General features: G+C 37.4%; 4 protein-coding genes across 4 annotated transcripts; 3 read left to right on the top strand and 1 right to left on the bottom strand.

Moving 5' to 3' along the window:
• The first annotated feature begins 633 nt into the window (after positions 1-633).
• On the top strand, positions 634-6,134 carry LOC121416465. The gene is made up of 6 exons (XM_041609962.1): positions 634-785; positions 1,651-2,887; positions 3,203-3,478; positions 3,914-4,015; positions 4,647-4,862; positions 5,543-6,134. Exons 2-6 carry the CDS (start codon positions 1,663-1,665, stop codon positions 5,812-5,814), a joined length of 2,091 nt encoding a protein of 696 aa, XP_041465896.1. The 5' UTR covers positions 634-785; positions 1,651-1,662; the 3' UTR covers positions 5,815-6,134.
• A 5,476-nt stretch (positions 6,135-11,610) lies between these two features.
• On the top strand, positions 11,611-19,871 carry LOC121416742 (the record flags this gene model as incomplete). The annotated part of the gene is made up of 5 exons (XM_041610200.1): positions 11,611-12,667; positions 13,015-13,290; positions 13,702-13,803; positions 16,391-16,606; positions 18,973-19,871. Coding segments are annotated over 5 exons (1,923 nt in total), but the record flags the coding sequence as incomplete, so codon positions are not given.
• A 6,114-nt stretch (positions 19,872-25,985) lies between these two features.
• LOC121416888 lies at positions 25,986-32,326 on the top strand. The gene is made up of 5 exons (XM_041610413.1): positions 25,986-27,260; positions 27,677-27,952; positions 29,561-29,662; positions 30,337-30,552; positions 31,038-32,326. The coding sequence occupies exons 1-5, from the start codon at positions 26,003-26,005 to the stop codon at positions 31,307-31,309; spliced, it is 2,124 nt and encodes a 707-aa protein (XP_041466347.1). The 5' UTR covers positions 25,986-26,002; the 3' UTR covers positions 31,310-32,326.
• A 4,277-nt stretch (positions 32,327-36,603) lies between these two features.
• Positions 36,604-56,158, bottom strand: LOC121416741. The gene is made up of 7 exons (XM_041610199.1): positions 55,914-56,158; positions 51,406-51,615; positions 49,465-49,694; positions 47,569-47,697; positions 46,407-46,560; positions 41,730-41,820; positions 36,604-36,913 (listed from the first exon to the last, which is right to left on the bottom strand). The coding sequence occupies exons 1-7, from the start codon at positions 55,999-56,001 to the stop codon at positions 36,604-36,606; spliced, it is 1,212 nt and encodes a 403-aa protein (XP_041466133.1). The 5' UTR covers positions 56,002-56,158.
• Between the last annotated feature and the right edge of the window lie 15,478 nt (positions 56,159-71,636).

Below are 71,636 nucleotides of genomic sequence, written 5' to 3'. Positions count from 1 at the left end.
TTGAGCCCCACAACGAAATGCACTCATTTATTATGCAGAGTGTTGATTGTAGACAACAAAACTACGAAGTTCGGCAAGCCCATAGAAGCAAACCTTATTAAATGTAGTATATATTACCTGACTCATAATTAAATATCTAAAACATGGCATAACTTGAACACTTGAAACATATTCACTTTTTGGTGTGGTTCACTAAAATTTACGCCGACATGCACCCGGCAATGATAATGGAATTTATCGGGTAAAAATGCAACTATAACGTATAAACTACCCCCAAACCCCAAAAAGAACAACAGCAATAAAATAATTCATAATAAACGATGAAAATTACTATTGTTGTGATGGTGATCATCATTGTAATGACAAAGAATAGATTTACAAAATGTTAATAACCATTCAAGTGGATACAACTGCTTTTGTCGCTGAAATTTTGTTGATACTACTATATCTATGCATTAACCGTATTACAGGCATGATACATGTAAACACGTAGTAATGAACTTCATCAACGCAAACGGCATCGTGAGATTAACCGAGTATGCCCAGAAACCGAAAGGCGCTGGACAACGTCAAACCGCATTTTGTTGCCAAGTGATAAAAACACACCACCATTCCTATTGTCAGTGTATAGACGAATGCGTTTGGAGAAGAGAGATTTCGCCAATTTGCGAAGGCTCATCATCAATGAAGGCTATATACCGTACATAAGGGAATGGGTCTAAACAGCGAGGAATGCAATATATTTTGCTGCTAGTATGAACCCGTTCCATATAGGATATATAATTGTATGTATATTATACACATTTTCTTGCATTTTTAATGAAAATTTATTTTGTCTAGACTTCTGTCACGTTGTTGCTTTTATTTCAATTTTGAGTTACTCAATGAATTTACGGTAATTGATAAACAAGATCATTGGTTATCGAGGTTTCCAGTAGGTCGAAGCTATGGAAGCTTAAAATTGCCAACCAGATGTTCAACCAGATGTTCACATGCATGTTATCTTTGTAAAGTCACATGGATTGGAAAGGAAGACCTTCGGGTTATAGTTATTTAGTTAATCTTTTTCCTTTCCCGGTATCCATGTGACTCTCCTTATCCTATTGTTTGTATATGTTGTATTATGTTTTATTATGCCGAATAGATAATAATAATGATATAATAATCTCGTCATGTCTAAATCTCTCAGGAAAAAGAATAAGATGACGAGATCTCGGATCTCGTCATGTCTACATCCCGTGGGAGAGATAATCAGATGTCAAAATATTGCATCTCATCATGTCTATATCTTATAGAAGAGATGATCAGATGACAAGATCTTGAATCTCGTCATGTCTACATCTTACACATTACAGAAGAGATAAGATGGAAAGATGTCGGATCCAAGATTATGCCATCTTCTAGAAGATGTATATAGACATGACGAGATTCGAGATATTGCCATCTCTTCTTATCTTTTTATCCAATCCAACTTTTTGTCGGGATGAACTTGCTCTTTAAGATATCTCAAGGCAAGATGGGTCATTTCGGAGAGGGTCGAGGGGTGGGGATAAGAAAACAACTTTCAGGGAATTAATCACCCGACATTCTTTTTATCCCCTGAATGAATAATGATGACTTGCATCCTTTTATTTTCTTACGACTTTATAGGTTTCGTGACGTATGTTAAAGATGGGTTCTTCTGCAAGTACGAGAAGGATCCCACCAGTGCAAAAGCTAGCAGAACCTCCATCTGTCGAAAACTCAAACGCCAGCCGAGAAGTAGGAGGCCACGATGAAGCGGACAGTGGTCCAGTAGCACCGGAAGGAATAATTGAGCCATCCAACCCGGCAGCTCCCGCTGACACCCTGGCTGACATTACAGACGTTCTGCTTGTGGACTTTGCAGCTGCGAAGGCAAAACGAATCCAGGAGTTTAGTGAGGAGATCAAGCAATGTCTTATCCCTGTAAAGGAAGGTATCAAGCACATCCAGGAATGTGACAATTTCCCATGTGACTCTTGCAATGAGCACATGACGGGTATCAAACAAGTTTCTCGGAACAAGAACATTGACCGCAACGCTGCCGCAGACGGTTTGGCCATTGACACGGACTACTGCAAAATGTTTAGCTATAGATGGTCAAAGGGGGAATTGTTACAACAGATTGAGGATGCTGATGCTGATGCTGAAGAATTGACGTCTCAAAACCAAACGATGTTCACGTTTTATATTGCACTGTTAACCTCCAGTTTTAACTTCACCGATAAGTCCGAGTATTTCTGTCTGCAAATGGAAAAGGACGGGTGCCTGGCGTTGATATCAGACTGGTTTTTACATCTGATCGAGGGTTCAAACTCCAGAAATAAATGGGTTGATGATCTAGTCTTCAATGCAATGAACGTACTTGACAATTCATGCATGAGAGTGAGGGCATTGGCTCCAAGGCACCACCGAATCGTACCCGCTCTTCAGAAGTTCGGCGAGTCAAGAGGAAGTCTGACCCAGACAATCGCGTTCATGGCGTTGGCTAAGCTAGTGAAGAAAGAAGAAGCCGACAAGCTAACCACCAATACCAGATGCATTGCATTTCTATTGTCTCTCTTGAGGAAATGCCTCTCAAATCGAGATCATACGACCTCAACTAAAAGACAAACATCTAAGAAGAACATTGTCACCGTAATAACTCTTGATGCAGAAGAGCTCGTGAAATCCGTAGAAGATCTAGCCATTAATGATAACAACAAAAAGCTCATTGTTGCAAAAGGTGGGATATACCTTCTAGGGAAATTGCTCAAACCAAGATGTACCATCGAAGAGAAGACCTCTGCCGCGAATACTATCTGGAGACTGGCATTCCTCAAGGAAAATAAAGAAAAACTTCGCAAAGACCAGGATATCATATACAGTGAGTACCTTTCAAATATTATGAACTGTCACACTAACATTGAAACCTATTATAATAAAATAATCGGCAAAGATGTCTTGTATATACGCAGCATGAACAAGTAAATTTAAACATCATAAGTAGCTGGCCTAGCGATCCATTGGAAAGCATGAGTAATAATTAACCGATTTGGTGTATTCCGTTTATTTAGAACAATTCAAAGGCAAGAGTGTCAACTCAAAGATAGTTCAGTTACAAAATTGGAAACCTAAGCACAAAGTGCTAGTTTCTTTATTGTTTGTGGCTTAAACATTACGAATTTAATCACTTTACTAGATCTGACTGAGTATTCCCAGAGTGAGCACGAAAAACTCCGTACAGCCTGCATGGGAGCTCTCTTCGAGATCTACGAATCCAGACTTCCTGAAAACCTGAAGAGCAAGAAAACCGACGATGGGTCACCGCAGAGGGCGCCATCCGACACTGCAAAGTCAACTGGACATATCATGCTCAGCTACAAATGGGAACACCCGTCCAAACCTGTGATGCGTGAGTTCAAGAAGGAGCTTCGTAAAAGGGGATACGCTGTGTGGATGGATGAGGACCATATGAGTAAGTCCAGGGAACCTTTATACAGAGATTAGCAACTATACGCCAAATTTTCACAATTAGAATTACATTCAGGTCAACCGTAAAACCATTTTATACCACAATTGCTAAGCTTTGTGTTATGGGCCCAAGATAAATCTTAAAATCCATAATGATGTCCTTACATTAACTGTGGTAAAATAAGAACAACTTTTTTTTAGATGTACGTGTCAGGAATTATGTCACCCAGGCCTTTATTGCCATCCACTCATTTCTAAATTCGCATTCTCCATATTCCCTTTCTTCTTTCTCTTCTTTATCATCATCTCCTTTTTCTTCATTTCCTTTCTATTCTTCTACATGTGATATTTCTAATTGTGGTTGTCTTTTCAAAAATCAATTTCTCTTCAATACATCCAAATGTCACAAACATTTATGGTACATTTTTTGTTGTTTCAGTGGGTGATAAAATTGGAGCGATGGCAGATGCTGTAGAGAATGCTGACATGATAATTGCCTGTATTACAAGTGGTTACCAAGATAGTCAAGACTGCAGAACAGGTGAAAATTTTCTCCTTTCAAACTCACCCTCTTCCTCATCATCATCGCAATTAACATCAGTCATCACTGCAATTATCATCATCATCATCATTACACCATCATTATCACCGTCATCATCATCATCATTAACACCATCATTATCATTATCACCATCATCATCATCATCATGACCAACGTCATCATTATCATCATCATCTCAGTAGACACACATCATTACTACAGTCATCATCATCACACATCATCATCATCACCATCTTTATCATCACCATAATCATAATCATCATCATCATCACCATGACCATGATAATCGTCATCATTGACACCATCATTATCATTATCACCGTCATCATCATCATCATGACCAACGTCATCATTATCATCATCATCTCAGTCGACACAAACATTACTACAGTCATCATCATCACGCATCATCATCATCATCAACATCTTTATCATCACTATAATCATCACCATAATCCTCATTATCTTCCTCTTCACTATTGCAATCGACAGCATCAACAATGCATGGCCGGTAATTAAAAAGAAACAAACATAGATCACCCTAGCATCATTAACGTATACGTATTGAAAGTTACTACTTATTTCAAAGACTCTCATTTGATAATTTCAGAAGCGTCTTATGCATATGAATGCAAGAAGAAGATTATTCCAGTGAAAGTTAAGGCCGACTTCAAACCTTCTGGCTGGCTAGGGGGTATTACGGCCGGGAAGATATACTACATCGTACAAAAAGCAGAGTTCGTCTCCGAAGTGCTTCCTAGCATCATAGAAAAAGAATTCGCTGTGCAGAAAGAAACAATCCCGAAGGTGAATGCTACAACGACAGGTATGTGATTCTGAATCTATGCACCCTATTCCCTACCCCTTCCTAAAAAAAGCCCATGGGGTACGAGCTGTAAGCGAAGGGAAAATGCAGAATGTTCAATTTGAATTTGACGATCTGGGCCCCGTAACACAACGCTTAGCGATGAATAGAAAATATGTAAGAACGCTTCTGATTAGTTCCTGGTCAGTAAATTAAAGTAAAGTGCCCGTGTAACATTGATCTTGATTGGTCAGTACATTTTGCTATTTATCGCTAATCTTTGTGTTACGGAGCTCAGGTCATGTTTTGAAATGGTCGGGTTTTAACAAGTTCATTGGTAAGAAATGCAATAGCCCCCCCCCCCTCACCCACCTGTTCCACGGCGTACGCTTATGGACATTGAACTAGGATAAACTAAACACATTTATTATGTATGTTATGGGAGAGTGCTAAAACACACACACACACATACGTAATATATTGAAATAAAATCTATTGCATTTTTTTTCATTCAATAGTTGAATGTCTATCAATTATTTCTTTCACCTCTGTATCATTGTATTTACGTAATACTAGCGATTTCCCATTGCAAAAGTTTTGAAAAATGCCGAGTTTCATCTTTACCTGTTCTCCAATGCTTTCATATGTGCAAAGTCGGATACAGATATTCTAATTTTGATTGAATTCCTGTTTCTTGATAGGGTCACAATTGCCGGAACAGGAACCGAAGTCACCCCCAACAGAATCTCAAGTACCCGGATGGGATTCAAAGAGGGTCCAGGATTGGCTGGCGGCGAACAACGTCACATCACGTAACAAAGCGCTTAAATCCATCAACGGAACTCAGTTGCTGCAGCTCAAAAAACAGCTTACCACAGTACCACATGCGTTCTACCAGTCCATGAAAGATGATCTGAAGGTTCCATACCTTGACGTTCTTTCCCTCGCAGCTGCACTAGAAAACCTTGAATAGTCAGGTGGTGTTTGCGTAACTGTCGATCACGTGATATCACCAACGGTACCATCAGCGTGCCCAGTACCGGCAACTCAGGAAACAATAATGTTCATTGCCTTGAAGTTCTTTCTCTCGCAGCTGCCCTTGAAAGTCTTGATTAGTCACGCAGTATTTGCGTCACTGCCATCACGCTATATTTTCAACGGACCTGTTACAACAACTCAAGAAGCAACTTGCCCCAATGCCAAAAACTTAATCAGTCAAGACCATCAAATGTTTATCACCTTGTTGTCCTTTCTCTGGCAGCTTGACTTGAAACCCAGAAGCGGATCTAGAGGGGGGTTGGGGGGGGGGGGGTTGCAACCCCCAAAAAAATCCGGGGACCATTTTTTTTTAATCTTATCTTTTTTTCAAAATTGTAATTTTATTTATACTATTTCTATGTATCTATTTCATTTATTATTATTATTATTATTGTTTTAGATGCAAGAAAACGCCATTTTCACACACAGATTTTCAAAAACTTTCCCTAAAAACCCTCCCCCCTCGCTCGCTCCGCTCGCTTGGACTCGGTTGCTACACTCCCTCGCATACCACCCCACCCCCCTTTATAAAAAGCTGGATCCGCCCCTGAAACCTTTGACTAGTTGATCGAATATTTTGTAAATATTACATTATGTTTATAGTTGTTATGATAGATTCCATATTATGGTATTTCAATTACGTATAGTGGTTTTCGCTCTTGCAGTGACAATCCAACTATGAGGTGAAGCTGCAGCTGATTTTGGCAATGCTGGCATCAAAAGTTAATCACTGGAATATAACCTGATTGGTACAAATTTTCAAAACAGCGACACAAACCCCTCTGTCTCTGTAACACACAAACATACGGCTGCCTTCACGTACATCCTGCTCCCTCTCTCTCTGATCAAGGAGATATCACCTCTAACTTGCTCTGATACGGGTAGATGTAGTGTTTAGGAAGCATCTTGAAATAAACAGTACCTTACTTCAGTCCGTACTGTAAACAAAGTCATCAACTGTCCGAAGATTTTCTCTTGTCAGGGAATTTCCACAATGTTCTATAATGGGACTATTTCTACTCTTTCTCTACGCTGGTCTCCTATTACATATTTAAGGCGGATGTTACATCACTGTATGTTATTATTTTTTTAGCATTGCGACATTGTCTTTGGGATGGTATATATATATATATATATATATATATATATATATATATATATATATATATATATATATAACTTTACTAGTGTTCATCAGGGCCCCGTGGTACAACGAGTACGATTAATCCAATCAATCGCAACTATGGAAAGCCAGCGACATCAACATCTATTATGCATGCTTGTTCAAAATATTTTCTAACTATGATGTATATTCATGCATCCATTGTTTTCTTGAAAACCAGTTGTGCTTTTTCTTTACAAAAGACTTTGTGCAAATTTCCTGTAGAAAAAACAAATATGACACTGATGGATTTTCAAAGAGTTACGATGGATTGGATCAATCGTGACTCTATTTGTAAGGCGGGGCCCAGATGTGAAGGACTGGGCAAACAATCATAAACGAGGTTGAATTTTTTCTCTATGTGACGTCACCATTTAGGAGAAAGTGATCTCACTGCCTTTGTAGTTAATGGGACTGCTATCATACCTTCAAATTCTTCAATGTACCTTGGATCCACAATAGATACCCTTTCCCATGAAGCAGATCATCCACGTTAAAAAGTAGTAGTAAAACCGCTGCATATGAACTTAATAAAATGTGAAAGTATTTAGACTGGAATCAAGCCTAGCACCTAGCAAATACAGTCATCATATCTCACAGCGACCACCCTAACAGTTAGTGAACAGAATGGAAAAAAAAACAACAAAAATATTAATTGCAGCTAACGAGACGCTGACTCTTTCAATAACGCTCCAGCTTGTCTCGCCTTATGCACAAGAAATCAATTTTCATTTCTCGAAAATGGCTCTAAATCCAAATGGGTATCCTGGTGTATGTTTCATAAAGCAGTCCTTAACTTACAGGTGACATTACGATCGACTGGTAACCCATTTATCTTTAAAATAAAACAAATGAAAATCTTTGTACCGTCTTATGGAAAGTTACGATTGATCGGATCATAAACTCAAGTATATAGAAATCATTCAATGTGATAATTCTTTCTTCAGAAAACTTGCACAATGTCTTTGAAAACAAAGAGGACCATACTAAATTGCCAACAAAACCGTGAGTGTATGAACATACATTATATCAAGAAAATATGTTGACCCAACATGTCTTTTAGGATGATTTAATACGTGTCGTGTGGGACATTTGTCAACAGTTTCTAGTCTCTTAGCAGATTGCTTGAGCAATGAACAATTATTTTTTGTCAATAATACAGTTTTAGTGGGTTGTAATTTGAAAAACTGATTGCCAACAAAAAATATTTGATTATGGCTGAATTAAGGGCGAAAATATTGTGTGTCGTACGAGACTCAGAAATGTCTCAAATGACACGCAACATTTTCACCTTTAATTCACCCATGGACATACATTTATATATATATATAAATATATATATAAATATATATATATATATATATATATATATATATATATATATATATATATATATATATATATATATATATATACACATATATACATAAATATATATATATATATATATATATATATATATATATATATATAATATATATACTTTTATACTGCTTTTCTATAAAAATGTCATTCCGTTAATTTGTACCTGTCTCATATTACTTTGTACAATGTATAAAAGAGCTGAAATAAAGTGGTGCAAAAAACTAGTTGTTTTGATTGAAATGGGCATTAATTTCTGAAGAACGCTCAAACCATAATCCTCTTCAATAAAATAAACAAAACCCTCGGGCAATAGCAAAATGGCATCCCTATCAAACCTTTACAGACACCATAAGCTTCATTTGTTCATCAGATGTGTTTCTTTATCTTCCCCCTCTTTCTTCTACAGCTCATAATTTGAAGAGAACGATATAAAGAGTACCAATGGCAAATCATATCAAAAACAACAACATGAAATACTAGTTCTACTACACCAGTAATACGACGTTCGACTAGTACAAAAACAACAATTACTACTACCACTACTACGAATACTACTTTTAACACCACCACCACCACCACTACTACTACTATTACTACTACTGCTGCTACTACTACTACTTCCACTACTATTACTAGTAGAACCATTACCACAACAACCACAACTACTACTACTACTGCTACTACTACTACTACTACTACTACTCCTACTATTACTACTACTACTACTACTACTACTTCTACTACTACCACTTCTACTACTGCTACTCTTGCTGTTGCTGCTCCTACTACTACCACAACTACTACTAATACTTCTACTACCACCACCACTACTACTATAACTTCTACTACTACTACTACTACCACTTCTACTTCTACTACTACTACTACTAATACTACTACTACCACTACTACTACTACTACTTCTTCTACTACCATCACTTCAACTACTACTACTTCTACTATTACCTCTGCTCATAGATGCATGCTATGTTACAATGGAAAACACTCCATCCCTCGGATAGGACGTTAAATGGACACCCCATGCAGAGGAGGGTCATCACCTTTGCCCATTAGCAAGTATAGGGGGAAACCCCGGTGTAGTGGTCCACCTGCATTCCTCCCAAAATCAGTTATATCGGGAGGAGAGACCTGCGGGTCACAGTGATTCAGTTCGCTTTTTGCCTCCCAGGCACAGGTGACACCAAACAAATAATGATAATAACACCAACTACTACTACTACTACTACTACTACTACTACTACTACTACTCCTACTACTACTACTACTATTACTGATACTAGTACTACTACAAGTAACAAAAGTAATGACGCTACTACTGCTATTAGTAATAATGGGAGTAGAAAGGGGTTGATATTTAAGGACCGTATCTACCGTCTACTAAAACGTTCTAGAATAAAGTATTTAAATAAAATAAAAGTATAGACAAGAAAAAATGCATGGGGTATTTATCTCTGCAGTCATAACGCGCATTTAACCCGGTTTCAAGTCAATGAATTGAAATTTGTATAAATTCATTGCCTGAATCGGTCATTTTCTCACAAAACATTGAATGTTTAAAATTTCGGTTGGCTAAAATACAGTTGTGCTGAAAAGTCATTGAGCCCCACAACGAAATGCACTCATTTATTATGCAGAGTGTTGATTGTAGACAACAAAACTACGATGTTCGGCAAGCCCATAGAAGCAAACCTTATTAAATGTAGTATATATTACCTGAATCATAATTAAATATCTAAAACATGGCATAACTCGAACACTTGAAACATATTCACTTTTTGGTGTGGTTCACTAAAATTTACGCCGACATGCACTCGGCAACGATAATGGAATTTATCGGGTAAAAAGGCAACTATAACGTATAAACTACCCCCAAACCCCAAAAAGAACAACAACAATAAAATAATTCATAATAAACGATGAAAATTACTATTGTTGTGATGGTGATCATCATGGTAATGACAAAGAATAGATTTACAAAATGTTGATAACCATTCAAGTGGATACAACTGCTTTTGTCGCTGAAATTTTGTTGATACTACTATACCTATGCATTAACCTTAACCGGCATGATACATGTAAACACGTAGTAATGAACTTCATCAACGCAAACGGCATCGTGAGATTTACCTAGTATGTCCCGAAACCGAAAGGCGCTGGCCAACGTCATACCGCATTTCGTTGCCAAGTGATAAATATAAACCAGCGAGCGTTCCTATTGTCAGTGTACAGACGAATGCGTTTGGTGGATTTCGCCAATTTGCAAAGGCTCATCATCAATGCAAACCAATATACTGTACATAAGAGAATGGTGCTAAATAGCGAGGAATACAATATATTTTGCTGCTAGTATGAACCCGTTCCATAAAGGATATATAATCGTATGTATTCAATTCACCGTTTCTTCTATTTTTTATGATAATGTATTTTTGTCTAGACTTCTGTCACATTGTTGCTTTTATTTCAATTTTGACGTACTCATTGGATTTACGGTAATTGATGAACATCATTGTTATCAAGATTTGCAGTAGGCCGAAGCTATGAAAACTTAAACGTGCCAACCAAGTTTCATATAATCATTTTTGTCATGTCTACATCTCTTAGAAAAAAAGAATAAGATGACGAGATCTCGGATCTCGTGATGTCTACATCCCGTGTGACAGATGATCAGATGACAAGATCTTGCATCTCATCATGTCTACATCTTACAGAAGAGATGATAAGATGGCAAGATCTCGGATCCAAGATCTTGTCATCTGATCATCTCTGTAGACATGAAGAGATTCGAGGTATTGCTATCTCTTCTTATCTTTTTATCAAATACAACTTTTTTTTCGGGATGGACTTGCCCTGTAAGATATTTCAAGGCAAGAGGGAGGCATTTCGAAATTAAAGGTCGAGGGGTGGGGTTAAGAAAACAACTTTCAGCAAAAACCTCACCCGAAATTCTTTTTATTCCCTGAATGAATAATGATGACTTGCATCCTTTTTATTCTTACGATTTTATAGGTTTCGTGACGTATGCTAAAGATGGGTTCTTCTGCTAGTACTCGACGGATACCACCAGTGCAAAAGATCGCAGAACCTCCATCTGTCGAAAACTCAGACGCTAGCCGAGAAGTAGGAGGCCACGATGAATCGGACAGTGGTCCAGTGGCACCGGAAGGAATAATTGAGCCATCCAACCCGGCAGATCCTGCTGACACCCTGGCTGACATTACAGACGTTCTGCTTGTGGACTTTGCAGCTGCGAAGGCAAAACGAATCCAGGAGTTTAGTGAGGAGATCAAACAATGTCTTATCCCTGTAAAGGAAGGTATCCAGCACATCCAGGAATGTGACAATTTCCCATGTGACTCATGCAATGAGCACATGAAGGGTATCAACAAAGTTTCTCGGAACAAGAGCATTGACCGCAACGCTGCCGCAGACGGGTTGGCCATTGACACGGACTACTGCAAAATGTTTAGCTATAGATGGTCAAAGGGGGAATTGTTACAGCAGATCGAGGATGCTGATCCCACTGAAGAATTGACGCTCCAAAAGAAAACGATTTTCACGTTTTATATTGAACTTTTAGGTTCCAGTTGGAACTTCACCGATAAGTCCGAGTACTTCTGTCTGCAAATGGAAGAGGACGGGTGCCTGTCGTTGATATCGGACTGGTTTTTACATCTGGTCGAGGGTTCAAACTCGACGAATAAATGGGTTGATGATCTAGTCTTCGATGCAATGAACGTAATTGACAATTCATGCAGGAGAGTGAGGGCGTTGGCTCCAAGGCACCACCGAGTTGTACCTGCTCTGCAGAAGTTCGGCGAGTCGACAGAAAGCTTGACCCAGACGATCGCATACATGACGTTGGCTAAGCTAGTGAAGAAAGAAGAAGCCGACAAGCTATCTACCAATACCAAATGCATTGTATCGCTACTGTCTCTCCTGAAGAAATGCCTCTCAAATTCAGACCACAAGGCCTCAACTAGAAGACAAACATCTAAGAAGAACATTGTCACCGTAATAAGTCTAAATGCAGAAGAGCTCGTACAATCCGTAGAAGATCTAGCCATCAATGATAACAACAAAAAGCTCATCGTTACAAAAGGTGGGATCCCACTCCTCGGGCAATTGCTCAAACCAAATTGTTCCACCGAAGAGAAGATCTCTGCCGCGAATACCATCTGGAGACTGGCATTCCTCAAGGAAAATAAAGAGAAACTTCGCAAAGACCAGGGTATCATATATAGTGAGTACCTTTCAAATATTATTAACTGTCACAATAACATTGAAACCTATTATGATAAAATAATCGGCAAAGACGCCTTGCATGTATATAGAATGAACAATTAAAATCAAACAACATAAGTAGCGATACATCGGAAATTAAACCTTGCATCTAAATTGAATAAACCATGAAACAACGTGAGTAATAACGAGCCTTTTTGGTAAATCCCGTTTAATGAATTCGAACATGTCAACGGGAAGAGGGTCAACTAAAAGATACTTCAGATACAAAATTGGAAACGTATGCAAAAAGCCCCAGTTTTCCTGTTGTTTATTACTAAAACATTACGAATTTAATCACTGCACTAGATCTGACCGAGTATTCCCAGAGCGAGCACGAAAAACTCCGCACTGCCTGCATGGGAGCTCTCTTCGAGATCTACGAATCCCGACTTCCCGAAAACCTGAAGAGCAAGAAAACCGACGATGGGTTACCGCAGAGGGCGCCATCCGACACTGCAAAGTCAACTGGACACATCATGCTGAGCTACAAATGGGAACACCCGTCAAAACCTGTAATGCGTGAGTTCAAGAAGGAGCTTCGAAAAAGAGGGTACACCGTATGGATGGATGAGGACCATATGAGTAAGTCCTGGGGCCCTCAACATAAAGTTTAGCAACTATACGCCTGATTTTCACAATTAACATTACATTAAGGTCAATGAAATCAACCGTAAACACATTTTATACTATGATTGCTATGTTGCGGGCCCCAGATCAATCTTAAAATCCATTATGATGTTCTTTTCTTAAATTACTGTGGTAAAATAAGAACAATTTCTGGATGTACGTGTAAGGAATCATCCCACCCCAGGCCTTCATTGCCATCCACTCATAAATTCGCAATTCCCATTTCCCCTTTCTTCTTTCACTTCTTTATCATCTTCTTTCTCCCCTTCCCTTTCTCTTCCCAATTTCATTTTTCCTCGAAAGTCCATTTGTTTTCAATACTTCCAAATTTCACAAACATTTATGTTCCATTTTTTGTTGTTTCAGTGGGTGATAAAATTGGAGCGATGGCAGAAGCTGTAGAGAATGCTGACATGATAATTGCTTGTATTACAAGTGGTTACCAAGATAGTCAAGACTGCAGAACAGGTGAAAACTTTCTCCTATCCCACTCCTCCTCCTCCTTATCATCATCATCATCATCACAGTTAACATCAATCATCGCGGCAATCATCATCTTCATCATCATCATCATCACCACCATCATTATCATTATCACCATTGTCATCATCATCATTATCATTATCATCATCACCACCACCACCAATATCACCATGATCATGACCATCATCATTGTCAGCAACACCATCGTGTTATCATCTTCATCATCACCATAATCATCACCATCGTTATTTCCACCACCATCATCATCATCACCATCATCATTATCTCAGTCGACATCATAATTATCATCACTTCAGTCATTATCACCATTTTCATCATTTTCATCTTCATCATCACCATCATCATCACCATCATCATCATCACCATCATCACCATCACCACCATCATCATCATCATGTTCATCTTCATCATTAATGCAATTAACAGTGGCGGATCCAGAGGGGGGCGCCCCGGGCGCGCGCCCCCCCCCCCCCCTATTTTCGCCGGATTTTTTTTTTTGTTTGGTTATATTTACTGGATTGGTACAATGTAGTCAATTTCAAAGGCTAGATCTAGTCAAAAGTATATTTTAACTTACGCTCATGGCCTTTGTGTTCGCACAAATGCACCTCTTTCATACTGTATTGCAATATGTAAATTCCGGAATTCCAGGGCGCGCAAGTCGATTGGTTGGAAAGTTGCACCACTTGTAATCGGGAGTTGCAGTGCAGTGACCAGTGTGAAGATGTTGGATTGGATATCATTTTTCCCCGAAATTTTGTGTTTTTTGTAACATGCGTTTGTCCGTCTTTATGGCAAATACTTGTAAATTGTAAGTAACAGATCGCCAGAGAAAGTGTCAACGATGCGAATGATAATGTCTATCCCCGAGATTATTCTTCACTCAAAGATGAAGCCCTATATCGGGCGCCACGTGCGCAGCATTATCATTCTGCCTTGGTCATGTACGTTTTCACTGAAATGTATAGGTCAGACATATTTGTATTTAATGTAAACTAACTTTTACACTTTCTGGTAGATTCAGAGGCATATTATCCAGGGCGCCCCAACTAAGTTTCGCCGAAGCAATTATTCCAACGAATTATCAAGGAGCAAAATTGTATATTCTCAATCACCAGTCGACCCCACTCCGCGTTTGCTGTGTATAGGCAGCTATATGTCAGCGTAAGGAGCGAAGATTTTATGTGACGGGGGGGGGGGGGGGGGGGTGGGGGTTGGGGGAGAATAAAAATACTTTCGTGCTGGGGAAAAACGTCCCGAGGACACATTGTGTATTGTTAAAAAGTAGAAATTGTGACATTAACCCCCCCCCTTACCCCATTTTTAATGTTTGATAATCTATAGGTTTGCTGATTACAATATATCTTTTAAAAAAAATGCCAGCAAAATCGAAAACGTAAACAATAAAAATGATGAGAATCCCCTTAAGAAGCATTATATTACTTTGAGGTTGTGCAGAATGACTGGATTATTGAAGATGATTTGAAAATAATACGAGGGAAAAGGTTGATTACCAGAAGATGATGTCGTTTTTTCTGTAGTTTGTAACAATTTACTGTGCATTTTGGGGAAAAAGAACCAAATTTTATGCATGTTGCCATACGACTAAACAATTCTCGTTTGAAACACACAATGTAAATACACAAATGACAATAAACAGAATGGATTATTCGGAACTTATCGATTACAAGTCTCAGTTTCGTATCATTTAAATTTGACGTTTCAATCACACGATGCAAGCAAGTGAAGAGCCTCAATTTTGCCAAATGTATGTTTTGAATGACCGCTTTTACGGTGTGTGACTGGAAACCAGCTCCTAAATGAGTCAGTATGTGTCTTTTATTCATGAAGTTACAGTGATTTAAGTGTGCATTTTTCTTCTAAAGGTGCTCTCAAAATACGACTTTTGGACATGATTTTTTGAAAAAGTTCTTGCCGTTCTTGCCACACCCTCCCCCCGCTCGGTCGCTTCGCTCCCTCGCCGCTGGCGCCCCCCTATTTCAAAATCCTGGATCCGCCCCTGATTAAGATTATCAACTGTGCATGGCAGGTTATTGAAAAGAACAACTCTTTTGTCCAGAAACAAACAGACGACATATTCTAGGAATTTAAACAGGGAAGTAGGATAACTCTATACTATACTAGCATTGTATAGTCGATGCAGTGGCGTACATATTAGGGGGGATGCTTCCCCCCTCAATTTTTTCACGGCCTAGACCCCCCAAAAATGAAAAAAGGAAAGGAAATTAAAGAGAGTAGGGTGAAATATTAGATTATTTTCTTGATATCATATCCAAATCTATCCCCACATTGTATCTTTAAAATAAATATGCTGAAATGCTTAAGATTTTTGCCCGATATGCCACATCTGGCCTATCAATTCTTTTGGGATTGATTACGCCATTGAGTCTGTGGAAGAATTCCAAAATGAAAAAAGGGATGTCTGCTACTGAACTGTACAGTCACTGTTCACCCCCTTCCAAATGCATCAATAACGTATTCGAATTGAAAGTTCCTACTTATTTCAACGACTCTCATTTAATAATTTCAGAAGCGTCTTATGCATATGAATGCAAGAAGAAGATTATTCCAGTGAAAGTTAAGGCCGACTTCAAAGCTTCTGGCTGGCTAGGGGGTATTACGGCCGGGAAGATATACTACATCGTGCAAAAAGCAGAGCTCGTCTCCGAAGTACTTCCTAGCATCATCGAAAAAGAATTCGCTGTGCAGAAAGAAACAATCCAGAAAGTGAATGCTACAACGACAGGTATGTGATTCCGTATCTTTTCACCCCATTCCCCACCCCTTCCTGGGGTACGAGCTGTACGCGAGGGGAAAATGCAGAATGTTCAATTTGAAATTGACGATCTGGGCCCCGTAACACAACGCTTAGCGATGAATAGAAAATATGAAAGAACGCTTCTGATTAGTTCCTGGTCAGTAATTTAAAGTAAAGTGCGCGTGTAACATTGATCGTGATTGGTCAGTCCATTTTGCTATTGATCGCTAATCTTTGTGTTACGGAGCTCAGGTCAAGTTTTGAAATGGTCGGGTTTTAACAAGTTCATTGGTAAGAAATGCAATAGCACCCCCCTCACCCACCTGTTCCACGGCGTACGCTCATGGACATTGAACCAGGATAAACTAAACACATGTATTATGTATGTTATGGGAGAGTGCTAAAATACACACACACACATATTCAAATTCAAATTTATTTCCACAATTAAAAATATACGTATATACAAATCATTGACATTAAAAGATATATTACACGTGGAGGGGTCAAAGAAAGCATAAAATAAGAATAAATAAATCATAGAATAAATCATATTAATACATGTAGAGTAAACAAACAGTATAATCATAACATAATTACAAATACGTCTAAGAGAGCGGAGGGGGGGGGGGGTGAAAACAAATCATTACAATAAATGGAAAGCTGTGTTTAAAAGTGTTTTGTTTTGAAGACATGCACGTTTGAATTGATTTAAAGATTTTGATAATTTAACAGAATTCGGTAATGAGTTCCAAAAGAGTGGTTATTATTCATTTTAGAATAATCTTGAAGAGACTTAGGTAACATATGGTTGTGGCATTGGTACATGAATAAACAGGTCTGTAATGATATGATATTCTGAATCGGTAAGATATTGCTTCGTTCGAAAAGAGGTGCACTTTCAGAGAGGTAATTGGAATGAGTTATTAGACGGATTGCTCGTTTTTGTAAAGTAAAAATTTTCTGTATATTTTTTTTAGTTGTAAATCCCCATGCAATCACTCCATAGTTAATGGTAGATGTGATAAAAGCATGATATAACATTTTTAGAACTGAACTTGGCAAAAAATTAAGTTTAGCTATTACCCCAATCTTTTTAGCAATCTTATTACAGACCTGTTTAATATGAAAGTTCCAAGATAAATTGTCATCCAAATAAATACCTAAAAATTTTACATTGTGAAGTTGAGTAATTTCAAAGCTATTATCATGATTATAGTATAATTTTAAGTTGTCTATCTTATGGCTGCATGTGCTAAACAACATATAATTGGTTTTTGAAGTATTCACAATTAGATTATTGACTGACATCCACTCATTGATCTTTTTAAGCTGTAAATTCATATCTCTGAACAGAATATCAATATTTCTACCAGACATAGAGACACACGTGTCATCAGCAAATAGCACAAAATTTAGCATATTTGAACATTGGGGTAAATCATTTATAAATAACAGAAAAAGGAGTGGGCCGAGGACTGAACCCTGGGGCACTCCATATCTCACTGTCCTGGAGCTTGACTTACATTTGTTAAATATAGTAATTTGTTCTCGATCGGTTAAATAATCTGTGATCCATTTGAGTGGCAACCCCCTTATTCCATGGTAATCTAGTTTTTTTAACAGAGTGGTCAAAAACATCAAAGGCTTTAGAGAGATCAATAAATATTGCTAGAGTATGTTCTTTGTTATTAATAGAGTTGTGTATCTTATGTGTAAGCTCCAAGACAGCTGAAGATGTGGAGTGCCCCTTCCTGAATCCATACTGGTTGTTAAATACTATATCATTTTCATCAATAAAACTAATAATCCTGTTATACACACATCTCTCAAGTCTTTTAGCAAATATTTTTAGTACAGATATTGGACGATAATTGTTCATATTTTCTCGACTTCCACTTTTGTGGATAGGAGTGACCTTAGCAATCTTCAAATATTTGGGATCAGTACCTGTTGATATGCTTAAATTAAAAATATTACATAATGGAATGCATATCAATGAGATTGTTTTTTTCAATACTCTAACAACTATTGAATCCATACCAGGACTAGAGTCGTTTGGCATATCTTTCACAATTCCATAAATTTCTTTGCATGTTATTGGTTTAAAAAACATAGATTACATACGTAACATATAGAAATAAAATATATTGCATTTTTTCATACAATAGTTAAATGTCTATCAATTATTTCTTTCAACTTTGTATCATTGTATTTACGTAATACTAGCGATTTCCCATTGCAAAGGTTTTGAAAAATGCCGAGTTTCATCTTTACCTGTTCTCCAATTCTTTAATAGGTGCAAAGTCGGATAAAGCTATTCTAATTTTGATTGAATTCCTGTTTCTTGATAGGGTCACAATTGCCGGAACAGGAACCGAAGTCACCCCCAACAGAATCTCAAGTACCGGGATGGGATTCAAAGAGGGTCCAGGATTGGCTGGCGGCGAACAACGTCACATCACGTAACAAAGCGCTTAAATCCATCAACGGAACTCAGTTGCTGCAGCTCAAGAAACAGCTTACCACAGTACCACACGCGTTCTACCAGTCCATGAAAGATGATCTGAAGGTTCCATACCTTGACGTTCTTTCCCTCGCAGCTGCGCTTGAAAACCTTGAATAGTCACGTGGTGTTTGCGTAACTGTCGATCACGTGATATCACGAACAGCACCATCAGCGTGCCCAGTACCGGCAGCTCAAGAAACACTAATGTTCCTTTCCTTGAATTTCTTTCTCTCGTAGCTGTCCTTGAAAGACTTGATGAGTCACTCAATGTTTGCGTCACTGCCATCACGTTTTATTCTATTTTACTACAACTCAAGAAGCGACTTGCCTCAATGCCAAAACCTTGATCAGTCAAGAAAATCTAATGTTCATCACCTTGATGTCCTTTCTTTTGCAGCTGCGCTTGAAACCCTTGACTAGTAATGTTGTAAATATTATGTTATGTTTTTATTTTTTTATATTAGATTCCATGGTATTTTTAATTATGTGTAGTGGTTTGTGCGCTTGCACTGCGAATGTGTGTCGAAGCTACAGCTGATTTTGGCAATGCTGGCATCACAAGCTAATCACTGGAATATAACCTGATTGGTGCAAATTTTCAAAACAGCGACACCTAGACCTCTCTGTCTCGATAACACACAAAATTACAACTGTCTTCAAGTACATCCTACTCTCTCTCTCTGTCATGGGTATAAATAGCATTTAAGAAGCATCTTGAAGTAAACAGTACCTTACTAAAGTCCCTGTTGTCATGGTTGTGAACCATGGACTGTGTGAACAAAGTCAACAACAGTTACTGTCCAATCATTTCCACTTGTCATGGGAGTTCCACAATGTTCTATATGACTGCTATCATACCTTAAAAGTCTTCCTTGTACCTTGGATCCACAATCCAGATACCATTTCCCGTGAAGCAGATAATCCAGACTAAAAGTGAAGGTAAAACTGCTGCATATAAATCTTTTAAAATGTGGAATTATCTAGAAGAAATTACACAAAACAAAATGCTAAAAAATTTCCTTATAATCTGATAAAAAAGGTTATTACATTTTGTAAGCTTAGCAATAATTAATGAAAACAATTATATGAGCATTGTCATGAATATTCATCAGGTGGTCTGATGAGGTAATGTCCCCACTTTAATTTATTATGTTATGACATGAAATCATAATTATTTTATACTTTTATACATGTGTGTAGGGTACGTCCCACTTATAATCAAATAAGATGTAACAATGAATAGTCAATTGATAAAATCATTTGTCAATCCATTTCTTTTATTCTTAGTGGACACAATCTGAATAGACATGTTTTAATGATACAACAGCACAAGTGGGGGAAATGTCATCGTCAATTTGCTCTTTTAACAATCATTTCATTTCACTTATATATCCATTTAATTTCATTTTATTTATTGATGAATACATGCATAGAAGTGTTTCTCCAAAATAATTCAAATCCTTAAAGTAACACAAATCTTTTATTAGTTGTCCGACTTTGATCATTATTTTCAGTGTTTCGTTTGTCTGATTTTTTTATCTGTTCAAATAATATTGTGGCATATCTTCAGCCCCGAATATCCTTTAATAGCAATTTTTGTTATCATAGTTTTTTCAATGTGCTGCTCCATGAATAATAACGTGTTGATTCTGAGGAGGTCTTCCCACGAGGCTGATTTTCTAATATAGTTTTGTCGTGATCATTATATATTAAGTGAATTTTAATAGTCAATTGCTCTAGTGTATATTTCAGATTACTTGAAAGAAAAAGGTAAGTTGGAAGTCTCAATTGACGTAGACAAACATTTTGAAAAATAAGAGACCGTTTGCCTCTGGGACCCTCCCTGTTTTGAGACACCCAACATCTTTTCAAACATAATGCATTAATTACGAACTCTGTATAACCTCTTTCCAATACAGTGCGTTTAAAAAAAAGTTTACACTTTGAAAAAGCCCTGGAAATTAAATAATATAAAATATGTGGGTATCTTTTTCACATATATTATTGGGTTTGGGTCTCATCTATCCAATGAAAGTAAAAGTTATGACAGAATGTTACACATGAGTGAGCACTGTCCATTTTTGTAAAGCTCGCAGAAATGCTTGTTTTCACGCTGTGTCAAGGGGAAATGGTGAAATCAAACTTACCCTGCAAAAAATTTCTCATACATTTCCCTTGCATTTTTAGTCAATTGAAAAATAATGGATCCATTCAAGGATTTTGTAAAAAAATTGCCACCCAAATTGAAATTTCAACACTTAGTAAGCACAACCTTTACCCTTTTTGTGCCAGCTGGATCTGAGGACATGACTGAATCTGAACAAAGGTTTATAACAGATACATCCAGCATTTTTTCATAGCAAGTTTTTATTATTTAAAGTGGGTTTACATTTCATTTTTGTTATTTTATACTTGTTTTTCCACACTTTTCCCAAGCTTGACAATGATTAACAAAATGAAAATCAAGCCTAAGCCATTTCATATAAATCACAGCTCAGTGTAAAACAAATATCTTCACGATGGCCTCGGTCTGTAAGGGAAAAAAGTAGGGCGCAATGCACTCTTCGAAGTATTTTGGGTAAGGAACAAGATAAAAAGATATTTTCAATTCAATTTTACTAGCAAAATTCCATGTGTTATTCATGATCAAGGCATACATTTATTCGCATAACTATTTCAAAGTTCTGGGCAAATCATTTTACTAACTGTTCAAAAGTAAGTGGTTCTCGCTCAAGCGGAAATATTTTAGACAGTTATATCGTCATTTGCTTAAATGGATCTGTACCAATGTTAAAATGTGGAAAAATTTTCAGGATATTACAAACGTATAATTTTACACGATTTTTCTAAGTGTAAACTTTTTTGATACGCACTATATATATATATATATATATATATTTATATATATATTTACATACATCATGCATAATAATATATATACAAATATATATATAATATATATCTATATATATATGAAATGTATATTCTTTATACGCATGCATAATATCAAATACCCAGTGATTTATTTCACTTTTTCGAGGAAGATCCAAGCTTTACAAGCATTGATTTTAGTGGACTCCTCATTTCCATTTCCATATGCTCTATTTCATACTGCCTTTTTTGTATCTGATTCATATTACTTTGTGTTATGTATGAAAGGAACTGAAATGAAGTAGTGCCAGAAAACAAGTTGTTTTGATTGAAATGGCCATTAATTTCCGAAGGACCGCTCAAACCATGCAAACTATATGCCTCTTCAATAAAAAACACCATCGGGCAATAGCAAAAAACGACAACCCTTTCAAATCTTTACATAACCAGAAGCTCTTTTTGTTGTTCATGAGATGACTACATCAAATGTGCTGCTTTATCTTTCCCTAATTTTTTTTCTACAGCTTATACTTTGAAGAGAAAAATATAAAATATAACAATGAAAAAATAACAACAATAACAAAACATAAAAGTTACTAGTTCTACTACCAGCAATACAATAACAGCAATAATATTCTTGAATACTACGTTCTGCTAGTACAACAACAATAACAACGACGACGACGACTACTACTACTACTACTTCTTCTACTACTACTACTTCTACTACTTCTACTACTACTACTACTACTCCTCCTTCTACTACTACTACTACTGCTACTGTTACTAGTACTACTAGTACTACAACTACTTCTACTAGTAGAACTACTACTATTACTATTACCATGATTACTACTACTACTACACTACTCCTACTACAACTACAACAACAAAAACAACAACTACTACTATACTATTACTACTACTACTACTTTTACTAGTAGAACTTCAACTACTACAAATGATACTAATAATAACGCTGCTACTATGACAATACTTATGGTAGTAGAAAGAGGATGACGTTGAATTAATACCGTATCTACCAAAACCTCTGCTTCACCGTCTACATCTTCTACTTGCCTTTATCGAGAACCAGATCCTAAAATAAAGTATTCCAATATTTCTGCTTCATGTCGGCCATATTACTTATATTACCACCAAGGACAATGACATTATGACAAAAGTAACTGAATTCATCAAAAAGAGCAAAAAACTAATATAGAAAATGAATAAACGAATAAATCAATCTGTCGAATTGTTATATCTTGGCAGTTCCTCTCTTTCTTATTCTTACATTTTTATTTTGTTTTCTTGGATGCAAAACCAGTTTAAAAGTGCTTTAAACAATAAAGCTTTTAGTTTATGTTGCAACACCTTTTATATTCATTATGTACTTGTGTTTTTATATATATTTATGTATCATCTGTGTATTCTTTTATTTTGTACATTATGAACATGCATTAGGTTAGTCAAAATGGCTGCGTCATACTCAGCCATTCTAAAGCCATTCCTTCTCCATACTGACCAACAGTATGTTATTAGCAATTCCCTTATAGATTTTGTCGGTCTGGGTTCCGGAACACAAAGGTTAATGATTGATTGTTTGATTCTTACGATTGATTGTGCATTGTAGTCAATGCAATCAATCGTAGAAAAATGTTCTACGATCACTGCTAAGCTTTGTGTGACGGACCCCCCCCCGAGTCAGTTTCGCAGGTGTGAAGATTCACTTTTATACGTAAAACGTAATAATAACACTACCTATAATAGCAATATTAATAATAATTGAAATAATGATAATAATAATAACGTCGTATCTACCCAGGGACGCCACTTCAGTTCTGAAAACTATTCTCCCAGCGGGCCCTGCTAAACATTGCCCGCTAAGTTATTCTGTAATCTTTTCCTAAATACCATTGCTACAGCGAAATCGATTCCTGTCCGACCAACTGCTGGAAAGAACAAATTGTGTTCACATAGAGGACTATGTAAACATATTTTTCAGACTGTTAAAATGTCCAAATTTAACAGAGTGAAGACATATTCACACCATGGACTGCTCGACAGAGTGACTGTTCACAGCATGTTCACACTGTCGACTATGTGAATAATGATATGATTCACAGTGATGGAACAAAATGGTCAGTGTACAGGTGGTTTAACATTGTGTTCCACACTGTAAACACACTGTGGCACGCTGTGTTCTTTCCATGATTACGTCACTACCAATAGATTTATTGAAATCATGTGATCGCAGTTGAAAAGCTGTATTGACAGATTTTTTAAAATCGTACAAAAACAATGAAATTAACAATTAAGCAATAAAAGTAAAAGAATCAGGAAATGTACAGAAATTACAATATCAATTCAAAGTATTACCATATTCCCAAGCTAATAGTGGTAATGTAAGATAATATTTGATAATCTTTTAGAAGATTTGAAAGACCGTCTGAAAAGGTTGAGCAGAACTTCGATAAGAAGTTATAATGATGCCATATGTATTAAAAAACCAATGAATAAATGAAATTTCGTTTGAACCTGTCTATTAGAAAACTGAGTGTTGCAAGACTTTGAAACATCAGTTAACTTGCTAGTTTGAGAGCAACATATTTGACTTACGAAAATGAATCACAAAAAATCAAATGTGAATAAAGTTACTAATCAAGAAAAAACTTAATGCTACTATATTAAAAATATAACATAAAACAGTTTTGAAATACATGCAAGCAATGAATAAAAATAAACAACAAGGTAAATATATATTACAATTATTTGAGAAAATAGATGCGAAATTGAGCTTTATATAGTTAAGTGTTCCAATGCCATGACATCGGTCGTGTTGGGGTTCAATTTGTTGGTAAGACTGTAATAAAAAAAATACTTCGCGATTCCCCCCTCGTCCCCTACAGAAAGTTTATCGCACCAATGCGACTTAACAAATGCTATAATTATTTACACCAAATTATGAATATGTACAAAACAGACTACCTGATTCCCCCTCTGTTCCCCCCAGATTAATAGATAGGTTCTCGCACGGATAGTGCTTAACAAATGCCAGCATTATTACCATTATACATATAACCTAACTATTGAATAGCAGGACCCGTGTGGTAGTGACGTTCAAGGTCAAAGCCATTGGTGACACGTTTCATTCATACGAACTGATCAGGCGCTAGCTAATATAATGGCGTCTCCCGTTGCCGAGCAACCGTCACAAACTCGGACTTCCATCGTCAGAGTGAACAGACGATGGTGCTTCTTGAATAGATTCAATTCTCCACATCATAGAAACACGATCATACTGTAATATTTGTTAAACAACCATATTTTCGTGTGACATCAGATAAATAATTCTATATTATAACCTCGTCAACCTTATAATACGATATTGCAGAGTTGAATGCGTCGAAGCAAAGATAAATTATTGTGTGAAAAGGTAAATACATATATACAAATTATATGAATTCTTTTTTTCATAGTAGTTGTATTAGCGATTACATGTATGTGTTATTAACACAGACATGCTGTGCCATGCCTGCTAGATGGATGGATGCATTTCATGTGTGATGACTCTCTCTCTCTCTCTTTCTATATTTTTATATCGAAAAACGTCGTCCTGGAAGCGTGGTGGTGTAGAGGTTCCGAATATCGCCTTGCTATCAGAGGGTCTCGTGTTCGAGCCCCACCTCGTTCTAGCGTCCTTAGTCAAGGCGTCGATCAACGCTTTGCCCCTATCCACCCAGCCGCCTAACAGGCTGCGAAAAAATCTCTGTCATAGATTGATATAGCAATACAAAGAAGCCATTATTTATTATAATTATTGTCGTTACTATTATCATTACGCCTATTGTTGATTTTGTTGTTTTTAATAATCATTTGTTCAAATTATTATTATCATTTTCCTACTATTGAACCAATTTAGAAACCCTCATGATCCTCACTGGCCACTATTAACCAAGAAACTTTTTTGTATTCTCTTACAGTATGTGATTTACATGTAAGACATGGGGTCTGCGGCAAGTGCAAGGAAGATTCCGCCAGCCGAGAAATTTGAAACAGTAGAACCAGTCCCAGATTCTGCAGGAGCAGCTACAGAAAGCAACAACAAAACAGATGGGTCTCCTGGAAAACCACAATCGACTGATTCAACCAACCCTGCAGAAAGTGAAATTGTTCAAACTGACGGAGGTACCCTTGAGGGAAATTCCGATGGCTCTTTGAGACCTACGGATAACATTTCAGATGCTCTGCTTGTTGATTTTGCAGATGTAAAGTTGAGGCGCCAGGACCACAAGATACGCGACAAGATCAAACAGCGCCTCGTTCCTGTTAAAGAGAGTATCCAATACATTCGACAGTGCAATGAATTTTCCTGTACCTCATGCAACAAACATATGAGGGATATCAATTTATTTTCTCGTGACTCCAAAATAGGCCTCACAGCAGCAGCGGACGCAATGGGGATTGATACAGACCACTGCAAAATGTTTAACTATACATGGACAAAAGGAACAAAGTTACAGGAGATTGAAGATGCGCAACCAAGTGAAGAACTTCCATCCGAAATAAAAGAGATTTTTACCTTTTACATGGAACTCCTAGGCTCGACCTGGAATTTCACCGACAAGTCTGACTTCTTTTGCTTGCAACTTGAGGAAGATGGATGTCTCTCCGTCATTGTCGACTGGCTTTTACACCTAGGTGAGAAGGGGTGTTCGATGAACAAATGGGTTGAAGATATGGTCTTCGATGCAATGAACATTTTGGAAAACGCATGTAGGAGACTACCACCGTTGGCACCTAGGCATCACCGCGCGGTTCCTGCCATTCAGAAGCTTTGCGAATCAACGGACAGTCTGACGCAGACAGTTGCGTTTATGACTTTAGCAAGACTAGTGAAGAAAGAAGAAGCAGACAAGCTGTCCACGAATTACGAATGCATCGTATCGCTGCTGTCTCTCTTGGAGAAGTGCCTGTCGGATCCAAAACACCACACGAAGGTCACACGGCGGACATCAAAGAAGCGTTCTACTGTGATATGTCTGGCTGCAATCGAGCTGCTCCAGGCTGTAGAGGAACTGGCTATCAACGACAACAACAAGCAACTCATTGTAGCCAAAGGGGGAATTCCAATTCTTGGGAAATTACTCGAACCAAAGTGTTCGAAGGAGGAGAAAACATCTGCAGCCAACACAATCTGGAGACTGGCATTTCTGAAGGAAAATAAAGAGAAACTCCGCAAAGAACAGTCTATTATTTACAGTAAGTAAGACCCTTCATCTGTATTTAATTAAATACATTAGGAATTATCAAAGGGGAAATGCGTCTCATGGGCTCACTTTGGTATAACAATTATAATAGTGATACTACTACTAATTATAATGTCAATAATAATACGCAACATTTTTACAGCGCCTAATACAATGCTTATAAGCGTTGAAGACTACATCCATGGTTCGGACTCTCGTTTTTAAACCAGTAGTTATGGGCTTAAATCTTCGGCATGGCGTTATTGTCAATTGAGGTCAATGGGAAGCATGGCCGTAATAATTCCTTAAATGTACAAATCGCTTGAAAATAAGTGAGGGCTATGGTTGCATGCAATAATAATAGGCCCAAACTTCTGAATTTAGAAGGAGCCATATCCTTGATATATAAATTCCATATCCTATTACCAGATGTGACTGAGAACTCCCAAAGTGAGCACGAAAATCTCCGTACAGCCTGCATGGGAGCTCTCTTCGAAATTTACGAATCAAGACTTCCCGAAGGCCTAAAGAACAGGAAAACGGCCGACGAGTCACCGCAGAGGGCGCCAGTGGACACTGCAAAATCGACTGGACACATCATGCTCAGCTACAAATGGGAACACCCGTCCAAACCTGTGATGAGAGAGTTCAAGAAGGAGCTTCGAAAAAGAGGGTACACCGTATGGATGGATGAGGACCATATGAGTAAGTCTACATTAAGAAAATATGAAACTGAATGCTTGTTTTTAACCAATCAAAGAATCCACCTCTGCCCCTTTTTTCATTAAAACAAGTTATTTTCACGTATAAATTCCGTTTCCTCTTTGTGTCTTCTCTAACTTCTTCATCGTTTTTTCCTCTTCAAATTCTTCTTTTTTATCAAAGTTATAATTCTGTCTTCTTTTTGTGTAAAGTTGTTATTCTTGTTTTCTTTTCTTAGCTAATTTTTCTTAATCTCATCTTTAGACTCTTGTTGAGTTATTTGTCACCCCTCCTTCTACTTAGTATCAGAGTAATGAATATATATATATTTTTTCTCTCGCTCTCCGATTAAAAATCTGCTTCTCCTTGTGCTCGTCCCCTTCTATTTTCTCGTTCTATTCTCTCCAAAGGGTAATATACATTTCACATTTCTAACATCCTTTACTGTAGAGAAACTGCCTGAAATGCTTACTTGGTGACTATTTGCATACAACATGAATATTTTCACAGTTGTCATTTCTTGGAAACGAATTTTTTATTCTCCATTTTCTGAAATTTAATATTAGCTCGTGTAAGAGCATGAAAGTCAAAGAATACGATCAACGAACGTTTGGAAAAGATTGGACAAGCAATTAGAAAGTTAAAGTGATTGGTTAACATTGGTTTGACTTTTAAAAAATCTGAGCTAGAAGGTCACACTTGTCACCTGTGTCTGTGAAATGTTACAAAAATGAAGCCCAGAAAAAATTGCTTTCGAAAATAATTATTTAGTGCTTCAAAAATTGAAATATAAAGTGACCGGAAACACCATCTTAATTTCATCCCATACACTTATGTGTACTATTTAGGTGTCTACAAGACGCCTATTTACAAAAACGGGGTTTGCCTTGTAGTGTTAGCTTTTCATTCTCAGTAATGGTTGTTTTCAGGGTTTATGAGTTCTAATATATACACTTGTATACATGTTTCATCTTGGTTTGAGAATTTTTTAAATCGGCTGCTCACAAAGTTAAACAATACCTTTAATGCTTTGGGTATCATCCTATCAGGAATTCTAATATTAATAAAGATCAATAATGTACCTCTCTTCCACTTGGACACTGACAAACATTTAATTTTGCTCATTGTAATGATATAAAAATAATAATCATTTTCATGACGTAATGTTTTGAAACCTCGAGTACATGATAATGAACACTAGATAATAGAGAAATTAAGTAAAAGATGTACTAAGATAATGGGGAAATTGTCTATAAGCTGGTTGCATTGCTAACAGGGGCCGCGGAACCGGGGGGGGGGGGGGGGGCTGGGGGGCTTCAGCCCCCACTTTTTTCCAAAACCGTGTACAAAAACGCAAAAATGACCATTCGATTGTGATTTTTAGCATGCAGCCCCCCCCCCCACTTTGAAAACCGTTCCGCAGCCCCTGATGGGGGGGGGGGGGTCTGTATTCCATCAGTGATCTCAATATTCAAATGCCGATAACTTTCTTGTTTTTTTTATCTTCCTAAAACTTTCATTGATCTTGATTTTTTTTCACTTTTATAAGAATGCATCTACCCTCGAGGGATTCATTCTCTTTTAATGACTTCCTTCTTTTTCTTGTTCCAGTGGGTGATAAAATCGGTGCCATGTCCGAAGCGGTAGAGAATGCGGACATGGTGATAGCCTGCATTACACGTGGCTACCAAGACAGCCAAGACTGCAGAACAGGTAACTGAGATACTTCCTCTACTTGGATCAAGTACAAGTTAAAATTTTGTTGTTGCATGCGTAGCGCACTTTCCTCATGACATGGGACTTTTCGATTTGCACGTCATCCACATTTAGTTGATGGGACTTGTACAAAGTACTGCCGTACTGGTGACACGACATCTGCTCCTGCGACAATTTCGTCTAAGATGTAGGGTTAGGGTTGCAAAGGTTTTTATTTTTGGTTTAGGGTACAGTATGAAACCCAGGGTTGCAAGTTGGTCATTCGATTAATGTGTGGAATTTAGAGCTAGGAAAAGGGATGAATTCAAGTTCGGTATTGATTCTTTGGTGTTGGTGTTACATGTAGGTCAAGTTTTTTAGTTAAATAAAGATGGTCCAGAGGCCCATTGCAGAAAGAGTTGCAATCAATCGAAACTCTAAATATCATGCGCAACTTGATTTTCAACCAATCAACAGCGCGCATTTGAGACTTGCGATTGATTTTTTGACTTGCGTTTAAACGCAACGCTTTCTGCAACGGGCCCCTGGATCAGAATTACAAACTCTTAATAAGTCTTCGAGCAAGGGGAAGAAATCCAAATTCCAACACCAACACCGGACCTAAAATCACGCATCGTCGCCGGTGCAAATGTCATGGAACCTAAATATTATACCTGTTTATCCATTTTCAGAAGCGTCCTATGCATATGAATGCAAGAAGAAGATCATTCCGGTGAAGGTGACGGACGACTTCAAAGCTTCTGGCTGGCTAGGGGGCATTACTGCCGGAAAGATATACTACATCGTACAAAAACCCGAGCTCGTCTCGAGGGTACTACCTAGCATTATAGAAAAGGAGTTTACAGCGCAGAGAGATATTGTTCAGAATACAAAAGATGTTACGCCAGGTATTTATCATGCTTGATTCTTAAACCGATTCACTATCAGAAATAGACTGACACCCACACAAACACACACACACAAGGCTGGAAGGGGGGGGGGGGTGATGGATGCATACGTTAAATGAATTGGGGGAGACAGAGGGCGTGCAGGGTCATAACAATGGCAGATATCAAACATGATTAGGGAGATTATGAAATGCAGTACAATCCATAAATATATATTTCAGGAGAATGGTTCATTGATATTTTTCTACGACAGGTAAATGGATAGAATAACTTTCCTTGATTTTCACTGGCTAAGAAACATTGTTACTGTGGCATCTGTCGGATATACATCAGCTAACAATTCTTTTCATAAAAAGACGCCCCTAATTTTCACGGCACAACAATTTAATATTTAGCCAATTAGAACTTGAGAATTATTGCAATTCACATTTTACTTCCTACAATGTTTTGCATTAATTTGTACCGCGTTTCCTCTTTGATGACAGGTCTTCCACCGCCAGAACAGGAACTGAAGCCACCTCAATCTGTTTCTCAAGTACCCGGATGGGACGCCAAGAGGGTCCAGGATTGGCTAGCAGCGAACAACGTCACGACACGAAACAAGGCACTGAAAGCGTTCAATGGAGTCCAGTTGCTACAGCTTAAAAAACAACTGTCTACAGCGCCCCAAACTTTCTACCAGTGTATGAAAGATGATCTCAAGGTTCCATACCCCGATGTCCTTTCACTTGCAGCTGCACTGGAGAATCTTGATTAGTCACGTGGTATTTGCCGTGAATGGTCACCTGGGGACCGTTTCATGAAAGTTGTCAGCACTGACAAATTGTCTTTCTCCGACAGTCACCATAGTAACAGTCAGAGGCCAGTGCTTCTGAGCCAATCAAAACCAAGGATTGTACTAAAGCTGTCAGCACTGCCAATTTAGTCAGTGCTGACAACTTTCATGAAACACCACCCTGATAAGAGCATGGCAGATCGCATCTTATTTCGATAATAACCTACCGAGCCCGAGCAAACATGGATATAATGTTATAATAGGGTTTATTTAGTCAGACTACGGCTCACAGATATTCATATACACACGAAATGTAAGGATATACGAAACCATGACGTCAGTTGCCATGATGTCATGGCGGCCTGGTTCTAAACAAATGAACCCGCCGAATGAAAGCGTGTATTTCTCATAGGAGAAAATGGCTGCTATCGGGATTTGATCACTTGCATCCTATTTTTCAGACGGGCCAATGTGTATAGACACCGTCAACTGCGACTCTGTTTAGAACCAGCCCGCCATGGCACCATGGCACCTGACGTCACTTTTCGATTTTCAATGGAGTAATTCCCGACGCACCAATCCGTGTGGCGCGATCACTGCAGTCAAGACCATTGACGTGGGTAAGAGTCTCGCCTTGAACATATTTTTTTCAAATTCATGTTTTCTTAAATCAAGTAAATTAAGGCAAGACTCTGAAAAGGTATGAGTGCACGATTTGGAGTCTGATTCAAAGCCTCAAAAATAAACTTTCGGCCTCCAAAGGTTACGGGAAAAAAGGGCTCTGGTGGACCCAAAAGGGCAGAGGGGAGAGCATGGGACCTGGTGATTATGGGCTACACGCAGATAACATTATGAATGAATGGCAATATACCTTTCCATTTCATTATGACGTCAGAATCTCATGGCACCATCCTTTTGGCGATAGGGTATACGCGGTTTGCGTAAAGATGTTTCTTTTTTTTTTGGGGGGGGGCAGCTTTGTCACGACCAAGAAAAAGGAGAAAGGGAAAAGAAAAAAAAAGAAAGTGTGAAATATACTTCTTTTCTGATATTATGTCAAAATCTTTCACAAAATTGATTTTTTTAAGATCGAAATATCGATTTTGTTTGCTTGCTTGCTCGCAATTTTTCATATTTAGCCCCTCCCCCACGAAATTTAAGGCTCATTACGCCACTGCAACTTTGCAAGGCCATGGTTTTAGTCTCGAAAATGGTGTTCCGATGACGTAACTGCGTAAGGTCTACTTGATTAATTCTACGACATTATTGTGGATATCCATGCTTGAAGTCAATTAATATCACTTGATTTATGCGCAATGGTCAATATGTGATTAAAGAGGACAAGCCAATACTTGAATTTCACCAGTGGCCCGTCGCAGAAAGAGTTGCAATCAAACGCAACTTGATTTTCAACCAATTAACAGAGCGCATTTTGGACTTGCGATTGATTTTTTGACTTGCGTTTAAACGCAACTCCTTCTGCAACAGACCCCAGGAACCCGTCTGACAAAGAGTTACGATTGATCCAATCAATTTCAACTGTATGGAAATTTATCCACACCACACCTTTTTTTTTCTACGGGAAATTTGTGCCATGTCCTTAGTAAACAGAAATAATCTCACTGAATCTCCAAGAGAACGGGGTATGTTTAAATATACTTCATAACTAGAAACTATTTTGAACAAATTTGTATTTCAGATATTGACGTTGCTGGAAATCAACAGTTGTTGATCTGATCTATCGCAGCTCTTTGTAAGGTGGGATCCAGGTATTCACCCTTTTGGTAAATAGAATGGAAATCAGAGTAAACTCTTTTACAAGCTGATTAAAAAAATCACATGTTATTGTACAATTCAAAACAATTAAAGAACATAATGGGGGATATGACTTCGGTTCATACAACTTATAGTTTGGTATTTTCCAAATGTTATTTAATACTTCGAATTGGAATTCCCTTTAGCATGTAGGAGTAAAAATGAACAAGCCAATGGAAATTCTTTATGTGAAAGGTCATCTATCGTGTAATCTAAACGTCATGAAATGTTTGCTTATTTTGTTCAACTTAAAAAAATAAACAGGCAATGTTTGAAATAAATTCATTTTTTGATAAGTCTGTTCATGATGTTTTAATTGAATCGAACTTTTACGCACACTTCAACACCCTCCCTCACACACACAGTCATGAACATTTTCAACATTTGTTTAACTTTTCATTTAGAATGGATGACAGCTCTGACGGACCTTAGGTGAAGGTACGCATCTATTATTCTCTCATTTTCATTTCTTACACTGTTTCTTATTTACAAGAGAGTTACCACAAGTTGTTTGCATTTATCTAATTTTAATGTATATACATATATCTAGATACATGTATAAAAAAAGTATCTATCTGAAAAAAAAATCAAATATACATCTCTATAAATTGTATTGATGAGCATAAACATTGTTCAAAATATCATACATCAATACTAAATACAAGAAAGAAAACAACAAATATTTTGCTATGGTCAAGCGAAGAATTCAACGTACATGTGAGGGCCATGATAGGAATAACCTATTATTGTAGGAAAGAGAATTGAAAATGTCAATAATTGGTCATCATAACAAACGTCATAGAAGCCATCCTCCAAAATTGATTAAAAAAAAGAAGAATGAAAATATCTCGTTAATAAAATGAATTCACTTTCATCATAACATCTTTCAAACATTATGGAAGATTTATTTCATTTCGATGCAACCCGAAATAACAATATGGGCAACCATTACACATAATATAACATGATAACTATAAAAACATAGAAAAATATATAATTTGTATACATTGATTTTTGAAACCCTGTATGGATTGCAGTCATTCACACACTTGGCGATGGAGGATTTTTTTCTTTATTTTGCTTATTTCCTTGTTCTTTTTTCCTTGCATGACTTGAAATATCCCAGGACATAAGTTCCCGAATCGTGGGGACACATGCATGTGTGCCCCACTACAATACCTTGTGTGTGGTAAGATTCGTCGTTTCAAAACTGAATCACTGAAAAATATCGCCAAAGAAAAACGTTCCAAATAATTATGAAACAACCTGAAAAATCATGAACAAGATCCACATTTCACTACCATTCATTTCTCAACTTTGTTTCTATTTGTTTTTATTCAGGATTTTATTTAAATAAACTCAGGATGAATGCAACAAAAATGACGAATCTTCGTTTTACATCAACAAGACGATACAAAAATATTTACTTAAAAAATGAAGTATGTAAGGACGGAGGGAAATAACTTAAAAATATATATTTCTGTAAATAAAAAAATAATCTTAGCACTGACCCTCTATATAACCAAATAATACATACAATCAATATTGAATGATTTGCAGAAATAAGAATATAATTATATACAGAGACGGGTTAGTGGGTAGGGCGGACCGAATCCGTCAGAGAGACAGATTTTCGACACTATATCAATTATAATTTCCTTTGTCGGGTGAAGATGGGTTTAGAAGAATGACAAGCCGCAATGCCTCAGCTGGATCAAGGCTATTGCTTTGATACAGTACACGTATGGGAGAAGAAATACGAATGTGTAAAGTTATACATGTACAACAGCTTTTGGCAACTCTTTTTTTATTTAAATATAAATATTATTGTAAAGAAATGGATGAAGAGAACAATGGCAGGTGAAGCTTAAATCAAGGTTCACCAGAGCTATCTACCCTTTGGAAAAATTGGTGATGCCGAACAAATGTCTCTGCCGGGAATCGAACCCGTATGTATAACTTTACACATTTGTATTTCTTCTCCCATACGTGTACTGTATCAAAGCAATAGCCTTGATCCAGCTGAGGCATGGCGGCTTGTCATTCTTCTAAACCCACCTTCACCCGACAAAGGAAATTATAATTGATATAGTGTCGAAAATCTGTCTCTCTGACGGTCAATTAGATTGGGTTCGCCCTACCCACTAACCCATCTCTGTGTTCTAGTGGTTAAGGCACAGGCGTTCAAAGCTGGGGGCCCGGGTTCGATTCCCGGCAGAGAAATTTTTTGTTGGCATCCTCAATTTTTACAAAGGGTAGATAGCTCTGGTGAACCTTGATTTAAGCTACGAATACCATTGTTCTCTTCATCCATTTCTTTACAATGTATATATATATATATACGTGGAAGTTATAAATGTACACGTACTACAGCTTTGGCAATTTTTTTGTATACATACATACATATATATAAATTATATACAGTGCGTCCCAGAAAAAACGAAACCGAGATTTGACGATGATTTATCATAACCTTATCACAAAAACAATAGACAAATGACCTACCATTTTAAAGCTTAGAATCCTCTCTTTCATCTGATATTACTCAGATTATTTCTCATACACGCATGAGTGAGCAAAAACAATTTGAAAAGGGGATACCAAAAAGTTTCTTGGCGCGCCGTATCTGGGTTTTAAAAAGAAAACCACATTTTTCAAAGGTTCAATATCTGTTCTTTAATTTGATACCTCAATTACAGAAAGTGGTCAAGAAATAACAAAGTTCTAGTTATTTGAAATAAGGCTTGATTTTCAATAATTTCATAAAATGAAGAGGTTTTACAGGCTAGCGTTCAATCTTACTCGACACTCCGTTTGGATGACGATCAGCCATGCATTAAGTCTTTTGTTAACCGTGCGATAGCTCGTGTGGGAAAACGATGAAAAACACTTTATTTAATGAAATTATGGAAATACAAGCATTGTTTCGAGGGATCATAACTTTTTTACTCTTGACCATTTTCTGTGATTAAGGTATCAAAGAAAAGAGCAGGTATTGAACTTCTTGGTCATGTGATTTTCTTTTTTTAATTCAGATACCCCCGCCGAATCAGTTTTTGGTATCATTTCTTCGAATTGTTTTTGCTCACTCATGCGTGAATGACGAATAATCAAAGTAATACCAGATAAAAGAGGAGATTCTAAGCTTTACATTCGTTGGTAATTTGTCTATTTTATTTGAGATTAATTTATGATAAATCATCGCTAAATCTCGGTATCGTTTTTTCTGTGACGCACTGTATATATATATATATATATATATATATATATATATATATATATATATATATATATATTATATATGTACACACATATATGTATTTATTTATTTATTATATATATGTATACATACATACACACACACACATGTAATATACATGTAAATATATTAAAATCTGATCGGATTGTGCAGTTTGCGTCGGTCGTTAAGGGATAGTACAGAAGATGCATAGGCCCAGTTTTCAATCAAGGAAATCGTGTTCTATCTTAAGGTACCTCTTTGTTAAGTGCGGCAAGTTTGATCTTGTAAACGCCTCTCTTAACTCCGGACGCTGTTTTGCAACTTCTGTTTTGTTCCGCCATCGGGTAAGAATATTTTTGGTCCCTATATACCCTTCTCTTCTTCCTGTAGAGCTTATGTTATCTGATACTGCCTTTCCAAAATCCTTTGTTGAGAAGCCCAGGGCATTTACCAGCACAGAAAACCGGTCGGACGAAATCTTGTATTTTGCAACCTCAGCTATCATCTTGTCAGAAACCTTGTGTGGGACTCTGAAAATATGAAAGAATTATAGATTTTAAATGAAATTCGAAAAGAGTGACAGTCAACTCACTCAAACCCATGGCCCTTTTTGTTGAAACCCATTTTTTTACTTGTCATATTTCTTGGGAACAAAACAGCCTTAATTTCTTAGTGAAAGCCTGTTTATTTTCTTTTATTTTTGTAGAAAAAACCTTTTTTGCTTGTCAAATTTACTTCAGCGCCCCAGTAAAAACAATAATTCCAAGGGCTAATAAATTTCTTAATGTGCCATCATCATGTGTAAAAGTGATATCTTTAGAAAGCATGATAATTCTTCTTTACAATCATGTGTCATTTGTAATGCTAGTGTTATCATGAAATACACAGACATGATAATACGCAGCAATGTTAGACATGAAATGTTGCAAAATGCGTCGTTTGCAATAGCGAATTTCCAATTGTTTCGAGGATGGACCGAGTGCATTCACTGTCACATGCATGGTGGAAATTCTATAGAAATGGAGACTCTTGTTGGAAATCAATGCATTTTGCAACATTTTACTTCTGACTTTTCTCTATGTTCAGGGTGATTGCATATTCCATGATTACAAAATCACAGCAAATGGCATGTCATTGTAAAGAAGAATAATTCAGCTTTCCAATGATACTAGTTTCATCTTTTATACTTCATTAACCAGAAAGATATCATCCCCCAAAACTGAGTTGCAAAACTTTTTTTGAGGGGTTTATTTATTGTACATATTATTATAAGCATGTATGTCGCCATACTTTCCGCCCTTTCACACGGTAGAAAAAATCGTAATTTGAATGATTACAGTAAAAAATAATGCTAATTGTGATTTTGTTAGCATGTGCGTAACAAAACTAAAATCGTGACTCTAAATTCTACTCCGGAGGTGAATTCCTGTTAAATTTCGCTCAAACTACGGTACGAATTTTTAGTGTGAAAGGCTTGATCTCCAAAACATTTTTGTTGGGGGGCGGAGCTTACGTGTCCTTTCAAGCATGTCAAGCAATCTTCCGTAGATCGTATCGATGCAGTAGATTTGAATGACAAGTCACCAAGGACACATACCGACTTCGCTCGGGAATTCGAATTCAAATCAGTTTTCGAGTGAGCGTGTGAAAGGTCAGATGATTCTAGCGACGAATTGCAATCATCAGTACAATGATGATTCAATGTTCACGTGTGAAAAGGCCCTATGACTGGTAAAGCTTGATATCGGATCGAAAATCTAAATATATCTACATAGAAAACGAAAATGCTTGTTTTTTTCAATGATCCGAAGAATAGGCAGAAATTAAGCATCTTTTCAAACAACTTTCCCTCGACCATACGTCATTTCATATTTTACGCAAAATATCTCACATAGAATAAGAAAAAAATGATATTCAAGTTACGAAATTTATTTGACAAATAACTAGCAGTAAAAGCCAGATAAGAAATCACAATTTGCTCATACAAATACAAATTTGTTAGCACCATCTTCCTATTTTCTTTTGTTTTCTCTCAGTCATGCGTGCATTATCAACGTTGGAATGGGCTTCAAATGATAATGGAGCAATATATTTTCAATGATGTACATGTACACACATGGGTGTCGATCGGTATTCTTGGTTGGGGGGATGATCGACACAAATGTTCTTGTGGATGGGAATCTTTCAACATTACCCCCACTAAAAGTTAGGACATTTGGGAGTGGTTGATATGCATGTTGTTCTTGGAAATTCCTTCATTGTTGTAGTGTACTGTATATAATTTGTTTGAAAATTCAATTTGTGTTACAAGTGAGCCTATTCTAAACTCATACGAAAGAAAAAAATAAAAATTGTCCTGACCATGTACATAGTGATCTGTTTATTCAGCATGATGTATACACAGGGGCGTCGATCCATTTTTCAGATGGGGGGGGGGGGGAGGGGCAAAATCATGAATCAACTTTCCAAAGACGCTCGATCACACAAAACGAACAAACAAACTTACCCACACACACCTCCCACACACATAGGCTTATATTTATAAATATATACATATATATATTACTCATGAGAAAGAGACACATATCTCACCCTCACCAACAATGCGAGCGCAAAGCGCGAGCTGAACTTATTCAGTATGACATAAAAACAGGAAAAATGTACCTGTTTAGGTTTGTTTATAGTAACTCATGAGGAGGATAGATACATGTATCTCACTAGAGAGCGAGCTGAAATTTCTTTATATTCTGACCTGAAAGCTTGATATTCTAAGCATTTTTGGTACTAATGATTAAGATTGGTATCTAGAAGAACAATTATATAGATGCGAGCGCATAGCGCGAGCTGAAAATTTTGATATTTCGATCTGGAAAAAAAAGACAGTTTAATGGACGCTTTTAATAAAGAACAAGATATATATCCAACAAAAGATTACTGCAAATCGAACCGATAGTTCTTTTGAGGTTTAGAACTGAAAACGGGACATTCTATTCACCTATTTAATCATGAAAAGTATGGGTTTTTTGTACAGAAATGATGCGAGCGCGAAGCGTGGGCTGAAAATTTTTATATTCCAATCTGAAAAGCAGACATTTTGAGCACGATTTTAAATCAAAATCGAGTTGGTATCTCAATCTCTCTTGCTGATTTCAGTGTATCATTACAATCTTATTTAATTTTTAGCTGCACATGCGGAATTATTGGGAGGGGGGGGGGGCAAAACGATATGTTTGCCCCCTATTTTCATCGGTGGGACCATCGCCCCCCTGCCCCCCCCCAGGATCGACGCCTCTGTGTAAACAACTTCTCTCGTAAATCTAACCCGACTGGCAATATCTTTTTTCTTCTTAATGCATGATGATAAAATGCAGATTCGGACCAATTAAGACTAGCACAAATTACAAACTGTGTGGCTTCTCGTGCGCCATCGGGCTTACCGTCATTCCTTAGATGATTTATCTTGTCACCCTTTTACTCCCGTTTATTTTTCCACCCTTTTGAATTAATTGATTTATTAAAATTAATTTATTCACCACTGGTGGGATGGAACACCCTATCAACAAAAGTTGTTTTTCGTTGGGGTCCTTTTATGTTATGTGTTAAAAAATATCATATGCATTTCATTCTTTTTCATCTTGAACCTCCACCCATCTGTTTAATAGTCCTGAAAAAGATTGTTTTTATTTAATAACAATATACACAAATTGCGAGGGAAACAAACTGATTGATGGCATACTATAATCATCACTATAATCATCATGATCAAACTTTTCATTTTTTTCATCATCATTATTATATTTTTTCTACCCTAAATAATTGGGGGATGATAATACAGGCCATCCCCCCACTTGAAATATTGGGGGGGGGGGGAGATATATCCCTTCATCCCCCCGTGATCGACACCCATGTGTACACATCTAATTTATGATTATGATGGCAAAACATTACACTAAATTAAGGCTTCTTTTTTTCTGGGACACATAGAATGTTTCCCCAAGTGCAGATGGAAATGATTGGGATATGTGGAGCGTTGTGGCCCAGTGGATTAGTCTTCGGACTTTGAAACAGAGGGTCGTGGGTTCGAATCCGAGCCATGGCGTAATTTCCTTCAGCAAGAAACTGATCCACAATGTGCTGCACTCAACCCAGGTGAGGTAAATGGGTACCGGTAGGAAGTAATTCCTTAAAAAGCTGTGCGCGCTATGAACGCCTAGCTTAGCCAGGTAATGAAGGAGCGCCTTGAGCACCTAACAAGGTGGATATGTGCGCAATATAAATAGCCTATATTATCATATTATATCATATTGCTTGTTTAGTAAAATTCAAACTCCAATTTTGATTACCCTTCTTCTCCTCCTATTCCTCTTTTCCTTATATACTTCTACTTCTACTTTTTTTGTCGGCCTATCCCAGTGGCGTGGCTACGGGGGGGGGGGGGGGGGGAGGGGAAAGACAGAAATAAAAAAAAGAGAAAAATAAGAGGAGGAAAACTAGTGAATAAACTAGGGGGAAGACATGCAGTTACGAAAAAAAAATTTCGCTCGGGCTTCGCGCTTGCATCAATTGTTTAGATTTCGATCCCATTTATGATTAAAAAGAGCGCTTAGATGTCAATTTTTTATGTCGGAATGGCACTAAGTTTTATCTCGCGCTTCGTGCTCCCATTATTGAAATACCTTATTCGTACCTTTATTAAAAAATTCTGTTCGTGCTTGGCGTTCGCAGTAATTATCTAGTTACAAGGTACGCATTTTACTCAGGATCACAAACATTGCCCAAAGTGTTATATTTTCAGGACAAAGTACATGAAAGATGCCAAAAAATTCGCTCGCGCTTCGCGCTTGCACTATTCATAAGGGGCTTATGACATTGTTTCATATTCATGTTGTTTTATTATAATAAAGGTAATAAGTAACCCGTCCTTGTGACACATACAAACACAGAAAAAAATGTTGTCTCCCCAGGAAAAAATGCCCCCCCCCCCCAGAAAAATTCCTAGCTATGCCACTGCCTATCCCTCCTCATTTTTTGTTTTGCATTTGTGTAATTCCTCTTCGCATCTCTTGATAATGCTTCAGAATCCAAATCAAGGTGTTTTTTTTCGTAGAGGATTATAATCGGAAACGCCTCACAATTTGATCGTTATCACTGAACCTTGACAACATCCCGTTACCATGATGTTACCGCTACATACAGTGCCTACATTAAAATCTTCCTATACACAGTATTTATCATGAATTATTTTGTTTTTGTAACGAAACTATTTTAGCGAAATATTACATTAGTAGTCATACCATAACAAATAAAACTATTCAATTCTAAACTCAAAGTGCAACATGTCATCACCTGATTGGTTCTTTAGGGGGTAGTGGCTCTTCCGGTTCTGGTTCGACTACTGGTTCTGGTTCCATTTCCGGTACTGGTTCTGGTTCGGGAACTGTTTTAAAAACAAACAAAACAATTCGGGTATATATATCATCATAACGTTTTTTTCACAAGTGCACACCTGGTTACCAAGAATGAGTATAGCATTTCCGTTTAATTGAATTATACAGAATAAAAACGTAAAGGCAATTAAAATTGGCTTGCTCACGGGCATAGATGCCGCGGCCGGGGATCGAACCCCGTACTTTCCATGCGTGTTGGGCGCTTTAGAACACTGTCGCGGCAACGGCACCTATCATCATTTTTTTTTTAACAAGTGCACACTAAGTTGGCAATAATGCCTATAGCATTTTCATTTATTTGAAAGCAGGATAAAAGTGCATTGCACATTAAATGCCTTGCTCATAGGCATAGTTGCCGCGGCCGGGAATGGAACCCCGGACTTTTTTATTATAGCCAGGCGCCTCAGACCATTCGGCCACGGCACCTCCTCGTGGTATCTCTTCTCGATAACCAAATGTAAAACGAACCTATTGATGGGATACACAATTTGGCATAATAGAGTACTCAATCTTTACAGGCAAATGATTCATTATTGCAATACAATCGCATTCAAAATTGTATGATGGGGCGTCCGTTCACATTTCACATATATTCATCAGGATAAAAATACATTCACAGAATTATCTTTTTTTTTACAAAACCAACTCAATTCGTAGCTATCAAGTTGAGTGTATCGTTATTTAAATTCGATGGCGATCGACAAGTGTGCGAAGCGCTGGATAACGGTTCTGAAAAAAAACTGCGATTTTACTTTGCGCACGAAAGTTTTGTGGAGGTTAACGCCCCCCCCCCCCCCAGAAATTAAGCTTCAATTCTGTCATTGACTTCACTAATATATTCAATGGTGACGCCAGATCTTAAAGGTATTTAATATTGTTTGAGATAAATGACCGTGCCAAATATTGGCACGCGAGAAGTTTGGACACACTGCCAAACGAATTATTTTTTTTTTCTCATTCATTTTTGTACCAGAGAAGCTAAGTGGTAAATATGGGTCCTTATTACATGATAACTCACTTAGTCAATGGTGCAAAAGCGAATGAAAAAACAAACAAACAGAAAAAACAGTAGTACGGGTCGTGTTGTCCAGTGGTTAGAGCATTGGACTCATAATGGCAAGGTTGTGAATTCGAATCCCTACTCTGAAATTGTCTCTTCTTTGACAAAAAGGCCCGAGAGTTTTGACAAAAAGGCCCGAGAGTAACATCTCTCGTCTATAATGTCATCCATTATAACTGATTAACTTAGACGTAAAATGTTTCCAAGGTAATTGGTTATACACCAGCTTGACGTTTACCAGCACCACGCTATCCTGCCGAGTTCTTACGGGAGTTACCGTAAACAGAAACAGAAAAAAAGAGTAGTTCTTATTATGATATGGTGGTTATGAATCTCGTCTGCTATTACAAAAAAGTTATCACCATAAATGTAAGGTCTTTTCGACAAAAATACACGACCAAAATTTCGATTTTGAATGATGTATTTTTTTCCATCATAAAAAAAAAACCAAAATGTTGGGGGACATTCAATATCGTGTCCTCTACTTTGGGTATGGCGACGCATTCCCCTTGGATATCCGCCCATGGACGTGGGTTTGAGTCCAAGCCATTGCGTATTTTTTTTTCTTAAGAAATAATAATAATAATATGAACATTTGTAATGCGCCGGTATCCATCATAAAAAGATGTCCATGGCGCAATAAAGAAAATAAAAGAAAAGGAAAAAGAAAAAGAAAGGAAGGAAGAAAGAAAACCTACTAAAAGAGGAGTAGAATAACAATTACCCAAAAGCTTGCGTGAATAACCAGGTTTTACATGTTTTAAGAGAATTTTTGAAAGTGGTGAGACAGGAAATATTGCGGATTTCTATTGGCAGTTTATTCCATAGGAAAGGCCCAGCATGTTGAAATGATCGATCCCCCCATGAATTATGAGACTGTGGTACAGCGAGTAAGAATAAACTTTTAGCATAAAACTTAGCCACATTCAGCTCAGGTGAAGTGGATGAGTACAGTGGCGTACCGTGGGTCACGGCATGGGAAGGGGGGGGGGGCACCATAAAAAAATTGAGTCACCTAGTGAGCGCGCGAAGCGCTCTCTGTTGCCAGGTATACTGACCTAAAAGAGATATTTTAAGGACAGTGCCATTAAACGGATATGTATCCTACTGATCGCGCGAGCTGAAAATTTTTAATATTTAGTCCTAGAAAGGGACATTATAAGCAAATTTTTGTTATCATGTTACATACCTGTCTCGCTAAACAAACAATACGAGCGCGATCGTGCACAAGCTGAAATTTTTGTATATATTGACCCCTAATAGGGACATTTTAAGGACTTTATTTTAGGAATCAATTAAGAGTATACATATCTCACCATATTCATCTAATGCGAGCGCCAAGCGCTTGCTGATTTTGTTAGAATTATATCTAAACACAGGGAGTACTTGTAGTCACATTGTAATCATGATTAACATGCGCATCTCACTCATCAAATATTGCGAGCGCGAAGCGCGAGCTGAAATTTAGGAAATTCGGACCTGAAGAGGGGCATTCTGAGGCTTGTTTGTGGGAAATCACTAAGACCATACGTATTACACTAACCAAATGATGCGAGCTCGAAGCGCGAGCTGCAATTTTTTTGATATTCAGATCAGAAAAAGGGATATTTTGAGGACTATTTTTTAAGGAATCCATTAAGAGTATACATATCTCACCATAGTCATCTAATGCAAGTGCTAAGCGCTTGCTGATTTGGTTAGAATTACATGTAAACACATGAAGCACTTTTGGTAGTCATTGTAATCATGATTATCATACGCATCTCACTAATGAAATATTGCGAGCGCGAAGTGCGAGCTGAAAATTTTTGATTTTCAGATCAGAAAAAGGGACAGATCTTAGGAATCCATGAAAGAACAGACATATCTCATCAATCCTTTCATGCGAACGTAATCACGGACAGGAAATGTATTATTAGGACCTTAGAATGGGGCGATCACTTTAAGTAGTCATGAAAAAGAAGCATATATCACTGCATAAAACAATAATAGGTCGAAGTGCAAGGAAACCTATTTGGTGTATATTGACTTGATTTGACAACGTCATGTCTCTCAAATATACTTGAAAAATATAGTATTTCAAGTTTAATTCGGCATTCAACGAACTTCCATAAGCGAGAGATTTTTAATGGTAACCTCGGAGGAGTGATCAGAGAAAGATAACTGGGAGTTAACATTTTTCCGATGTCTCTACCGATCTTTCTAATAGCCCACCTTTCCTTCACACATTGTTTTTATGTCCTGCCGTGAATCGACCGGTGTCCCTAGCATCAGAGTTCAAGGCCCTGAACGCAGACATCGGCCGATTATCGACCGATGTCTGTCCGGACTTTGGTCACTATTCGACCGATGTAATACCGGCATGCATCGATGCAAGGCCAATGTAATTGACACCGGTCAGACATCGTCCGACCATCGGTTGATGATCACAGATGCATCGGGAGCACCTTTGTAAACCACGTGATTTTGCATGTACAAATTTCAGTGCGGTTGTACACTACACATCACAATTTAAGATGCCAAAGAAGAAAAGTACATGTACAGGCCGACAATCACCCAGGCAGCGTACGATGTCCGACTGATACTCTACTAATTATTATACGATGTGTGGTTCATCGTCTGGCTATCGCACGAGCACCGTGTGTTTAATCAGAGATTAGTATTAGTCTAATACTAATCTCTGATTAAACACAAGGTGCTCGTGCGATATAGATCTCTGGTCGACGTCTGGCCTTGAATCACTGTCTCAACGGCTCCCTAATTATTCAGGTGTATGGACGGCCTCCGCTTGATGGCCCTTGTATCTGAGGTTATTTGGCCGGTGAGGACTCCCCATCCACCCCCCAAACAAAACAAAAAATGCTCGCCCCATCGTCTATCTCCGATTACCCCCGATGTCGTCCGACCGGCCGGGGGGAATGTGACTAATACCATGGTCATATTTGCTCTACGGCGGTCCTACGGCGAGTCAAAAATAGCTGTTTCAACATTTTTTGTACCAACTACATATAGGTGGTTTGAATTGAAATTAATAAAGCGGCTGTTGTCGACTCGCCGTACGGCCGCCGTAGATCAAATGTGACCAAGGTATAAGCAATTGCGCTTGGCAAATTGACCGGAATCATAGCTAGCAACGCGTTTGGTAATTAAATCCACGGGATGCATGGCTAACCATGCGTCAATTGTTACTATTAAATGGATTCCAAACCGTTATTTTATTCCAAAAACCATTCTATAAAACAAAACGATTCACAGGTTTGTTCATGCATCGGTCGAAATGTTTGCATACGGTAACTATGTAAACATGTCTCGTCTGTTTAACAGTTCCATGGTATACCCACGAAACCTACCGACGCCGCGGCGCGCCGTCACTCCTGTGCATTATTTGTAAAATATAATGGGGGATGTGGGAGGATCACAGCATGAAATTCGCGACACGTTTCGAGTTTTGTAAAAAAAAAAAAAGTGGAAGAGACGGCGCAAAATGTCGTTACAGTACAGCATTTACATAATTACCTGTCAAGGTACCCTGAATTTCAATCTCAGCTCTGCACTCGCCTTGGATAATGCGTACGGTAGCATCCACATCATTTGTTTTTAACATGTAGTAATCAAGCTCAAAATCAAGGCACTCGTATGAGATTATCTCAAGGGTTTCAGTCTCGAGTGTCTGCAATTAAAAAAAAAAAATAATAATTGCAATGGGCTTCTAAAGCGCAAATGGTAAATTTATTCTTCATCAAGATCAGGGGCTGGTTTCATTCAATTCAATTACAATAAAATTCAATAAATACAATGTACAATAATAAGGCAAGAAAAGGGAAAGCACATGTAAAACAAGAGAAATAAACGGGTACAAACGACAATGAAAAAGATACAATATTGGAATTGGGTGTTCATAAAAACCTATCAAGGTTTGTCGAGATAACCACCGTTATATAAATGAAATGAGCCACATTGAACGTACAATTTAGTAAAAAATATTGATTCAAAATTAAATTTCATAATTGAATTTTTTTGATATTACAAGTACATATATTGCTATAAACATACGTATGTTAAAACACATCTAAATGGACAAACCCAATACATAAACACACAAGGGCAGTAAAAAAAGGCAGTAACGATAATAAATACACGATTTATATAACAAAGTTTCTATTAGCCAATCAGTTTAAAGAATTTTAGTAGTTATTAACTATCATTGCAAATTTGTTATAAGTTTTAGGAAACGGGTCCTTGATTGTAAACTGGCCTGTGCTTTGCAAGTGTCAAACATAGCTGATATCAGCAACACAGCGCATCTGTGTTGCATTGGGCATATTATTATCAGTCGGTTAAAAACCAAACACATCTTTGGCACTAGGTCTAGACTGTCTATTAGCACGGTCCAGATTTGGTTGGTTACATTTACATGGAATTCTGGTGCATAGAAATCTAATTTAAAGAGGAATAACAAACAAATATATCAGAGTGTCTTTAGAGAACACAACACAGAGATAAACATTACCAGGTTTCCTTTCGAAAGCATTGTGCATAGATTAACCAGGTTTTGAGAAAGTATAGATTACATTATTTGCCCGAGATTTGACAGTAAATTATTATAATTTAGTAATATACCACAGCAAAGACCCTGCGTTTGAAATGCTGGGTCAAACCCAGCTTAGATAATTCCTACCGATGAAAGCTCCTGGGTAAATTTGTTCTTGAATTCCACTTTCGCATCTTGGCCAATATGTTTTAGAATGAATGTAGTTTCATCTTTGACGCATACACAGTCTTTAGCCGTCCATTCGTCACAAAGTCGCTGAAAAGAGAACAGCGAATGTATCATTTATCATTGCCATTATTATTTTATTTGGCATTTCAAAACATAGAGAATGCATAATTACAAACAAATCAAAGACATGATCAATCAAAATTTTACCCGGATAAAGAAAAGCAGACATGGGGCGCGTAACACAAAGCTTAGTAATAATCGTAGAAATCAAGCGTACGATTAATCTCTAACCTTTGTGTTAGCTATTAATCGTTAATTGAAATGGCCTATCAATATCATCGTAGTATGCGCATTTTGCACAGTAGACTGACTAGGAACCAATCAGAATTGTTCTTTCAATAATCGATAATCTTTGTGTTACGGAGTCCTACCCTGGATGAGAGTTGGGGATGTTGCAATGGTTTGCACTGCAAAAACTCTGGTGTTGATTTAACACTGGCCCGGAATCTATATACATCCACACCAGATAAGTGTTAAGCAACACCAGTTTCTTTTGGTCTACACCAGATATGTGTTTATACAACACTAATTAGTATCAAAACAGCATCGGTTTGATTCCAAATTGGTGTCGTTTCAATACTTCTCTGGTTTGGACATATTATAGATTCCGGACTGGTGTTAAATCAACACGAGAGTTTTTGCAGTGTGGAAAAGGCTATCTCAATAATCATAACCCACAGGTCTTTCTTCTAATATACATGTATTTAATATATAATCATGTAAACCTTTTTTTATCCTATATACATGAATTAAATCTCTCATAGTGATATAGCATCACAGTCATGACCAAACATAGCCTAGCTATGCTGTTGAAACAAAAGGCTCATAAAAAGGCCATTCCGTGCGTTTAGTGATGGAATAGTGCATTATTCCGTCTTTGGAAATCATCTCTCGAGCGCGCCGATCTGGTACGATTTGATACGATCACTAAGATCATTACAAGATTGAGGACACCATTACACTCGTGGCGCAAATCGTAAACGTATGGTTGATCTATGAGTACTATTATCAAGATTTGTTGTTCTAAATTAGTGAAAGTAAATGATATGACAAAAATGTACCAGGGCTCCGTAACACAAAGGTTTGCGATGGATTGCAAATATGAGAGAACCGCACTGATTGGTCCCTGGTCAGTATTTTAAGCCTAATGCCTGTGTAACATTGATAATGATTGGTCAGTTCATTTAGCGATTGATCGCTAATCTTTTTGTTACGGAGCCCAGGAATTTATTTCAGAAGTATAGATTAAATTATTTGTACCGGAAATATTACTATTCTCCCCTTTAGGGTCGGCCCCAGGAAAATATTTTTTGCCATTTTAACATAGGACAAAAAGTTCCCGCTATACGTCCTCAAAAACTGGTATGTTTGTATATTACATTGACAACAAAATCTTGAAATCAATTATTGAGTTAGTCATAACAATTATGGTACATTGGAAAATGAAATAACGTGATTTTGGATAGCTCTGATATTTATTTTTATCAATTCTTAACTGATTTTATGTTTCAAACTGCTCATAATAAATCAACTTTGGACTCTTGCAACGGAAAACTTTCAATTTTCCTAGGACACATGCAATTTTCTTGCCTCCTTAAAACAATTTCAAAATGGAAAGTGGATGTTCGTTATCTCATATCCATGATTAGTCTATAGAACTAGTAATTCGGACCGGCCATAAGGAAGTCTATTTGCTTTGACGTTGTTTTGTTGTCGGCTGAAATACATAACTGGTTAGCGAAAGTTTTGAACAGCGAATCATGTATCAATATCCACACTGATTATAATATTCACCTGTCCAAGTTCACCAAAGGGGAAATAGAACTGTAAATGAATAACGGGCCTCCTGTTTTTCGGCATCTCGCGTGGCAGAAAGGCTAGCATGGCAACTCTTTTTCCTACACACATATCGTCCTTCATCGAGGCCGTGTACAATCCGGGTTTGTCGACGTCGAAGCGCAGCTTGTCTTTGGTAATGGTGCATTCGGAAGGAGACAGTTCCCGACGAGAAACGCCTCCTCCCCCTGTTAGGTGGGAGATACACAATCAAGAAGAGCGCAGTGGTTTCATGTTAATCGTTGGAGCACGCAGGACATAAGGTGCTAAAATCAAATAAGGGCTAAATTGGCACTTTTATGGAGCTCGTATAAAGTGTTGTGACGTACCACAGGGTTAAACACCGCAAGTAATTGGAAATCAGCGCCAAAAGTGCAGTCAGCATACCACCTGCCTGAAGTGCTGATTTAGCACTTATTTTTTAAAATATTTTTGGGTTTCGTATTATTTTTTAGATTGAGGGAGGAAGTGAGGGGAAAACCAATTGTCGGTATTATTTACACTTTAATGATGCTTCTGTACTTCTTGTCTTCAACAATACACTCAGCAAAAAAAATTCTTGGACGCTTATAAAAGTTAAAATATTCCATATAGATATTTGATTAAAGGCGACTTATTGTATGTCAACATGACCAGACAATATTCCTCTTCCAGTATGAGATGATATTTTCATGTGAATAGTCATACATAGGTGGTTAAATGCTTTAAACAATAGCAATGTCAGTAAAAGAAAATTGCAATAAATGGATCAGTCATGCATGGCTGGTTACAGGCATTAAACAATAGCAATGTCAGTAAAAGAAAATTGCAAGCACACGATCAGTCATTCTTTCAGTTGTGAAAGTTTGTGTGGCATAAATATCCATTAAACGATAAAACATTGTAAAAGCAAACTTAAAGTCAAATACCACTCTATTAAAGAGTGAAGAGAAAGTTATCCACCTTGGATGCATCACTATTCCACTGGAATATGAAGTCAAACTTAGTCGATGAAAAATATGTCAAATTTCAGTATCTTGGCAGAAGCAAAAGAAAATTATCTTTATCCTCCTATCTTCTGCAGGGGTGGTGGCCCTAGTTCGACCACTCCTAGGGCGGTCTCTAACTTCATTGGTAGCCAAATACCGCTGGTTCAAATTTGAAATTGTTGTTGGTGAAATTTGGAAATATCGAGCCACTTGTTTAAATGACTGCCCAGCCTGGAACAATCTTATTGCTCTTGCACGCTCTTGGTTGGAAGGCTTCATCTTGAAAGTGAGTGTCCAAATGATGTTGATCTTTCTCATGATGCATTCCTAAGCATTCATTTCAAATGATAAACGCCTGTTGAAATTGTTGAATGTATGCCTACAGGATGGCTATCATTAGCATTTGAATGGCCATTTCTTGCAATTTTCTTTTACTGACATTGCTATTATTTAAAGCATTTAACCACTCATGCATGACTGTTCACATGAAAATGTCACGTCATACTGGAAGAGGAATATTGTCTGGTCATGTTGACATACAATAATTTGCATTTAATCAAATATCTATATGGAACTTTTATAAGTGTCCAAGAGCTTTTTTTGCTGAGTGTATTATCAACAATGAGCAACAATATAAGGTTAATCGGCCCTAACTACTGCAAAAACTGTGGTGTTGATTTAACACCAGCCCGGAATCTATATATGATTACACCAAAGAAGTGTTAAGCAACACCAGTTTCGTTTTGGTCTAACACCAGATAGGTGTTTATACACCATCAATTAGTAAACAGCATCGGTATTATTCCAAACTGGTGTTGTTTCAATCCTTCTCTTGTGTGGACAGATTCCGGGCTCGTGTTAAAGCAACACCGGAGTTTTCGCAGTGACTTTTTTAATTTTTAAATACGTTCAACTGAAAGGTAGATCGTACCTTGGGCCTGATCAGAACCTTTCTCTGACTTGTGATAAACAACCACCTTTCCTTTCCCTTCAAGAGCAGCCTGCGAAAGCTCTGCACAGTGGCTCAAAGTCATCTCAACCGGGACTCCTTCGAAGCTTCCACCGACGTTGACAGTTGGACATATTGCTACTTCATCTGTTTCGGAAACTCCTGCCATGAGGTCGGCTGATGAGACGCCAACTTTAAAGAAGGGGAAAATGAAGTTGTACATCTGCTGAAATGACCTGACATCATAATGGCCCGAATTTACAATGGTTGTTTCATTTGAAACCATGGTTTGCAAAAATCACCTTTGTGAATTCGGGCTAATAGGTTTCATGCGTATGTTATTCAGTGTAACTATCTTACTATTCATTACGCTCTAGGGCCCGGTCTTACAAAGAGTTACGATTGATCCAATAAATCGTACCTCTTTGAAAATCCTTCCGTGTCATATTTTTTCCACATGAAATTTGCCTAACGCCTTTTGTAAACAAATAGAAGCACAGTGAATTTTCTCCCAAAAAAATGAATGAATGGATATACATCATAGAAATATTTTGAATAAACATGCATAATAGATGTTGACGTTGCTGGCCATCCATAGTTGCGATTGATTGGATCAATCGCAACTCTTTGTAAAACGGGCTCCTGATCCTTTACAAATTTCTGAAATGAACTCCAAGAAAGGTCATGAGGCAATGTATTAGTTTCACACTGCAAAACTCTGGTGTTGATTAAGAACCAGCCCGGAATCTATATCTGTCCACACCAGAGAATTATTGAAACAACACCAGTTTGGAATCAAACCCCTGATGTTTTAGTACTATTTGGTGTTGTATAAACACTTACTCGGTGTTACAACGAAACCAAACTGGTTTAGTTCTGATGAGGACATTCATGTATGCAAATTCCGGGCTGGTGTTACGAAATTTCCCGTTTGATTCTCGACCGCACTTCGGACTGCAAACTGCGGTCGGATACCCCATTTTTCGTTTGGAAAATCTCAAACAACATTTCTAACCCCGATAAACCCATCTTGGCCAGGTAATCCCCTTGTCTCAATTTCACCACCACGGGCCAGCTAAACGAGCGTTGAGCCAAGGACGAAATGATACACAACAGCTGTGCTATTACGTAAGACTTGTCTGCCTGTAGAAGGATCTTCGGAATGAAATTATTGTATTCGATATTAATCACGTTTTCAAAGGCATATTACATTCAGACATCCAATACTAGTCCATTTTCAATTTCGAACGAAGAAAATCGACCTCGAAATAAGGAAAGTAAGCGGAATAAAATTTACGGTATGCTTTTACAGTCTTAACGAAAGAAAGAAAGGAAGGAAGGAAGAGAGAGAGAGAGAGAGAAAGAAAGAAAGAAAGAAAGAAAGGAAGAAAAAAGTTTCTATCAACGCGTGTATACATGGAACTCCATGCACTCACCAGAACTACACACATTGCAATCCATCGTGTGTGGCCCCCTGCTGTGACCGTTGATGCTGGGGTGTATTATCTTCGCACCGAGGTCAAGAAACAGGTGTTTCTATACTTAAATTCCATGCTTGAGGGCAATAGGGTTTGTAGTACTGGGAGAAGAGATTTGATGATATGGAAAACTGGGGTATACTGCTCTTCAAAGCAAGATTTTCGTCATGTGTTTTTGCAGTACACTGTTCCAAGTATCTGGAATAGTCTCCCTGTCAATATCTGTTCATGTTCTTCATTACGAGTGTTCAAAAATAAGCTAAAAGCATATCTGTTCAAAAACATTACACCTTCATATATTTCTTTTTGGAAGCACTTGGAGAGCAGAATATTACCTTCTTGTCATGTAAAGCCCTTTGAACATAATAATGGAAAGTCATTATATAAATGTATGTATGACAGATTATCCGTTGCCAGCCATTCCTGAACCTCTCCCTAGTTTGGAATTGCAAAGATCATGGACATATTCGAAGGATCAAAGTTGCGATGATCATAAATGAGTTTCTGACATCGGATCTGGTATTTGTCGATGTTGGCGCTACTTTTCCCAGGATCGTTCTAGAACTATTTACTCTGTTATTTCCCTGTGTGGTCATCCTTTAATTTATACCCTGATATATCGTTTAGGTGCGGACCCCACGGAATGCAGATAAGGGGAAGGAGAAGATGACAGCGAAAATGAAAGGAAGGGCGAAGAAGAAGGAAGAAAAGAAGGAAAGAGATAGAGAAATCGAAAAAGTGAGAGAAGGGGAAGGGAGAAGAAAAGAAGGGGAAAACGGAAAAAAGGAGAAAATAGGTACCACGGAAGTACCCTCCTACGGTAATTTCGACACGGTACTACCAAGGTAATACCATTGTACTAGCATGGTGCTACCATAGTAACTATGGCCCTTTTTTGCATGGATCCGTGGAAGAAAGACAGCTTGCCAGCATTATGAAAGATTTCTGCCTAAATGAGACAGAAAATCGTGTACAACTCTTGAACGCACACACAGGTCACGGAGTGACCCTGAGTGCAAACAGCTGACTGTGTTACAACGTAGGGGTGATACATTTTCACAATAGGGGTGATCAAACTCACTGGAGGGACTTTAATTCACTTATAACAAAGAAATGTGTACTACAGTACTCCTGTTGAATGCTCTGATGAAAATTATATGAGTTTCACATTCATTTGAACGGGAGGACAAGATTATTGTATATATCGAGTGCATTATGCATAAATCATACTACCATTGCGACCCCTGCCCGGCCGATGGTTCAGGCATGACGATCCTGAGTGACGTCACCGATAGAGACCTCAAATGCCAGGAGAGCCTATTCGACAACTAACTTCATCTAAAAAACACGTATTGAAGATAACATCCAATGGGGAAATGGCTTTCATTTTCATGAAATATACATTCCGTTCCTCAATAAATCTTTAACCCCGTCGTTAACTGCCCATTCATTCTCGAGCAATGGGGGAATGAATACAGAGTGTCTCAAAGTTTGTGTGAAAAAAGGTGCATTTTCCATAGAACTTCTGCCAAAAGCAATGCGTAAGGGAAAGATTAGCCCCAAAACACGAATAGATGAGTTAATCAAATGGAATGAATCATGAAAATCAGTGAAATATACTTTCTCCTGTACTCATTACTGAATACCCCGACTTGATACGATTAATTTTTCCCCCTCTCCATCAACTTTTAAGAAAAAGGGTGCATATTTTCATAAAAATATCATGTGTTATATCGACGGACGCCCGTGCGTACGAGCAGGAGGAAGCCAAATGTCTCGTATTTTTCATAATGGCTTACTATTTCAATGAACCGGTCCTCCGGCTCTGGACAAGTGAAAAATAATCGTCCATTCCAAATCTGTGAAAGATTTTCCATCCCTGTCCACCACCTGTTCATTTTGATTTGACTTACATTTTAAAGGTAAATGTCAGTTTTGGTAACGATATCAAGATGAGTTCGTACAGAATCCAATGAAATGACCACCAAAATGTCTGTTTCTATAAATAAAGAGTATGTGCCAAAGGATTTTGGAAGAAATTGTGTCATTGCTGAGAAATTCGCAAATAAGCACAGGATTCGGGTCAAGCGTCGGGCACGACATTCAAAGCAATAATTAAGACTTTTCGTTTCTGAGACAAGCCATGTGGACGTACTAAAATTAATGGATTTTGGGAGCACTGCGCATGCGCGAAGTATTTTGTGACGAGCCTTCTCGTTCACTGCCCAAATCTGTGACTCGTATTTGAAGGTTTTGACGTTCGCTGTCATAGTGCTCGAACGAGCGCTTGTTCGCGCATGATGACGTCATCCAAGGTGAGCAAAAATGAATGAAGCCGCATCAACACTTGAGTTTCGTTGATTCAGGAGGGCTGGTAAACTGCAAATTACTGCGTGTTACCAGCTTTTCCATTACATTTAGTGTGTCCTGTTTTCAGACACTGCATATCCGAAAGGTAATTGATGCTCTATTTCCAAACAACTGTGTTTTTTGCGCACGAGTGCAAGTGTTGCACCCTCAGTCGCCCCACTGGTTCGTAGGGTGATGCTGCGCCTGACTCTCCGGCCGAGCATCGGCCCACGGCCCGCTCGCTATCACGCTGGAACATGCTGTGGTCTGGTACGGGCCCAGTACGGATACATCGATTAAGTCGAAACTGTTTTCATCAATGTACGAACGTGATAATGAACGAGCGGTGTCACCACTTCTGGTGAACTAGAAATACGTTGCAGTCGAAGACAATCGAAATCTGTCGTTTAATACACTGTCTTACGTGCGCTTATCTGTGTTGGTGATCTTCAATGTGAATATTTTCAGCGTAGATTTCAAGATTTCACAAAGTTCAGTTTATGTGACTGTACCAGATCTAGATCCTCGATGATATACTGACAATTAAGCCTGGTTTTACAGACTCTCATGAAATCGGTGTTTACTGCAACTACTGGCATTGTAGAAAGAGTATTCGTAATGATTAAGAAAACTTTTTTACAATCGCGGGGGGGGGGGACTTACTCTTGATGCCGTGGTCTTCCGACGGATCGGCCAGACGAACTTCGATAGAAATCCCCATTTGCTTATTTTTGAAAAGGCCATACAACATTCCTTCCTTCCCGATTGTTTCGTACGCCGTGGGTTCCTCAAAATCGACATGGACAGTGCCTTGAAAGATAAAGGAATGATTCTTCAAAACGGTCTCTCAAAACTTAATATTTCAGCAGACAATGGCAGATGTGTAGTAATAATAATGTTTTTAAGAGAATTATGGCGCGATATAAATGATTTGGATTATCATCATCATAATTATCATTCTAGATTAAGAAGATGAATAATCAAGATAATAATAATAATGATAAAAATAGCAATAATAATAATAATAATTATAATAATAACAAGGTTACTCTATGCCAAAATCAGTTCATGTGTTACTCCGAATCGAAGCATGACTTTAAGGACGGTCCACAATTAAGTTTGTGCGCATCATGATGCGGTTTGACGTCATCATGGAAACACAGGAGATTTTCCTTTGATCTGCATTCTAAAAGCAGATCAGATGAGCTTTTTTTTGTATATATATTAAAGGTTATTTGCTGAAAATAAGTTATGAACCCAATGTATAAATACCTCTACATTTTCAAAATACCTTACTCTGCATTCATTTGGTGAAAATTTTAGCGAATAAGACCTCGATTTTGAATAAATGGAACGATATTTTAGGATTTTTCCTCGCATAGATGTAAAGCATTTGGCGTGTTTTGTATTAAAGAATAACAACAACATTTGTTCCAAACAAAAAGTGCTGTTTAAAAAATAATCACGTAAACGAACCCCTATTTTTGCTGACACAAAATAAGTAAACCTTTTTCTATAACTTTTCAAAGTTTGTTGAAAATGACATGCGTTTTGAAGAAAAGTGTTGCATTTATTTTACTTTGCCAAATATATCATGAAAAAAAAACGAGATAGGTCTTTGTGATCTTTTGGCATCATTTATAGGACTAGAAGTTACTGTTAGCCTTGAAATGGTAAACGAATACACGTAGCAGTATGAAAGAAATATCCATTTTAAGTATAAAATTTTGAGAATTATACTGTGAAATTTGACAAAATATTTAGTGGTTTTGAATGAATAATAGAGGTTTGTAGCAATCTCATGACTTCTAAAAAAATGCCGAAATCTTTTGAATGCGCATTTTAAGAGAGCTTCAAATTGGGTGAACTTCAAAGATTGCTAATAAAAAAAATAGATAAACGAAGCTTATGACGCCATGTGATTTTCTGCTTTTTTGTAGTATTAAGGTGCTAATTTTAACTCTGTAAAAAAATATGAAACCGACATGGATTTCATTGTAACTATGGAATGTCCTTAAGTCATACTTAATTCTTTGTAAAACACCCCATAGAAAAAAAACACCCATTGGACATTTCCGTATTCGTGTGGTTTCATGGGCCTAATTACAACCGGCAGGCAATAGATATTCATTCCAGCCAAACCATTCTCAATTTTTAAATTTGATAGTGCTGATCGATAAAAGTGAATGAATATGACAGACAATCTAATACTCTTTCTAGGGAGGGTACCTAATGAAATTCCTTTTTTTTAAATTGGAAGATTCGAATTGGAAGATTTTTCGAATTGGAAGATTTTCACCACTTTGGACCTATTTATTTTTTACTGGCGGAAGAATTAGGGCTCTCTCAACTGATGAATTTGATTCTGCCAGGTGTCGTCTTCCTAATTATCAATTTATGTTTAAAATGAGCCGGTCGGGGTACCTTTTACTGGTCAGATATAAAATGCCTGACATATATCCTATCCACTTGTAGTAAACATTCAACCCTCGAATGTCCTCCTTTAAGTTATTTATGATTTTTTTGATATAGTGCCACTTTAACACATGCACGAGTCATGGGGAATCAATTAGGCCTGTAATACCGTGTATTCATGAATGTGCAAAAGAGGGCAGCAAGACTTATTTTACACGGTAATAGATACACCCCCTCTAATGAAATGTTTACTCGTTTAAGATGGATGCCTTTTTAAGAAAAGAGTAGAATGCTTCAGGTGTATATTTATTTATGAATGTCTTCATGACTTATCAGCAGATTGTTTTAAAAACGTTTTAAAGAAATCTCTCAAGTGCATAATGTAAATACTCGACAAAGCGCTCATCATGATTTAGTTATTGGTAATTGTCGCACTGATTATTACATAACTGCTTTATATTATGATGGCTGCGTTCTATTGAATAGTCTTCCCCAAAGTGTTGAAAATGTTAAAACCATCAATAATTTCAAACTCTGTTAAAAGACATTTCCTCAATCTTGCCTAGGCAAATCAACTTGGATGCAATACCAATTCTTCTTTTTTGACTGATGCTATTAACTATCATCTCTCTTTTTTATGTATTACTTTATATAAACACTCTATCATTTTCGTCACTTTATCATGCTTTATACGTCTGTATTTTAACAATATCATATGAACTGATGATTGTATATGTATTTTCACCAATGATTGTTTTAATTATATATAGTTGTATTGTTTGTTATCCATGGCTTCGTGGAAGATCAACTTTAGTTGGATGAGCCACCCTGGCGAAACATGAATAAATGAATAAATAAAAAAAATGTATGGAACGAATTTACCTCCAGTTGAAGGCACGAGGTTGAAAACTTCTTTGATCTGTATAGTGCTCATACGCTTATCGTATTGAAGAATGTCGATATTCATTTCCTGGATAGCTTGGTTATTTTTGATATCGTAGTCTTTCAGATAGAAGACGATATAATGCAATAGGCATTTCACCTCATCCTTTGTAATTACCTGCGAGTTTGATATAAAAATAATATTATAAGCCTACATTTATTTTATGTAAATCCCGCGCCCATTTATTTAATATTTTAGCGAATCCTAATCTTTAAATTTGAGACATTTGATAACAGGACCTGTTAAAAATGACCCTTGACCAAAGGAAAGGACGGCAGAGACGGGGGAGTGGGGGGGGGGGCTCGCTACCCCCAAAACTCCATGTAGGAAAGCAATGTCCCTTTTCAAATTAAACGTGCCGTTTTTCAAAATGAGATATGCTTTTTAAGTAAACATGCATTTTATGTTGGTTTGCGCTTCGCGCATGCATCAATAATTGTTTAGTAAGATACTGATCCTGTTCATGGTTTCAAAAATGATAAGAATAAAAATTTCCCAGGTTGGAATATGACACATTTTCATCTCGTGTTTCGCGCTCAAATTGTTGGATTGTTAAGATATGTATCCTATTCATGAGTCACTAAATGAAGTCCTTATTAGGTTTCGTTTTGGTCAGTATTCCTGAATTTCAGGCTTCGCACTCGCGTTGATTCCATAGTTACATGCACATCTTATTCATGATTACAGAAACTGCTCGGAATAATTAATGTCTTATTACATGCAATTTATACAAGGTTGGGTTTGCGATTTGTGCCCACAACATCTTGCAAGAATAATTGACTAAAATGCTATTTTTTTTTATAACTTCTTATCTGTTTTTTCTTCAAACCATTCTCTCGATTCACTAGCCAGAGGAAAAAATAAGATAGCCAACATATATATCCTATCAATCAGAAATCACTTCAAAACTAAAAGGCTTTGCTAAACTTAATTACTGCAAAACACACAACTGTTTCACGCAGTTGATAATCTCATGGTGAAAATTTAATTATGTTTGCACAAAAACGCCCATTATAACAGTACAACAGCTAAAAAAAGAGTTGCCAAAAAGCTGTTGTACATGGAAAGCTTTACACATTTGTATTTTTTCTCCCATACGTGTACTGTATCAAAGCAATAGCTTTGATCCAGCTGAGGCATGGCGGCTTGTCATTGTTCGAAACTCACCTTCACCCAACAAAGGAAATTATAATTGATATGGTGTCGAAAATCTGTCTTTCCGACGGTCAATTGAATCAGGGTTGCCTTAGCCATTAACCCGTCTCTGTGGTCTAGTGGTTAAGGCACCGGCGTTCAAAGCTGGGGGCCCGGCTTCGATTCCCGGCAGAGACATTTTTTCGGCATTACCAATTTTTCCAAAGGGTAGATAGCTCTGGGGGAACCTTGATTTGATTTAAGCTACGCCTACCTTTCTTCTCTTCATCTATTTCTTTACAATATTTAAATAAAAAAGAGTTGCCAAAAAGCTGTTGTACATGTAAAGCTTTACACACACACACACACACACACACACACACATATATATATATATATATATATATATATATATATATATATATATATATATGTATGTATATATATATATATATATATGCATATATATATATATATATATATATATATATACATATATATATATATATATATATATATATATATACGATAGCATATATGACGAAATAAATACAGAAATTTTACCTGTCTGAAGTCGGGATATTGTGTATAAATATGATGGTGGAAAATAATGAAAAATTAAAAATAATTCATTACTTTTTATAATGATAATAATTGTTATTATTTTTCATGTTGTTAATGTTAATTTTTTTATGTATCGTTATTCACCCATTTATTTTATTCTTGTTTACATGCATACAATTATAATAATTGAGAGGGGGTTATATGGATGCTTATCATTGGGTTCAGGGGTGGATCCAGGATTTTCCAAAGGGGGAGGGGCATTTATCCGAGGAAATATTTGAACTGGAAAACAAAAATATTTCAACCGAAGATTTTGGACATGCCGTCCGAGGAATAGTTTCACCCCCCCAAAAAAAAGGTGCTCACTTTCAAACGGGTGGGGGTGGGGGGCACACTTCTGTTTTAACGTCATTTTTACATTACAAATTTTAATTGTGCCTCTCAAATGGAAGGGAGTGCAGGGGGCCGACTTTGCCCCCCCCCCCTTCCCCTCATGGATCAGCCAGTGATAAGCCGGGGTAAGTTTTTATGGAAAAATGTATTTATTCCGTTATTTCTTACCCTCTTTTGTTTTTCACCTTTCCTCGAAGTCGTCTCTAAAATCACGTCTGAGTCGGGATCCAACTTCACCAAGTTAGCCCTTGGGGTATTCACTTTGTACCCCACCCACCTCTCATGTTCTGCGATTATCTGCGTTAGGTAAATGAAATAAGATATGCATATTTTTACCTTCAAGTTTCTTAATATATTTATCACTCTAATATTGCATTCGCCTATAATGAGTAGCAATAATAACTTCATTAAAATAATAACAATATTCGACATTTATTTAGCGCTTTATACATCGAAACGACGATATATTACATATATATCACTTCCCCAGTCATCGATTTCTAACAACCATTCCCGAACACAATGTTGTGAACATCCTTCACTCCTTGGGGAGTATTCCAGTCAGTCGCCGATGAGGTGCACAAAGTACTGGACAAGCTACAATGGCTTTCACATCCTACCGGGTACCCTGGGTCGAGAGTGGCAAAGTGTGGATTAACGCCTTGCCAAAGGACGCCAGACCGCGGTGGGATTCGACCACACGACTCTCTGTTTACAAGGAGAGAGTCAGAACCACTACACCGGCGGCTCCTCCACTTCACCTGTAATGAACACCTTTCTCCTCCAAGAATGACAGAACCTTGATGAAGAAAAAATGAATTTAATTGTGTGGGGAGGGGGTTCCAGGAACGGGGTGAACCATAAAAAACTGCTTTATTACCCCAATGCCATTTTTGTTCTGTTTTCTTAAAATCACTTCGTCTCCATGTGTGGGTGTGTTTTAATCATTGATCGATCGCTCTTAAAATGTTAAAGAGAGTAAAGCCTTGATCAGATGTTGGATCAAATTCGAAACAAAATATCATTATGCCTGGATTCAAATTCCAAAGATATTTGTCTTATCGCAACCTAGACAAAAGCTGATTTGGTCGAAGGTAGCCCAGTCGAAGGGCAGAAAGGTCGGAGCATTGCCCGTCTTGTCACAGTTACTCCTGCCTTACTCCCACCAAGCAACGACCAAGATTTTCCAGTAGGATTATCCGGGTTGCTTCTTGGTATCTTAATTGATTCCATGTGGAGTTCCATAAGGCTAAATATTGGGTCCATTACTATTTCTTGTCTACCTCAATGACTTAAATCTTCTCGAAAATAATATTTACTATTTCCTGGCCGACGACTCATGCATAAAGACCCCCAAATATATATATTTACTTGTCGCAACAACAAAGACATGAGGCACGCCTTAGGATCGATCGAATGCAATAAATTATTTCTCTGAATGCAATCAACAAAATAACTACACTTACTTTTTTATTATGTCATGAATGAATGAATAAATAAATAATATTCACAAAGTTTTAAATCGGAAATTTACCGGCCTAACTACAAACGGCAAGCTCTCATGGAAGGGCCATATACATAAATTTACCAAAAAATCGAATTATACAGTGCGTCCCAGAAAAAAACAAAACCGAGATTTAGTGATGATTTATCATAACTTAATCATAAATAAAATAGACAAATGACCTACCAACGTAAAGCTTAGAATCTCTTCTTTTATCTGATACTACTTAGATTATTCCCCATTCACGCATGAGTGAGCAAAACAATTCAAAGAAAGGATGCCGAAAACTCATTTGGCGAGGAGTATCTAAATTCTAAAAAAAGTCACATGACTAAAAAGTTCAATATCCGCTCTTTTATTTGATACCTTTATCACAAAAAAAAAATGGTCAAGAAGTAACAAAAGTTATGATCCCTCGAAGATGCTTGTAATTCCATAATTTCATTAAATAAACGTGTTTCCACCGGTTTCCAACAGGAGCTATCGCATGGTATTAAAAGAGTTAATGATCGTCAACAAAACGGAGCGTCGAGTGAGTTTGAACGCTAGCCTGTAAAACCTCTTCATTTTATGAAATTATTGAAATTCAAGCCTTATTTCAAATTACCAGAACTTTGTTATTCCTTGACGATTTTCTATAATTGAGGTATCAAATTAAAGAGCAGATATTGAACTTTTCAAAAATGTGGTTTTCTTTTTAAAACCCAGATACGGCCCGCCAGGTGACTTTTTGGAATCCCCTTTTCAAATTGTTTTGCTCATTCATGCGTGAATGAGAAATAATTTAAGTAATTCCAGATTAAAGAGGAGATTCTAAATTCATGGTCACACTGCCCGAGCGTTGTTGAGCGGTCGTGGAGCGGAGAGAAAAAAAATCATCACCGCTCGTTCCCGTTCACCATTTTCGATGTCGATTGTTTTTATTTTGTTTTCAATTTTTGTTTTTTATTTTTCCCCAATTTTGTGAGCGAAATTCGACCCCCTCTCCCTACCGCTCCTCGACCGCTTCAACAACGCTCGGACGGTGTAACCATAGGCCTTAGGCGTTAAAATGGTAAGTCATTTGTCTGTTGTATTTGTGATTAAGTTATGATAAATCTCGGTTTTGTTTTTTGTGGGACGCACTGTATAGTCGAATGTGGTTTAATTTTCACCCTACAATGATTATCCACAATTTTGTCGGGTTTTTGCGATGATTACCATTTATTCGTTACTCTAATTATGTAGCACACACGGATGTTTTTTTACACATGGTGTTTTTGAGATACAATATATCTGACCCTATTTCGTTATAATCTGGAGCCATTTATACATAACCTTAGCAAACATGAATTTCCAACTGCTCTTGATACGTCATGATTGTTTAAAAGGAATGTCAATGTCCATCATTACCCTCAAGAGATCATTTGTTTGCTAAGATTATATATAAATGGACCGGATTATAACGGTAAATGTCAGATATCTTAAGAATATCATGTATTTAAAAGAAAACATCCATGTGTGCTCGATAATCAGAATAACAAATAATACACAATGCCCTTTTTTATCTGTAAAAGGAGAAGTCTGTTCAAATGATGATCATGAAAAAGCCCGCGCAATTACACCTCAATTCAAATGCAAAGTCCCGTATACACAAAAGGTTAGAGACTAATCTTACGCTTGATTTTCACGATTGATAGTACATTTAGTCAATGGAATCAATGGTAGAAAATAGTGTTCTACGATCATTGCTAAGCTTTGTGTTACGGGCCCCAGGGCTTTCAATGAAGGGTTGTTTTATCTCAGTCCCTCAAGGATTTTACTCATTGTGTTCCTTTTGTCCCTTTTCTTTTTGTTTCTCATACCATGTTCTTGTGCTTATTTTGTTTTGTTATTTCTTAATCTTGTAATGTTTTGATAAGTTATGTTCCTGTAATGTTTTGTTTCGTGGTAACCCTTTGACATATCTGGCATATTTTGTTATTGTTCAGCCTCATTTGCCTTTTATCTTGGGGAAAATATAAGTATCATTGCAAGTATGATGGATAACAAATAATTTCAATGACATTTCAATTTCGTATAACATATAGTTTGATATGAAGAAGCTGTATTTTACTAAAATTGCAAAAATAATTTCCCTATACAAAAAAAGACCCTTGCCAAATAAGAAAACTACAGCCTCATTTCATCATTACCAAGCATATCTAAAATACTTAAACAAATAATATACAAAGGATTATATTCTTTTTTGGACACAAATAAATTATTAATTTATAATCAATTCGGTTTCAGGTCAAATCATTCAACTGACTATGCAATTTTACAATTATACGAGAAAATTACAGATTCACTTAAAAAAAGAGCACACTGTCGGGGTTTTCATGGATCTATCGGTTACAGCCCGATAGACCGCGGGTCCGATAGACCGCGGGTCCGTTAGACCGCGGGTCCGATAGACCGCGGGTCCGATAGACCGCGGGCCCGATAGACCGCGGGTCCGATAGTCCGCGGTGTGTGTAAAATTATGATCAGGACAATATAGTGAAATCCATGTCATCAAGATGTCAAAAGGTCATTGATACGAGTCCATGGGGTTGTATAACGATGACCCACAGGACAATCGCCCCCTGACATCTACTTCAAGGAAAATATTTTTATCGTCGGGGACTGTATACCCCCCCCCCCCCCCCGGAAATATGCCCTCTAGACGCCATACGGAGCCTTTAAAATGCCATCGACTTGACGACATGGCGAGATACTTTATCTCGCCATGTAGACTAAATAAGCTTATTATGTCCGCATGGCGAGATACGTTATCCTGCCAAGTCAGTCCACTTATAAAAAGTTATATGTCAACATGGCGAGATATATTGTATCTTGCCAAGTCGACTTAAATATGTTACATGTCAACATGGCGATATGTCGGGATTCTTGCCGGGACTTGTACACTTCATATCTCGCCATGTGGACATATCGACTTGACAAGATAGAATACATCGCTATGTCGAAATAATAAGCTTATTATTTACTTAGGCGGCGGAAGCGGGGGGGAGGCTTTCCCCCCTAAATTTGAGGTGGTAGGACGGCCCCCCCTAAATTTTTAGTTGAGAACCTTTTTTGGTCGTCAATTTCTTTTCTACGCCCCCCCCCCCTAAATTGAGGTAGACCATCCTAAGATATTTTTGTCCCCCCCTATTTTTTTTGATAACCTTCTTTTCTTTTCCTTGTCAAAATATTTTGGTGGTCCCTCCTAAAATTTTTATTGATTTGCTTGTCAATTTTTTACCTTTGTCCATCCCAAAATTTCAGGTGGATCCCCCTAAATGTTTTGCCTTCGGCCGCCAATGATTAATTAAGACATGGTAAGATAAAGTACCACGCCATGTCGTCACGTTAAGGCATTTTCACAATTATTATTTTCATAATCTGGGGTAATTGTCTGGAGAGTAAATTTCCGGGGGGGGGGGGTAACAGTCCCCGGCGGTAAAAAATATGGGGATAATATTTTCCTTGAAGTAGTTGTCAGGGGGTGATTGCCCCTAATTGGCTTATTGTTATAGAACCCAGGCGCGGATCCAGGATTTCAAGGGGAGGGAGGGGGAGCAAATTTTACCTGATGTTTGGCGCCCATGCATGTGTACTTTTCGAAAAATGGCGCCCACTCCCTCCCGGCCAGGCTAACTTAAATTATCTTATGATCACATGAAAAAAAATAAAGACTACTTTTAAATGTGTTCTTGAAAAAAAAATCCATGAATACATAAATACCAAAAGGTAGGGGGACACAGGGGCGGTTCCAGCCTTCGCCAATAGGAGGGGGGGGGGTGGAAATTTTTGTTTGTTTCTTTGAAGGGGTAGTCCTCAATAGTCACTTCTTGGCTTTATTCTTATGAATTAATACATAATATCATAATCCTCATTTATATGATGCGAGCGCGAAGCGCGAGCTAATTTTTGGGGAAATTTTATGTATTTTTTCCTAAAATCTGAACTGATTCTGGGCAATGTTTGTTATCCTGAAAAAGACATGTATGCAACTTAATAATTACTACGAACGCAAAGCGCGAGGGGAAATGAACTGATGAAAAAGATACCTGTTAAAGTAGCATTTAACAATCAAATAATGCGAGCGCGAAGCGCGAGCTGAATCTTTTTGAAATTTTCACCCAAAGAAAGGAAATTCTAAGCACCTTTTTAACTAAAGCAGAATAGGTATATGAGTAAACAATTAAAGCAAGCGCGAAGCGCGAGCGGAAAATTTCTAGATTTAGTCCTATAATATTTACTGAACGAGACACTCTATTCATGATTTGTAAATCCTAAAAAATATGAGTATTAATAATGCGAGCGCAAATCGCCAGCAAAAAAAATTATACGTTTCAAACTGGTACCTGTTAAGGACTGCTTGCACTTAGCCATGAAGGCGTCACATATTTCAACAATCAAAAAGTGCGAGCGCGAAGCGCGAGCTGAACATTTTTGAACTTTTTTAAAGAGAGAATGGAAAATTTCAATCAGTTTTTGTAATCGTGAACAGGATAGCTATGTAATTTAACGATTGATGCCAGCGCGAAGCCCGAGCAGAAAAAAAATCGAGATTTAGACCTAAAAGTGGGCCACTCTGTTCATGTTTTGTAAATCCTCAAAAGGATGAGTAATATGGGGTCTTCCTTCATTAATAATGCGAGCACAAAGCGCGAGCAGAAAATTTGTGATATTTGATCTGAAAGTGGATAATGATTTAAAGTAGAGAACAAGTTGGGTATCTGAATAAACATGCGCGAGCGTGTTTCATATTTAGACCTAGAATCTAGGCATTCTAAATACAACTTTAATCATGAAAATCATGAAACTTTGATAGTCCGATCTGAAAAAAAGAGAGTTAATTTCAGCTTTATATTTCTAGCACTTTGTAGAAAAATTGTAAGGTGGATATGGATCGCACTTAAAAAAGAGCTGATATTATTATTACTTTGAGTTTTGACATAGGACCGGGACATCCTTACGACATGCCATCATATGAAAATGATGACTATCTTCCTATTCATCTTGCTAAGCGCGAGATGAAACAAAGGGACAATTTAATTATTAAATTGATATATTTATTAATGCCTATATCTGATGATATCATGGCATAAAAACTGGACATTTCACTTTTGTGATTATGAATAGGATGCATCAGTTTATATATTTTTAACCATTGATGCGAGTGCAAGTCGCGAGCTATACTTTTTGATAAACTGTCATAAAAAGGGGATTTTAAGTAGTTTGTTGTATAAACAATCAAAGTGCAAGCATGCAGCGCTCTAGCTGATGCGCCTTAACAATCAGACCAGAAAAGGGATATTTTGAAAACTTAATGGAATACTAAAAAATATATGTACCTGATAAATCAAAATTTGCGAGCGCGTAGCGCACGCAGCAAATGTTAACATTCAAACCATAAAATTGACATTTTTACAGAGCACTTTGTAAAGACCAATTTGTAAATTACACAAAAAAAATGAAAGTTCGATTTCCGAGGTGAAATATGTGTTGTATATTGACTTCCAAACTTGATATTCGAACTCCATATTGAACAAGATATACAAATCACCTAATAGGCAATGTGAGCGCGAGCGAAAGTTTTATATAGTTGCACGAAAGATTCTTTTTATTTTCCAAGTCTTCCCCTCATCTTATTTTATGCCTTCGTCGTCCTTCTCTTCCTTTTCTCCTCTGTTTTTCCTTCTTTCTTTCCTTTTTTTTCTTTTTTGCTCCGCCAAGAGGGGGGAGGGGGAGCTCGGCCCCCTGGATCCGCCTATGGGGACAAGGGGAGGGAAAATATGACAAGCAAAAAAAAGGTTATCATCGCCAAAGTAAGGTCATCTCGTCCCAAAATACATGTTTTATTTCGACTTAGAATGATGCATTTCTATGATTATCAAAGACCAAAATAGTAGGGGGACATTTGATATTGTGTCCCCCCTACTATTTTGAGTAGGTGGGACACGTCCCCCTGTCCCCCCTGGGATTTCCGCCCATGATATAATATCAATATGAGCGCGAAGCACGAGTGATTTTGGGGAGTTTCAATTTGGTTGAACTTCTCACCAGAGTAGGCCCTACTAGAATATTGTGAACGGGAGCTGTAGTTTCTGTACTGTTGTTTTAGTATACCCTTCAATATTATTAATGATAACCTCTAGGAAATATGCAATCTCGACTAATTATCCTCATCAGTGGCGTATTAATTCAGCATGGGTGCAGGGGGGGGGCGAGGGCACCAAGAAAAAAAATAAATGAAATGGGGGGGGGGGGGGGTAGACGTTAAAGAAAATCTGAGATTTTATTCTTGAAAAATACATTGCGGTATCTCACAAGGTCTAAATAAAAAATGAGAACGCGAAGCGTGATCTTATTTTTTTTTTTTTTTTTAGAATTTTCCTGTATTTTATCCTGAAAGCTTAAGTCAGGGGCGGACCCGGCTTCCGCCAATAGGGGGAGGGGACATTTATTTCACCCATATTTTCCCCGACCGGCCGCTCAAAGTTGATTTGTCCAAGTGCTGTAATGAGCCAACAATTTCGAGGGGGCTCGATATGGCGTATCGCATAAAACTAATAAGAAGTTGGCAGTGAGCGAAGCAAGCAAGCAAATATGTTGACACTTTTATTACAAAAATACAAGGTTGTGATAGATTTTGGCATAATATTTGGAAAATAATAGTATATTACATCCTAATCCCTTTCCTTTTCTCTCTATTTTTTCTTAGCCTTGATTCTCTCTTTTTTGTTGGGGGGGGCAAACGCCCATGTCCTAACAGTCATTTCCTAGATTTACTTTATAAGCAACATAAATGTGTTAAAATCTCATAAGCCATATGCAAGCTAATAATTAAATTTCATGTATATTGTCCTGCAAATTTAACATTCTGGGCAATGTTTGTGAACCTGAACAGGACGCGTATGTAACTAGATAATTACCACGAGCGCGAAGCGCGAGAAGAAATGTTAAATATTATGGACTGGTCGAAAAGTTAGTCAATAAGATGATACATATTTCAACGATTAAACTGAAAATTTTTGATATTCCAACCTTAAAGGATAAGATTTCAAATCCCCCAATGGGACATTCGACATTCATTTCCATCTTTCTTTTTCTTATCTTTCTTCCCATCTTTCTCTCTTTTTAATATTATTCTCTTCCTATTTTTTCTTCTCCTTTCCTTTCTTTTCTTTCTCTTCCCTCTTCCTCTTTTTTTCTCTTTCCCCCATTACTTATCCCTCTTTCTTTTTCTTTCCTTTCCCCTTTTTTCTCTTTTATTTTTTTTCTTCTCGCCCTCCCCCTTCCACTCTCTCTCTTTTTATTCTCTTCTTTTCCCCTCTTCCTCTATCTCTCTTTTTTTCTTATCTTTCTTCCCATCTTCCTCTCTATTTAAATATTCTTCTCTTCCTTCCTCTTTTTTTTCTTCTTCTTTTTCCTCGTTTTCCTTTCTCCTAGCTTTCTTTTCTTCTCTTCCTTTTCCCCTCCTCTCTTTTTTCTCTTATTTCCCCTGTTCTTCTCCCTTTTTCTTTGTCTATCCTTTCCCCCACTTATACTCTCTTTTCTATTATCTTCTTTTCCCATCTTCCTCTCTCTTTTTATTCTCTCCTTTTCCCCTCTCCCCCTCTTTTTTTTGAGCGGGGGGGGGGGGGTGGGTAAGGCAGATCCCTCTCGCTCCCCATGGATCCGCACCTGATAGAACCCCATGGTCTCGTATCATTTGACCTTTGGACCTGTCGATGACATTTGATATATCTAATCATAATTTTACACGCACTGCGGACTATCGGACCCGCGGTCTAACGGACCCGCGGTCTATCGGACCCGCGGTCTATCGGACCCGCGGTCTAACGGACCCGCGGTCTATCGGACCCGCGGACTATCGGACCCGCGGTCTATCGGGATGTCCCCGATCTATCGAGAGTATTCGATACTGTCGATCATCATATACTATTGAGTAAATTAGAAACATATGGAATCAGAGGGATGTTTGATCATGGTTTAAATATTATCTAAACAACAGATTTTAATTCTAAATCTTGTGAAGTTTGTAATGTAAAGTGTGGAGTACCACATTGTACTATCTTTTTTTATTTATATGAATGATATCAAATCAAATCATTTATTTCCACAATAATATATAGTACATAACAAATATGTACAAAATAGGAAACATGCTTAATTGAAAAGGAAAGTGAACCGAGTTGTTCAAAAATAATAAGAAAATATGTACACTACTGTGGTGGAGCCAAAAGAGACAAAATAAGTCTTAAAATCAGGCACCCAACATAAAATAAACAGAAGTGCTATTGAAATGTGAATATTGCTTTCATTGATAAATTTCAAAATAATAGTTCAGAAAAATCAACACATTCATTAAAAAGAGTCAAATAGCGTTACGTATGGGAAAAGAATTTAGAATTGTAAGTAATGACATAAACGATACAAAAAAAAGAAAAAAAGAAGACGCGTTTGATTTTAAGCTCAATTGTTATTTGTTAAATTTGTAACCCAAATAAAAACTTGTTTTTATAAGGAAAAGAAAAATCAGACAAGTTGATTGGTAACAGTTTGATCAATATTGGACAAACAACAAGAAAGTTATGAATTTTTAAAAGTTGTAAATATTGGTAATCACTATACCCATGGAGTCTTCAAATTAGCCGCATATGGGATGTGATAGTGATGTAAGGCAAGGACTACTCTTCCATGTACTCCAATACACATTATGGCTAAAATGTCATTTTTCCCGAAAGTTTTATTTCAAATTATATTTTGCTTTCATGAGGACATAAAACAATATACTCCCTGGGTTATATTTAGATTACTGCCCCAGGGGAATGGGTACTTAGGAGAAAACCACAAATCTCTGATAATAAAGTACTGGCCTATGGGAAAGTTGTCCTTGCCCCTTGTCATAATTTACTTACTCAATTGTCAATTTGAAATCTACATAGTATTAGTGATCTCAATTTTAAAGCAGCTATAACTTCCTTATTTATTGACCGATTTCTTTCAAACTTTCACCATTCTGTTTAATTTATTTTTCTCCTTCCCAACACAACTTTTATGGCCAAGGCTGGATTCCCCTTTAAATTACGATTAAAGGAATGGAGTGATACTGAGTTTTTAATTTCTTTTGGTAAGGAACTCCACAGGTTAGGGCCAGTGAATAAAAGAGTTGATTTAGCATATGATGCTCGAACCTTTGGAAAATAAAAGTCATTGGCAGAACGGGTTTCATAAGAATGTAAAACTATATTAAGGGTAAATATATCAGAAATATGAGGAGGGTGTAGACGATATTTGCATTTATACACAAAAATTCCAATATGTAGATTCATGATATCACACACAGTTAATAGTTTGAGTTTATGAAATAATGGAGGAGGGTGGGAATAATATGAAGAATTGGAAATAAGGCGAACCG

Source organism: Lytechinus variegatus, chromosome 6 (assembly GCF_018143015.1).
Source record: "Lytechinus variegatus isolate NC3 chromosome 6, Lvar_3.0, whole genome shotgun sequence".
In the NCBI taxonomy this organism is placed as follows: Eukaryota; Metazoa; Echinodermata; class Echinoidea; order Temnopleuroida; family Toxopneustidae; genus Lytechinus; species Lytechinus variegatus.
Note: the sequence above shows the minus strand (reverse complement) of the source record. Positions and strands in the feature narration are given on the sequence as shown.

What these genes read in the sequence shown, in the direction of transcription:
- LOC121416465 (XM_041609962.1), top strand. Translation starts at nt 1,663, where the DNA reads ATGTTAAAGATGGGTTCTTCTGCAAGTACGAGAAGGATCCCACCAGTG. An exon ending in TAGTCAAGACTGCAGAACAG is followed by an intron (nt 4,016 to 4,646) that starts GTGAAAATTTTC and finishes TGATAATTTCAG; the next exon opens with AAGCGTCTTATGCATATGAA. An exon ending in GGTGAATGCTACAACGACAG is followed by an intron (nt 4,863 to 5,542) that starts GTATGTGATTCT and finishes GTTTCTTGATAG; the next exon opens with GGTCACAATTGCCGGAACAG.
- LOC121416888 (XM_041610413.1), top strand. Translation starts at nt 26,003, where the DNA reads ATGGGGTCTGCGGCAAGTGCAAGGAAGATTCCGCCAGCCGAGAAATTT. An exon ending in AGAACAGTCTATTATTTACA is followed by an intron (nt 27,261 to 27,676) that starts GTAAGTAAGACC and finishes TCCTATTACCAG; the next exon opens with ATGTGACTGAGAACTCCCAA. An exon ending in GATGGATGAGGACCATATGA is followed by an intron (nt 27,953 to 29,560) that starts GTAAGTCTACAT and finishes TTCTTGTTCCAG; the next exon opens with TGGGTGATAAAATCGGTGCC.
- LOC121416741 (XM_041610199.1), bottom strand. Translation starts at nt 56,001, where the DNA reads ATGTTGTATGGCCTTTTCAAAAATAAGCAAATGGGGATTTCTATCGAA. An exon ending in GGAAGACCACGGCATCAAGA is followed by an intron (nt 51,616 to 55,913) that starts GTAAGTCCCCCC and finishes CCTTCTTTAAAG; the next exon opens with TTGGCGTCTCATCAGCCGAC. An exon ending in CCTTTGGTGAACTTGGACAG is followed by an intron (nt 47,698 to 49,464) that starts GTGAATATTATA and finishes TTCTCTTTTCAG; the next exon opens with CGACTTTGTGACGAATGGAC.